General features: G+C 41.8%; 1 protein-coding gene and 1 long non-coding RNA gene across 5 annotated transcripts; both read left to right on the top strand.

The window, feature by feature from the left end:
* The first annotated feature begins 1,406 nt into the window (after positions 1-1,406).
* osbpl1a (oxysterol binding protein-like 1A) lies at positions 1,407-32,358 on the top strand. 4 transcript variants are annotated; one of them, XM_041839396.2, is made up of 29 exons: positions 1,407-2,023; positions 4,646-4,775; positions 5,881-5,966; positions 6,067-6,141; positions 6,309-6,420; positions 6,598-6,683; positions 6,847-6,991; positions 7,119-7,186; positions 7,303-7,347; positions 7,490-7,563; positions 7,746-7,809; positions 7,915-8,016; positions 9,678-9,800; positions 10,140-10,221; positions 10,526-10,632; positions 22,148-22,310; positions 22,820-22,997; positions 24,358-24,433; positions 26,405-26,539; positions 26,751-26,848; positions 26,988-27,170; positions 27,320-27,427; positions 27,543-27,632; positions 27,770-27,893; positions 28,244-28,357; positions 28,524-28,647; positions 31,398-31,488; positions 31,732-31,752; positions 32,056-32,358. In XM_041839396.2, the coding sequence occupies exons 2-29, from the start codon at positions 4,652-4,654 to the stop codon at positions 32,156-32,158; spliced, it is 2,901 nt and encodes a 966-aa protein (XP_041695330.1). In that variant the 5' UTR covers positions 1,407-2,023; positions 4,646-4,651; the 3' UTR covers positions 32,159-32,358. The 4 variants fall into 4 exon arrangements, with proteins under 4 accessions (XP_041695330.1, XP_041695329.1, XP_041695331.1 ...); XM_041839395.2 differs by having other exon boundaries at positions 1,420-1,516; XM_041839397.2 differs by lacking the exon at positions 31,732-31,752 and having other exon boundaries at positions 1,420-1,516.
* A 19,767-nt stretch (positions 32,359-52,125) lies between these two features.
* Positions 52,126-53,680, top strand: LOC121532696. Its single transcript, XR_005994370.2, has 2 exons — positions 52,126-53,204; positions 53,339-53,680. It is a non-coding gene; the product is annotated as an uncharacterized LOC121532696 (long non-coding RNA).
* Positions 53,681-55,505: the final 1,825 nt, after the last annotated feature.

Genomic DNA, 55,505 nt, shown 5'->3' with positions numbered 1-55,505 from the left:
TGAATGGTAAATATGATGTTCGTATATACGGGCCCACTGAAAAACCACGCAGGGCAGTCAGAGAACTGAGCTTTTGTTATAAGTTCTTCTTTAAATACTCTGACAGAGATAGTTCCCACTCCCTGCTGGGCCTGTCAGAGTAGAGGCTGGGTGTGGTTTAAACTTACCCAACCTATCGATGGCGCACAGGCTGGTCCCAGCCCCTTGGCGCTTCACTGTTGCCGGGCATTAGTTGTTATCTTTACAACTTGTCTCGAGTCAGCAACCTCAGACATAGTTTTCTTCTTCATGTTGCAGTACTTTGTCCTTGAGCGGTTTAACAAAGAGGCAGTGTGTGTGTCTGTGTGAATCACAAGTCTGTCTCAGCCTACCCCCTAACGGTTCCTCACATTAATCACAGCTTGTTATGTTAAACAATCTATATCAGTACAGCACAAACCTATTATGTTTAATCATTAATTTATTCTTTCTAAGCTAGGCATCACATCTAGTTGTAAGAAAATAGATCCCCACATTATGAATACACTGAGTGGACGGACGCACGTGGTATTTTGGCAACTTTGGGGGGGGGGTGGGGAAACGACTTTATATTAGAGTTGTGCCTGTTGTTCACACGCGTATCTGCCCTCTCATTGGCTAGAATAGTCGGACCTGATTTTTAATTTTTTTTTGTCATTTAGCAGAAACTCTTACCCAGAGCGACTTACAGTTAGTGCATTCATCTTAAGATAGCTTTGTGGGACAACCACATATCACAGGCATAGGAAGTGCACTGATGTCCATATTTGAGGACATGCGTTTCCATTGTTAGAGCAAAGATTTGTATAACTAACCCAAGATAAGCCTGTCGTTTTCATTGAGAACAAATTAGTCATAGTGGGCAGAACAAGCAAGGAGGTGGGCAGAGCCAAGCACAAGTTAGCGAGATCCTATTGGCGCGTTCTAGCAAACGTTTGCATATTTCTGTTAGGGTGTGCAATAGCTCAATTCGCCTTTGCACTCCTAAACAACGCGATTAAAAAAAAAAAAAAAACTTTGGCAAAGGGTAAAGTCTACAAACCTCAGTCCAGTCTGTTCATAACATATTCTAGTTTTAGCAACAGAAAACTGTATTGAGATCAAATGTGTCATCGATAAGAAAAGTTGCAGAATGTAGGCCAAAATCCATCTCGTTCAATCTTCTCCCACTGCCGGCCACTGGGCTTCCTCTCACTACCATATTTGATAGTGAGTGGAAACGCCAAGGGAACGCTTCACATTTATACATCCGGTGAAATATGTGTCTCTTTGTTCTATATGTGGTTAGAGCGGTCACTCGACTATCTTGTCAATATAATAGATCATCTTTGCACACAGTCTCTGCGCGTGACCGAGAAACACTACAACCTTGCACTTCCGGGGCACAGTTTATTTTACCATTTGGAATGGAAGGATTCAAATTATTCAAGTAAAATGCCATAATCACTCACGTCGATAATTAATAAATAGCTTGTATTGGAAAATATTGAAGCGTATGGTAAGTCTACCTCAGAAGAATAACACATGCGTTGTACTAGGCAATACAATTTGAGTAGCTATAGGTCTATGATTTACGTAGGGTACAGTAGTTATAATATGAAATGAATGTAGTCAGAGGAGCCTTTTTTATAATCCAACACTTACCCGGGACAAGTGCGCGTGCACATCGTGAATACCTTTGATCAGCTGATCACTGTAAACATAGGTCGGTCACACGCTCGCAATGGGCGTTTATCAACTGTTGTTGTTAGGAAAGGCTGAAATGCATGATGCTTGATACATTTCCCAACTATGTGGCCTGCTGATCTGACTTGTGATGTAGTTAGTTTAGGCGTATTGCAAAACACTTTCACCCGCGAGCGCACAAAAACAGGAAGAGTTTCAACCGAGGGATTAGAAAATCACATGCCAATGGCAACCTAGCCTACTCCTGAAGAAATTCAGCAGCAAAGACTATGCGACAACAATCCCCCGGCTGAAGGACACCCCCAGAACGATTTTTACGGTTAGTCCATATTTAGATTTTCTTTGAATTGTTTAGCTTTCATTACATGTCTTGATGTTTAGTAGGCGCAACGTGTCACTTCATTCCAGAACGTTGTCTCCCTACTGAACACGATCCCTTGACCTTTCAAGCGCATTCACGATTTCTGTCAATTACGAAATTCATCTTTCTCAGCAGCAGGAATGGTTGTTCACAAATATATCTATTTTGTCTTTTCAGGCTGTCTTGTGGCCTGTTGCAAACATCATGATGATGTAGCCTAAACATTTCAGATAACTGGATATGAGCGTCTGCTAAATGATGTAAATGTCAAAAACATTCCAAATACATCCCATTGGCTACACCAATCAAATTGTCCCCTCTATGCGTTTTGTCTATCAAACACCTGTGATAATTTCAGGGAATTTGGAAGCAGCTATTTAGTTTCATACTTAGTTTTGCTGAGTAATGGCTTCTCATAATCTTGCAGTTCAATCAAGGAAGTCACAAGATAGGCCAATGTTTTTTTTAAATTGCAAGAATGTTACATTTACCGGTGGTGAGATTGCTCAAAACCAGGGGATAACATAAATAATAAATAACACAGTTCTCTTTTTCCATTGTTGGTCTAGAAAACTAGTTGAACCTTCAATCGTAACTGTAAGCCTAGAGGCCTAACCTGCAGCATGATTGCTGAATTCCTGTATAGTGGGTTCTGAAATTATTGACACCCTTGATAAAGATGAGTGAAAATGATTATAGAATATGGGTAAATTGTATGCAAAAAGGGAAATTATATTATTTTATACTAATTAATACACTTGCTCAGAGACAGAGATTTTGTTTAACAAGTAAAAAAAAAAAAATCTCTAAAAGGTAAGGGTCAAAACTATTCCACTGTTTTCAATACCTCACCTTGCGAGGATAACGGCACTGAGCCTTTTTCTAAAATGTTTTATGAGTTGGAGAACACATTGGGAGGGATCTTAGACCGTGTTCAATTCAAACCCCAGTTTTTCAATGTGTTTCAAGTCCGGAGACTGAGATGGCCATTGCAAAATGTTGATTTTTGTGGCCAATTAACCATTTAAAAATGGCACCATAACATCAAAGATCCACCACCATATTTTAATAGTAGGTAGGCTTATGGGGTTATTTTCTGCTTATGCATTCTCATTTTGACGCCAAACGCTCAACTGGTGTGGGTGGCCAAAGAGCTCTATTTTAATGTAATCTGACAAAAGCACCAGTTCCAATCCAAGTGCCAATGCCATTTAGCAAACTCCAGGCATTTACATTTGTTGGATGACATGAAAATAGAGATCTTTGGTCACGCACACCAGTGGTGGATTTGGCGTCGAAATGAGAATGCATGAGCAGAAAACAACCCTATAAGCCTACCTACTGTAAAATGTGGTGGTGGATCTTTGATGTTATGGGGCTATTTTGCTTCCACTGGTCCTGGGGCCCTTGTTAAGGTCAATGGCATCAGGAACTTTACCCAGTACCAGGACATTTTATCCAAAAACCTGGTTGCCTCTGCCGGGAGGCTGAAACTTGGCCACAAGTGGATCTTCCAGCAAGACAATAACCCCAAGCACTCATCAAAATGCACAAAGAAATGGTTAATAGCCATCTCATATTCCAGACTTGAACCCCATTGAAAACCTGTGGTTTGAATTGAAGAGGGCAGTCCATAAGTGCAGACAAAGGATATCAAGGATCTGGAAAGAATCTGTATGGCGAAATTGTATAAGATCCCTCCCAATGTGTTCTCCAACTCATAAAACATTTTAGAAAAAGGTTCAGTGCCGTTATCCTTTCAAGTTGTGGTATTGAAAACAGGGCTGTCAACAATTTTGACTCCTACCTTTGAGAAAAAAACATAGTACTTTTTAAAATAATATAATTTCCCAAATTTTTTGAGCATACAATATAGCTGAGTATTTGAATTATTTATTTTGTACAGTCATTTCTGCTAATTTTTTGGAATCTCAGACATTACATTTACATTTATGTCATTTAGCAGACGCTCTTATCCAGAGCGACTTAATAATTGTTAATTGTGGTGTACGATAAGGAAACTGCTGAAGTTTTTTCTTGCAGGGCTGGTGTGGTGACGGAAACCTTTTCTATTTGTGTTGTTTCCTTGTCCTCTTAGGTGATTTCCACTGACATTTTTCATTTAGAAATGTTCCTTACCTTTAGACCAAATAGGCCTTACATTGCATTAGGTAGCCTACATGTTTCCAAATGTGGCAACTTTAATCTTGCTTTACAACTGCAATCCAAGTGACGAACTAGGCTAATTTTAGTCCACGATTTAAAGCAAAAGTTATTTGCGTCTTGAGAGTAACAATGTGTATGGTGCTGCTCTCTGCTTGCTGGAAAAGCCTAGATAAAGAATTTTCCTCAAGCACTGTTGTAGAGATGCTACATTTGACAGAAGTGAAACTGACCACCTTCAATTTTTCATTTACTGTATGAACTCAATTAGTCCTAGAGTAGATCTGATTTTCAGTTTGGTTGAATGTGCAATTTATATCAGTATTAGGAGTAGTAGCCTAAATCTGACAGTATTTCAGTACTGTGATCTTCTTTCTGTACTTCTTGTTCAGTTATCTATCTGTTCTTCTTGTTCAGTTATCTATGGAGGATCTGGATCCAGAGGACCAGTTTCTGCGTCATGCCAGGAATGGGGATCTTCCAGGCATCCAGAAGCTTCTCATGTCCAAGATTAAAGAAGAAGCCAACATCAACATCAACTGCAAAGGTACAGTTGAAGTCGGAAGTTTACATACACTTAGGTTGGAGTCATTAAAACTCGTTTTTCAACCACTCCACAAATTTCTTGTTAACAAACCATAGTTTTGGCAAGTCGGTTAGGACATCTACTTTGTGCATGACACAAGTAATTTTTCCAACAATTGTTTACAGACAGATGATTTCACTTATAATTTACTGTATCACAATTCCAGTGGGTCAGAAGTTTACATACACTAAGTTGACTATGCCTTTAAACAGCTTGGACAATTCCAGAAAATGATGTCATGGCTTTAGAAGCTTCTGATAGGCTAATTGACATACCTTTGGATGTATTTCAAGGCCTACATTCAAACTCAGTGCCTCTTTGCTTGACATCATGGGAAAATCAAAAGAAATCAGCCAAGACCTCAGAAAAAAAATTGTAGACCTCCACAAGTCTGGTTCATCCTTGGGAGCAATTTCCAAACGCCTGAAGGTACCACGTTCATCTGTACAAACACACACACAGGCCTACAAACCTGACTCAGTTACACCAGCTCTGTCAGGAGGAATGGGCCAAAATTCACCCAACTTATTGTGGGAAGCTTGTGGAAGGCTACCTGAAGCGTTTGACCCAAGTTAAACAATTTAAAGGCAATGCTACCAAATACTAATTGAGTGTATGTAAACTTCTGACCCACTGGGAATGTGATGAAAGAAATAAAAGCTGAAATAAATAATTGTCTCTACTATTATTCTGACATTTCACATTCTTAAAATAAAGTGGTGATCCTAACTGACCTAAGAGGGAATTTTTACTAGGATTAAATGTCAGGAATTGTGAAAAACTGAGTTTAAATGTATTTGGCTAAGGTGTATGTAAACTTCCGACTTCAACTGGAAGTAGTTGCTTGCTGCTGGTCAGTTATTTGAATGAGCAAAGCTCTTCATTAGTATACTACAGTATTGAGGAATTTGAGTGTGTCTAATCTATTTCGATTGTTGGTCTAGAAAAATTGTTTAGCTAACTTTAAGCCCAGGGGCATAATCCTGCAGGATGGTTGCAGTTACTGTTCTCTATCTACACATAGGAATGCTTTGCAGAAATGTGAGTGTGTCTAATCTGTCCTCAGGTAAGAGTAAGTCTAACCTGGGATGGACGCCTCTTCACCTGGCCTGTTACTTTGGACACAGAGCTGTGGTGGAGGAATTACTCAAGGTACTGTAAGAAGCATCTTTATTTTTAATAAGGAGATGGATGATTGTTTAAACAATTTTTTTTGCAGAATTAATGCGTGTGTGTTGAATATTCCCTGCAGGCCGGAGCGGATGTTAATTTGCCCAATAATGTGGGAGACACACCACTGCACAAAGCTGCCTTCACCGGAAGAAAGGTACCAAACTGTAAAAAAATACAAATTACGTCTGTCTTTATTTGAGTTTATTCTTAATTTTATATGCATGTTTGACTTGTTGATATTGATTGTTGAGTGTTCCTGCATGCATGCATTTATTCATTCAATCATTCAATCAACCATTCACTAAATCATGCATTGTTCAGGAGGTTGTCATGTTGCTGTTACGCTATGATGCATGTGCCACTGTCATCAATGGAACAGCACAGATTCCTAAAGATGTCACTCAGAATGGGGAGATCAAAAGCATGCTGGAAGGTAAGTGAATGTCCTTAACACATTAATAACTGTGTAATATGTCCACAACATATTCAGAATAGTTTAACAACTTATTTTATGTTGGCCAAAAAGAAGCACCTGAATCAGTGTTTGTAAAAATGTTTGTTACAAATCTTTGAGTCGATAATGGCATGAATTATTTCTCAATCCATTCAGCGGCAGAGAGGACAGAGGAGAGGAAACTAGAAGAAGAGCTTTTGGAGGCAGCGAGAGAGGGAGACCTTTCTACCCTGTCACAGCTGGTGAGCGCTTGACTCAGGTTCAATACAAAGTTTGGGTTCACACAATATCTGTTACTTTACCCATTTCAAAATAATAACTTTTCTCTCAGTGTATGATAAGAAACATATCCTTCAGGGTTTTGTCTTTTTACCCAACAGGCTCTTTTTGTCACTCTTGTTTTAGCTTAACAGGAAAAAGCCTCCAGACATGAACTGCTGTGATCTCTTGGGTAACACCCCACTGCACTGCGCTGCCTACCGTGGTCAGAAGCTATGTGCCCTGAAACTGCTAAAGAAGGGTGCTAGCCCCAACATCAAGAACAAGAAGGGTAAAGATGGGCTCAGTCAGTGAATGAAAGGGTGCATATGAGATGGGTTGCTTAGAAGTTTCAAGTTTGTTTTAACATCAGTGCCAGTTTTCTGTATAATGATTCCTTTTCTCTGACTTGTGCACAGATCAGACTGTGTTTGACCTCGCCAACAACACAGAGATAAAGCAGATCCTGGAAGGCAATGTTCATAAAGTGAGTGCTAAAGTGATTTGTTATGTACAAAAATTATTGAAGTCTTACTTGACCGCACATGATGTTGTTGGATAAAACATTTGTAATGGTTGCTGTCTCTAAACTGTGTCTCAAAGGGTATGACTCACCATGTCCAGATGTTTGAAGGAGCCCTTTGGAAGGTACAGATGTTTACAGATGATTCCACTATTTCCACTGTCATGTTGTCAACAGTGAAAAGCTTATTATCACTTGCTAACATTTTCATGTATGTGACTGATGACGTATAAACACAAACTCTTCCTGTCCTGAACCTTCTGTCAGAGTTCCCGGTTTTTAGGCTGGCGTTCCTACTGGGTGGTCCTCCAAGATGGGGTTCTGTCCTGGTACTCTAAACAGTAGGTGCTCTCTCTTCTTCTTTAGACACAAGCTTGGTCATTTTAACCTCTTCCTGAAGTTCTATGATTGGTACAATAGTTTCAACAGCAGATGTGAATCTTAAGTTAGATTCAACTGCTAAAGGACACCCTTGACCCATACTAGATTCTTACACCTATTGTCTCTCTCTCTGCCTGCTAAGGTTGGATGCAGCTGCCAATGTCCGAAGACAAGGCTGTAAGCCCCTGACCCAAGCCCACTGTTTGGTAGGCCATGATTGTTTGTTCTCTCATCAGATTTAACATGGTGACAGTATTTACTGGAATATTAGGGTAGAATATGACATTGTGTTTTACTATTTTCTTTTTCAGATCAAAGCCAGAGACCACTGCTTTTTCACCCTCAAGTGCTTCGATGACAGTGTGCATCATTTCAAAGTGTCCCCCAAGAATGACCCTGAGGCAACAAGAAAAGTGAGATTTGGTTTGTTTTACAGAAATATTACTGTACAGTGCAATCGGAAAGTATTCAGACCCCTTTACTTTTTCCACATTTTGTTACATTACAGCCTTATTCTAAAATGGATTACAGCCTTTATTACGCTACAAGCTTCGCACACCTGTATTTGGGGAGTTTCTCCCATTCTTCTCTGGAGATCCTCTCAAGCTCTGTCAGGTTGGATGGGGAGCGTCACTGCACAGCTATTTTCAAGTCCGGGCTCTAGCTGGGCCACTCAAGGACATTCAGAGACTTGTCCCGAATCCACTCCTGTGTTGTCTTGGCTGTGTGCTTAGGGTTGTTGTCCTGTTGGAAGGTGAACCTTCGCCCCAGTCTGAGGTCCTGAGAGCTCTGGAGCAGGTTTTCATCAAGGATCTCTCTACACTTTGCTCTGTTAATCTTTCCCTCGATCCTGACTAGTCTCCCAGTCCCTGCCGCTGAAAAACATCCCCACAGCATGATGCTGCCACCACCATGCTTCATCGTAGGGATGGTGGCAGGTTTCCTCCAGACGTGATGCTTGGCCAAAGAGTTCAATCTTGGTTTCATCAGACCAGAGAATCTTGTTTCTCGTGGTCTGAGTCCTTTAGGTGCCTTTTGGAAAACTCCAAGCGGGCTGTCATGTGCCTTTTACTGAGGAGTGGCTTCCGTCTGGCCACTCTACCCTAAAGGCCTAATTGGTGGAGTGCTGCAGAGATGGTTGTCCTTCTGGAAGATTGGGTTCTTGGTCACCTCCCTGACCAAGGCCCTTCTCCCCCGATTGCTCAGTTTGGCCGGGCGGCCAGCTCTAGGAAGAATCTTGGTGGTTCCATTTAAGAATGATTGAGGCCACTGTGTTCTTGGGGACCTTCAATGCTGCAGAATTATTTTGGTACCCTTCCCCAGATCTGTGCCTCGACACAATCCTGTCTCTGCGCTCTAAGGACAATTCCTTCGACCTCAAGGCTTGGTTTTTGCTCTGACATGCACTGTCAACTGCGAGACCTTATATAGACAGATGTGTGCCTTTTCAAATCATGTCCAATCAATTGAGTTTACCACAGGTGGACTCTAATCAAGTTGTATAAACAGCTCAAGGATAATCAATGGAAACAGGATGCACCTGAGCTCAATTTCGAGTCTCATAGCAAAGGGTCTGAATACTTATGTAAATAAGGTATTTTTATAAATGTGCAAAAAAAAAAAAACTGTTTTCACTTTGTCATGATGGGGTATTGTGTGTAGATTGAAGAGGAAAACATTTTAATTTAATCCATTTTAGAATAAGGCTGTAACGTAACAACATTTGGAAAAAGGGAAGGGGTCTGAATACTTTCCGAATGCACTGTATATTATCCATACTGCTTTTCATTGCTTCTGTTTTTGTTCTATAGCTTTCGTAAGCTAAGGAACATCTTTTTTTTGTTTGAACAAAAGCATGTATTTTTTCTGTTAGAAAAAAACAGCCTACATTTGAACAAACCTACAAACACTCTGACACACTCGCAGACAACAAATGACACTATTCTCATAACCTATTTTTCCTCCTGTCATGTGAGAGCCCAATTTATTAGCCTAAGAGCAGAATATGAAGCAGCACAGTACACTTAAATCCATCGTGCAGCTCAGATGAGTGCATGTTTGTTCTGTCCTACAGAGGTGGATGGATGCTATGGAGGAACACTCTGCCTACAGCACACACTACTGCTCTCAGGATCAGGGCAGCGAGGAGGACGAGGAAGAAGTGTTGAGTGTGGGAGAGCTGGCGGAATCACTACAGGTGACATGCCAGTCTACAACCTGTTTATCTGACTCTCTTGAGGTCTCTCCTCACCTCTCTCATGGTGAAAATGTAAATTCTCCTTCTGCAATCGATTTGTGTATTATTCTCTCAAATATTTTTTTTTACATGTAATGAGGAAGCTAAAGATCCTTAAAATTCACAGTAAACCCTAACGTACCTGTAGACTTCCAGTTATTGCGCTAGTTAGCACTGGCTCGTGAAACTACCTCTAACTTCCTTCATACTGCATGCAGAGACATACAAATGTTGCAGTATGTCTTTAAGTATGGTGGTCATGTGTTTCCCCTCTTTCTTCTTTCGCCTCCTCCCTGGCAGTCAGCTGAAGCTTGTCACCTGAAGCTGGAGAAGGAGGTTGGAGCATTCCTCTCCTTGGTGAAGGAATACGGACTTGCAGAGCGTAAAGCATTTTCTTTCATAGGAACTCCATTTCCACAGACATGTAGTACAATACCCTCATTGATAGCATAAATGTCAAATGTAATTGCACTTTTTAGTGTATTTCACTTACAATAGAAGCTTGTGCCTAAACCAATTGACCCATCTTCAGGGTAAGACTAGGATGCAGCGATAGCCCTTTAAATGTATTCTGAATTCAGCCGACCAGGCTTTAGTGGTAAATTTGATGTTACCGTTACAAACTCTATTTGACTGTTCTCTCAGAACACCACTACAATGTCCTGTGGTCTTGTTTGTCCCCTCAGAGCTGCCACCCGCGATGCTGCAGAAGATGAGGGAGGTGTGTGAGCTGTCCAGTGAGACCTACTCTAATCTCAACCACTGCCTCAGCCTCTTCTCCAGACAGGATGGGGTACGTCACTTCACTTCTGTGTCAACTAACTTCATTGCTCTGCCAATATTCTTAGTCTTTACTACCGATAAGCGCTCACAAAGTCACTTGATTACAGAGGGTACACTGTGAGGAGAAAGATTCAGCAGTATTCCACATACACGCAGCCTCACAAAAACGCAAAGTGTCCCAATTCCCAGTGCTCTGAGAGTAGAATCCTTGGTATACACACATTTGAGTTGCACAGAGAGAATCAAGCTGAGTTCCAGTACATAACTGAGCTGAGCTCCAGAATAGGGATGGACAACATTACACTAGCTAAACATCCAGGAGAGATAACGTAGAGAATAGATAAAGATGTTATTTTTTCTGCATTACATCTAAGTCTTGGCTGGTTATGTACAGTAAATGTTTATGTGCAATTGAATTGGCTTTTTAGTAAGAGCTTATTTGCATTATTTTACTATTCTCATCCTAACCTAAGATTGTGTGGCAAAGGAGAAATGAGCATCCGGGTGTAGGCCTAATTAATGTGTGATCTGGCAGATGGATTGCTACGGCTATGACAGATTAAATGAAGTATTCATCTAGATTATCAACCATACAGTGCAGGATGTCACAGCTGTCAGGGGCCAACCACTGTTACCACTTTACAGAGTGTCCCATGGCTTCCCAGATTATATTACTGTGGTGCTAATGTCTATTTCAGCTCAGGATGTGTTGTATTATAGGTCTCAACAATCACATAAGTATAAGTGACTGAGCAATGCATTGGAACTATAATCATTATTTTGACTTTTGGCTCCTACATTTGAGTTGAACTTGTAATATTTGAGCTGTCAAAGAGAGCAGTCTCTCCGGCTTCTATCACAGGGTCATGTGGTGAATGTGTCCAAACAGCAATGATGAGCAGTGAGGCAGAAGAAGCCATTGCTCCAGCCTCATTCCATAACAGTGGCTTCGAGATGGGCTCTACAGCCTAGCAGTGCTAGCTGGCTTCCCCTTGAGATGGGCACTACAGCCTAGCAGTGCTAGCTAGCTTCGCCTTGAGATGGGCTCTACAGCCTAGCAGTGCTAGCTAGCTTCCCCTTGAGATGGGCTCTACAGCCTAACAGTGTTAGCTAGCTTCCCCTTGAGATTGGCTCTACAGCCTAGCAGTGCTAGCTAGCTGGCCCTTGAGTGGAGGAGGCTGTGGAGCCACTGTACAGTATAAAACTGACCAGCTGTCATGACCTTGGTAGGTGTTGCTCTCCCATACAATGGTGTACATGGACCTGAGGGTGAACTATTAATGAGGCACAATTTTATATACTAATGTGTCCACATGCATTTACATCATTCTGTACATTATATCTGTTTGTATGAGGTGGAAATGCCTAGATGTAAGTGTAGTGTTTATGTTTGCTCAATAGTCCAGATATGTCGAGATTACAGAGAGGGGGAGAGAACTTGAGTCTAATGATGTGGTAGAGTGAAGAGGAGTGTCACTCATTTCTACATGTGGTCATGTGTCATAATTTTTTACATTTTACCTTTTAGTCATTTAGTAGACGCTCTTATCCAGAGCGACTTAGTTAGTGAGTGCATACATTTTCATCACTGCCAGATAGTGACGGAAAGAGATGCAGCACAGAGATCACAAATAATTTGAGTGGAGACGGAGCATGTCTGTGACTAGAACTACTTCATAGAGGATAAGAGCGTCTGCTAAAGGACTAAAATGTCAATCTAATTGAGTGCTTTGTGGAGGATTGAACTCACTCTGGTGGATAGTGACTGTCTGATAGTGATTCTCTACAGAACTACATCCGCCATTGCTCAGAGTCACTCTCCAGCTCAAACTACTGGGACGGCAACTGTTCCTACTGCTGCTAGGTGCTACTACAGTACCATCATCTGCTGATTTATAACACAGCATCTCCTGATGGGTGATTCTGTTACTGCTGTCGTTGCTGCTGGCTCCTCAACAGTGCACTGTTCTGTGAGCACACAGACGAATGCCAGTAATCCCACTGAAGGCCTATCCTATGGGAGAAAGTATTTACCAGCAAAGCAAATGGAGGAGGCTACATTTATTGTGAGTTTATTTGCGACTTGGGTTCAGTGAGCTTTGCTGTGATTGTGTAAGTGTGTTATTGTAGTTGGTTCCTGGTTTGAAGTTTGACTGTCTCACTGCTACTGCATCTTGTGGTTGTAGATGTTGTTTAAGTATGATAACAATGATGATACTGCCATATATATATATATATATATATATATATATATATATACAGTGAGCTCCATAATTCACTGGACAGTGACCATTCTTTTGTTATTTTGGTTCTGTACTCTAGCACTTTGAGTTTGAAAGGATACAATGACAATGAGGGTGAAGTGCAGACTGTCAGCTTTAATTTGAGGGTATTTTTCATACATATCGGATGAACCGTTTACGAATTATAGAAGCTTTTGTACATAGTCCCCCCATTTTCGGGCATCAAAAAACATTGGACAGTATAACATAATGTAGAATAAAGTAATCATTGTTAATATTTGGTCGCATATCCTTTGCATGCAATGACTGCTTGAAGTCTGCGATGCATCGCCATCACCAGACGCTGGGTATCTTCCCTGGTGATGCTCTGCCAGGCCTGTACTGCAGCCATCTTCAGTTCCTGCTTGTTTCGGGACTTATTGCCTTAAGTCTCCTCTTCAGCATGTAAAAATGCATGTTCAATTGGATTCAGATCTGGTGATTGACTCGGCCAGTCAAGGATTTTCCACTTTTTGGCCATCAAAAACCCCTTTGTTGCTCTAGCAGTATGTTTAGGGTCATTGTCTTGTTGCATGATTAAGTGCCGTCCAATGAGTTTGGAGGCATTTGGTTTTATCTGAGCAGATAAAATATTTCTGTAGACTTCAGAATTCATTGTTCTACTTCTGTCTGCAGTCACATCATCGATGAAGACAAGTGAGCCTGTTCCACTGGCAGCCATACAGGCCCAAGCCATAACACCCCCTCCACCATGTTTCATGGATGAGGCGGTATGCTTTGGATCATGGGCATTTCTTTTTTCTCCACACTTTTGTCTTTCCATCACTCTGGTACATGTTAATCTTTGTCTCATCTGTCCACAATACTTTTTCAGAACTCTTGGGGCTCTTTTAGGTGCGTTTTAGCAAACTGTAATCTTGCCTTTCTGTTCTTCAGGCTTATCAGTGGTTTGCATCTTGTAGTGTACCCTCTGTAGTCCTGTTGGTGTAGTCTTCTGCGTGTGGTAGACTTTGACACATCTACACCTGCATCCAGGAGAGTGTTTTGATCTGTTGGGCTGTTGTCAGGGGGTTTTCTTCACCATGAGAGGTATTCTCCGGTCATCCACTACAGTGGTCTTCCTCTGTCTACCGGGTCTTTTGACATAATTGAGTTCACCAGTTGTTTTTTTCTTGTTAATGATGAACAAAACTGTTGACTTGGGCATGGCCAGGGTTTTTGCAATGTTCCTGAATGATTGATTTTCATTTCTGAGCCTTATGACGGCCAACTTCATTTGCATCGACACTGCTGTCTTCCTCATGTTGTCACACCCCAATAACAACCTCCAAAGGCAATAGCAAAGTCTAGAATCATTACTATTCATCAACAGCTCTCCTGCATTCACTAACGACACAAATGAATACACCTGCCTAACGACACACATCTGTGAAGCCAATTTAACAAATACTTGTAGTACCTTAAAATGGGGGACCATGTACAAAAGGTGCTGTCATTTCTAAACGGTTCATCCGATATGTATGAAAGTACCCTCAAATTAAAGCTGACAGTCTGCACTTCATGCTCATTGTCATTGTATCCTTTCAAACTCAAAGTGCTAGAGTACAGAACCAAAATAACAAAATAATGGTCACTGTCCAATGAATTATGGAGCTCACTGTATATATCTCTTTACATGTGATTGGGAATCAGTGATGTTATTACAGTGTTACAGAGACTAACGATGACAATAGCTGTTGGACAGACATTTTACATTGTTGATGAATCTGTAGTTTTATTACTTCAGCTTGGATTTTCTCTCCATTTATTGGTGAATCCTCATCAACGTGAGGGATAATAATAACATCAGCTCCCTGGTTATCATATGATGTTGAATATGCTATTTATAATTATACTGAAGTTGCACAGGATGGGACTCTGATTATTGCATAATCTCTCGTTATAAAACTGTTGAGCAGATTGGTCCTAAAGTAGTTACTGCCTGTGTTGTTACTGTTAATTAATCCATTACATTCAGGCTGTCAGTTATTGACTTTGAATGAGATGTTTCAGTGGATCTTAGTGGAGGCCTAGACAGACTTCTACCAAGTCCTCAGAGACATCTTGCTGTTTGTTTATATGCTACCTTATGTCATCTGTAAGTAGGGCGGTCCAATTACAATGCAAGTCTGCTTCCACTCCCATCAATTCCCAGCCTTGGTTACAGTTGAGCTGTACTGTAGTTCATTGTGGTGTATATACCTTCACGACTTTGAGTTGCCCTCACCAGAAACACTCTCCTTGCTGTCTCTTGAAAGTTAATGCACTTTTTGGGCTCATCTGTCTGGCTTTATGCAGAGAAGTACCAGCTAAGCCACAATGTTTCAATGGATCCAAGGAATGCAGTTTTTGAAAGGAGAAGGTGTGTGGTCATGAGATATATTTTAGGTATAAACCTTTTTTGGAACGTAAATAATAACAAAGTCATTTAAAACGCGCGTCCCCACCCTACATCCGGCTAGCTAGCTCCCCTAGAGAACGCAACATGTCAAATGCATGTTACAAGCAGAAAAGTAAACAAAGTCTACTTATAAAGACGGAAAAGTGGCATTACATGTAGCCTAGTCAGTGTATGGAGAAGTCGGAGGCGGAGCTAGCCAGACAGACACTTCAGAGGACGTGGGGTACTAGGCCTGGATAGTGGCGAGATGTTCTAGACCTGTCAGTGTCCAGATTGCGTTTAGTATTCCATTTAACCCATCTTAAGTTCAAAGGTATAATTTTAGCTCTCATTTTGGCGCTCTCAACAAAGTAACAAAGTAAACGTTATAATGCGAATTATATTAGTCTCACAATATCACAATATTTCGCAAACAAGTAATTCACAATAATACTCAGTCATAGTAATAGAGACAGTCTTTCACAGTATCAAATGTTGAAGTAGGCATAGTAATAAACAGTTTATTTGTTCTGAAGATACAGAATAGTTTACATACATACAGTAATGGCAGTGTAGTACAATACAAGGAATACTTGTACAGTGCTGCAATAGAGGCAACATCAGTGTGGGTGTAGAGATCTTGAGTCATCTTGTGACAAGAACAGAATATATACTTTATTGTCCATTGGTTAGAACTGAAATGTGTCTTCTGCTTTTCCCAACACCTTGCAGTGCAGCACCCCTAGGTGGTGAGCAATTGTGGGGGGGGTTAAGTGCCTTGCTCAAGGGCACAATGGCAGGAGATGGTACATGGGAGCCTTCCAGCTGCCAGTTCAATTCCATACCCATTTTTTTGTCATCTTGGGCTTGCTCCATTGTAGTCATGGCACCACACTTAATCATTGCTCCTGTAGTAGCCTAGCCCTAGAGCAGTGTTTCCTGATCCTGGTCCTGGGGACCCAAAGGGGTGCACATTTTTGTTTTTGCCTTAGCACTACACATCTGTTTAAAATAATCAATGCTAGATATGTTGATCATTTGAATCGGCTGTGTAGTGTTAAGCCAAAAATAAGAATGTGCACACCTTTGGGTCCCCAGGACCAGGATTGAGAAACAGAGGTTGGAGAGGCAGACCAGCAGCTGGAAGGTTGCTGGTTTAAGCACCGGGCCGGGCAACACAAACATGGGAATGGAACTGAACTGTAGTAGTAGACACATTAGGCTTATGATTGTGGGCTGGCATTTCGATATATCTAGCTAGCTAGCTACCGTGCCTAACGTTAAGCCTAATAATATAAAATAATGTAGCCAAGTCCTCTACGTTTAGTTAGCTAGCACAAGGTCCATTGCAGGGTTAACTTGACAAGCTTTGAGGGTGAAATGCTATAGCTATATCACAGTTGTTTGCACAGAGCGCAGCTATGGTAGCTTAGCAACAATACATGGATGTAGCTATTATTGTGTCTCACAGCGTTAGCTAGTCAAGAGCTAGAACTAGCTAGAGATGTTACAGCAACCCACAATCACATTTATTTTCCTGTTGCACAAAGTAATTTTTGGGTGGCATAGACAGCTTTTAACAGAATAGACAGCTTTTGCTAGGCCTTCAGACACTTATTCGAAAACAGATAGCTAGCTGGCTAGCAGATTAACTAATCAAATAACAGTGAAATGTAGCCAGACCTTCATAGCAGTGATCCACGCACGTTATCCTGTTTCAACTAACCCCAGAAACACCGCACTCGACCCTTATACCTCAGCGTTCGCTACCTCTTATAGCGAAAGCAAGCTAGCTAACTAAAACTGTACACAGGTCGGAGTGCGAATTACACATTTGGGACACAGAAAAGGGGAGAGAGGAAGGGGAGCTAGCTGCAACATGTTGACGGCTCTCACTACAATAATAAATAAAAAAACGTATGCCACGCAACAGGAAGTGGTCAGGGGCCAAGATTCAACAATCCACAGTTCTATATATTTTTTTACAAAAAAATCTATTTTTATATACTGTATTTCCACAGAAGATAGTAGCTAGTATGCAGAGGTGGGACAAAGTCATTGTTATGCAAGTCACAAGTAAGTCTCAAGTCTTTGCCCTCGAGTCCCGAGTCAAGTCGAGTCAAAGATGAGGCAAGTCCCAAGTCGAGTCAAAAGTCAAAGCCATCAAGTCTCAAGTCGAGTCCAAAGTCCTACCATTTTAGTTTCGAGTCATTTCAAGTCCTCTTACCACAGAAATAAAATGTATACAAATCATGTATGTCTGTAAGATTTGTATTTATTTAAACCTTTTATACAATAACATTAATCAAATACAGCAAAAAACATAAGATTTAATTTTCACAAAAAATGCTTGTATTTGAACAGCATATTGCACTAGAGAGAGAGAGAGAGAGAGAGAGAGAGAGAGAGAGAGAGAGAGAGAGAGAAGAGAGCGAGAGAGAGAGAGAGAGAGAGAGAGAGAGAGAGAGAGAGAGAGAGAGAGAGAGAGAGAGAGAGAGAGAGAGAGGGCAAACAGCCCTTCTCCTTCCATGTCCTCTAGTTCTTCTTCAGCAGGCACAGGCTGCTCTGTCTCTGCAGGATCAATTCTAAAAATACAAACGTGTCACAACAGCACAAACAAAAGAGCCCTTATTTCTGATGTTGATGATACTGTTCAAGACTGAATTTTTTTATTATTGTTAAAGTCAGATTAATATCACATTACATCCTATATCAGATTAAGATCAAATTATTGTACGTTGCATTTAAGTTGCATTGCAAGTCAATAATATTTACCTTTAACTCGTTGTGCCACCTCTGCCTTGATGTCACGGTTGACCAGCACATGGGGCTCAATCCACAGCAGACAAAAGGCTGGATCCAAGGCAGCTGCTTTCAGGTAGACTGTGTCTGAAAAGGGGGCAGTGATCCCTTCTTGAGACTGGGCCATTTTTTACATTAATGAAGATCCCAAGAAATCTTTTTTTTCAGGGATGCCTGCAGACCTCTGACCAGGCCACTCAGGAAACGAACTTGAGGCTTCAGCTTCTCAAGATGGTGATTGAGGGACAAGATGGATGGAACAACTGCACTGATTGTAATGACTTTCTCCCCTGTGTCAAATCAGTTGCTTCTCCGAACGGTTTTAAGATGTCCACCAACTCCTTCAGCAGATTCCACTCTCGTGGTGTGAATGACAGTTCTTTATGCCCGGCCTTCTCAAGAACTGCGCAGAGCTTTTGCTGATCACAATGAAGGACTGCTTTTACCTGCCGCAGTGTGGAATTCCACCTCGTGCTCACTGCAGCAGGGATGCCTCTGTACTCCCCAAATTCACCATCGAAGATGTCTTTAAACGTTGTGCTTGTGTGGAGCAGGGAGCTAAGTTTTGATAACTTGGAGAGAGAAGGACATGCCGCTTTTGTTTCTTTCAAACCGTCTCCCACAACCAGCTGCAATGTGTGTGCAAAACACTGCAGGCGCTGTTTCTTTGCCATAGCAGCATCGACGGTTTGCTGGTCTTCTTGGGTTAAGTCATGCCATAGCTCAGGATCATCAAGATTATCTCCAGCATCTTCATCTTCCTCCTGTTCGCTGGGGAAGCAGACTGTAAATGCCTTGCGCATGTTAGCAGCATTGTCACTAATTATATAGTCCAATTTAGCTTTGATGTTGTATTCATCACATATTGCCTCAAATTGGTCACAGATTCGCTCTGCTGTGTGAGAGCCTTTGAAGCGGTTGCAGGCCAAGAGATTAGTCTTTAGCTGTACCCTCTCTGCATCTCGCTCCATCCAGTGCACAGTGACACCAAGGAATCCCCTCATCTTTCGATCAGACCAAATGTCCACAGTGACTGAAACATGGTCAGTGTTGCTCAATTGAGTTTTTAACTTTGACCGTCTCTCCTCAGCAAGGCTCTCTGTTTTTGTGGTCAGCGTTCGGCGACATACTGGGGTATACTTGCTGTCCAGCACAGCCAGAAAGTGACGAAAGCTCTTATTTTCCACAATAGACAGAGGGAAATTGCAATCAATAATCAAGTCAGACAGTATCGCATTGGAGATGGCCTTCTGCTGTGGGTGGGTCAGGCTGTAACGCCCTACACGAGTGTCAAGGAATTGTGAGATTGAAGGCTGTTGTGGTTCATCTACGATGATTTTGTTCATCTGGTATTCTTCATACCTGTAACAGAGAAGAATATGAAACAGATGTCAGAAAATCCTTTACAGCCACACATGTTGTATTTGAAACTACTCTTTACTCATATCAATGTTGTTGTGTTAATATTCATTGCCTATTGTACACTACGGTTTACGATAATACATTTCAGTTTCAGTGTATGCAATATTAAGAATATTTTCACTGCTTCAAAATTCATAAGAAAGCCCTTTCCCTCAAGAAACTGAAGTCATATGCTTTATAGCAGTGGTTTTCAAAGTGGGGACGGGGACCCTTGGGTGCCGCGAGGGGGTTCTAGGGGGCCATGGCAAGTTGGCATGAAAAGTATAGAAAAACAAAATAATTGAATAAATTAAATAACTAAAGTAAACCAAATTAAACCAAAAATAAGCTAAACAATATTCCCATTAGTTAAGAACTGCACTATAATAATCTATTGCATCTCTGAACATTACTACTATAATCGTTATTATTTTATTATATACTGTATATATCCCAGTGGTGCGCTGCCTCACAGACCTACTGTAGACTACGGTAGCACTCTGTCCATGCGCTGTCTGCTGTTTGGGCATGATATGAAAAGGGAAGGCTAATGGTGGATCTACTGTGACTGTGTTATCATTTTCCTCTTTACAATGTATACGTCTTACTATGTTTCCTGTTGTACTTGGATGGGTTTAGGATGCACCAACTACATCCGAGTTGTGAAAGGGGGTGCATTCATTGTTTAATTGTGATATTTTGTCTTCAGCGACAGTTCTGCTTAGTTGTGATTAACCAAAATTACATAAACGACCTCAATGAGGCAGCACACCAGCAACTCTGAAACTGAATTCTAAAAGCGCTTAACGTGAAAAACGCTTAACGTTGCTTAATGCTTAATATACTAAGACAGTAATATTATAAGACCAAACTCTGCAAATATCATATTAATAAAGCATACTATGTACAAAACATCAGATGAGCCCAGAATATGAACGCAAACACGTTTAATAACACGTTACGTTTTCCTCCCATAGAAAACCATTATAAGAAAAGGCTTAACGTGTCTTATGTACTAAGACAGTGTTATTAAAAGACCAAACTAAGTAAATATCATATCAATAAAGTATACTATGTACAAAACATCAGATGAGCCCAGAATACATAGTAGCCTACATAAGACATGTTAAGCCTTTTCTTATAATGGTTTTCTATGGGAGGAAAACACTTAACGTGTTGTTAAACGTGTTTGCGTTCATATTCTGGCCTCATCTGATGTTTTGTACATTTAGTATACTTTATTAATATGATATTTATAGTTTGGTCTTTTAATATTACTGTCTCAGTATATTAAGACACGTTAAGCCTTTTCTTATAATAGTTTTCTATGGGAGGAAAAGCAAGCGTGTTATTAAACGTGTTTGCGTTCATATTCTGGGCTCATCTGATGTTTTGTACATAGTATACTTTATTAATATGATATTTACAGAGTTTGGTCTTTTAATAACACTGTCTTAGTACATTAAAGAACGTTAAGCGTTTTTTCACGAAAGCGTTTTAGAATGTCCATATAATAGCAGTTCAAAAATCCATATTTTTGTAAGCATGAACCAGCAAGGGAGACGTGCGTTTGTCTCGTTGATACAGTAAATATGCAGCAGCTAGCTAGTAAGTTACGGTACATCCGATAAGGTGCGTAGCATTCGTTCAAAACTTACCTTTCTTTGTGCAACTTCAGGTGTCGAACAAAGTTGGACGTTGTGGCAGCTCCGTCTGTAATCTTCGATCCGCATGTTTTGCAGATTGCAACTCGTTTTTGTCGACTACCTCGTAATTTTTATAGCCAAACCAAACTATCTTCGGTATCATTTTGACAACTGGCGCGTTGTTGCTTGATGTGCTTCATTGGTTGTCTTGCAATGTGCCTGCTTAGATGCTGTCGAATCAAAACAACGTGGGACTACAGTGATTGGATAACGTGCAGGCAGCGCGCTCTCTGTATGCATACAGGTGGATGGTGCACATTTTTTTCACAGATGCAGATAAACGGAGAGCGGCGCGGCCGTGTGAAAATTTTTTTCCCCAGTTTTCATGGGAAGTAGCAAGTCTTCTCGAGTCATAAGGCGCAAGTCCAAGTGAAGTCACGAGTCATTGATGTTAAAGTCCAAGTCGAGTTGCAAGTCTTTGTACATTTTGTCGAGTCGAGTCTGAAGTCATCAAATTCATGACTCGAGTCTGACTCGAGTCCAAGTCACATGACTCGAGTCCACACCTCTGCTAGTATGTCGAATTGGCCATTTCCTTGCCTATTGTGGTCATCTGATCTCCTTTGTTCCATGAGGATCATGTTCTCTGGATGGCCATTTGAGATGTCAGGTTTAAGGCACTACAGCCAAACATGTCTTGTTCCTCTCAGCACTGCTTCACTCTGGCCCTGTGATGTCTGTCTGCTGATCTGAGCACAGTAAAGAGAGTGGTCAGTCAGTATGCTAATCTTGTAGTCTACCGACCTACACAACATAGGTCCTCACAGCTGTACAGAGAGCTCTGCTGATATCTATACTCTATTCACTGTATACTGTAACTTGCTTTTCAGTGTTGATATTTGTAGGCCATAAAGTGCCATCAAACATATACTGTATGATTTATGAATTATACTGTGTGCGTGCGTGCTTGTTTTGTGGTGTGTGTGTGTGTGTGTGTGTGTGTTTGGGGCTCAGGTGCGCAGTCTGAAATTGGAGCAGGAGGTGGAGAAGAATAAGATTCTGTCTGAAGCGTTACAGACTCTGGCTACAGAGCACCATGAACTAGAGCAGTCCGTTGTCAAGGGCTCCTCTCCGCAGGGCGCACTCAGTGAGGATGACTTCCACGACGCTGTGTCTGGTGAGTATGGCTTGTTTTTATTTTACGATCGGATTGGAATTGAAGTGGGAGAGCTTGTCTCACCTGTTTGACACTATGATTATTTTCTTGATACCTTTAGCTGTTCATGTATTTTACGGTCTATGTGTTTACATGTTGTGCTAAGATGACTTGTTTGTTTGAATGTAATGTGTGCACCAATTTAGTTGCAATTGAGCAATGCCTAAATTCCTACAAAGTACTATTCAACTTTGAAAATGCTTATAACAGTCCTTTACAAGATGGCCTGTGATAATAGTTAGGATGATTTTTGTAATGATCGATTGAGTGATGCCTTCAGCTTTCATCTGTTGGTTCAGGGCTCTTTAATTGCAACTCTATCCACAGATCAGGTGTCTTCCCTCAGGGCTTTAGTGAGGCTCAGGGAAAAGTGTCAGTTGCCAATAGCGACACAGTCATTCATAGCACTGTAACCTCATATTTCCAGTCCCTGCCTTTACAACATGCCTGCTTACACCTTTCCCTCTCAGACTCGGAATCGGAGCACTCTCTGAGCGGCTTTGAGACGGTGGCCAGCCATTCGTTCGACGAGGACGAGGAAGGATCTGTCCTGTTCAGCAGCGAGCGTAGCAGCCTCACCAACATGTCTCGAGAGGATCACCATAGGAACGAGGATGAGTCCCAACCCAATGGGATCGTGAGGCACAGGTGAGCTGAGCCAGGTGCCCCCCCGACACACCCCTCCTACCCACCCAGCTTCTATCCCATCCACCCTACATCCAAGCACACATAGACAAGGGTCCTGTTTACATTACACAGCTGTTTTAGCTAGAAGGTAGAAGCTTCCGATTTGGATTAAACCTGGAAAGAAAAGTCACTTTGCCTCTTTGCACAATACCTTACCATATAGTCATATTTTTCTTGTTTGTTAATTCAACTTTTGTCCCTCCCTTTCTGTTTGAGAGAAACCCTTGCTGTTCTAAAAAGGCCTTGAACAGTGGCAAAGGCAAAGAAACATTCTGTGGTTAATGCACTCTCTTACTTTAGACCAGTGTTGAAAATGAGTGGTTCTTAGGACTAACTCAATACAGAGGTGGAGTTTCTTCCAGCTCCTAAAACTAAGTCTTGTTCTTTAGTCTTGTATTTACCTTACTGCTTGTTTACTTGTTGTGTTCCTAGACTGCCAGGCTCATACCTATAGGGTATTTTTAGGGTTTTCCCTGTTCCTGCCAAGTCAGAGTCAGTGTGAATAATTTAGCGAGCCAGGCAGGAGAAAGGCTCTCATTGAGAAGGCCGAGCACTGTGTAGGACCAGTTAAACATTGAGGTCACAATGTAATGCAATAATCGGAACTCGGCAGGATCCTATGTACACTGATCCCTTCAGTCTGGAGGCTGATCAGGGTGTAGGAGTGGAGGCCAGGTTTTTGGGATGGCCATTAATTGTATTGCTTTTTCCACTCAGTCTCATTCATTGTCTCAAAGAAAATAAACATGAAAAAACAACCTGTGGTGGTTGAATTAGCCAAACCCAACCAGACTGGCAGTTAGGAAGTGAATCAAATAGCATATTCACTAAATGGGATGTGTGAACTAGCGTATCCACAGGTTTTTATCTTCTTTACCTGTCTTTGTGTGAGCAAGAGTTTATGTTGAATGTAGGTGTTCATGTGAATGCAGGCGCCTACATGTACATGTGTTGGTCAAATTACTCTAACCTTAAATAGAGTAGCAGTGAAGGCCTCAAGGAGCAGATATTTCCACGGCTGGCTACTGGACACCTTTTATATACCTGGGCCTTGGTCCAATATGTCCGCTCTACACGTGCTTGAAACTTAACTGAAGGCTTTTGTTGCACTCATCAGACTATATTCGCCTGAATAAGATATGACTCCTGCATTAGATATATAGCATCTGTTACATGTCTGGCACGTCTAATCGAATGAAATGCAGATCACTGCACGATAAGGGTAGAGTCAAAGTCAACAGAGCACATAGTGATACTTGTGTCATTTGTACATTTACCTTATTTTATGTGTGTGTCTGTGTATGGATGTCCCTCACTCCAGAACAAGTTTACCAGCACCCATGTTCTCCAGAAATGACTTTAGCATCTGGAGTATCCTGAGGAAATGCATTGGCATGGTGAGCTACCAACCAGCACTCTGCTTTATTGTTCCTCTCCAAACCCCTGTAACATGATGAATAATAGGAACCTTCCTCTTAAAGCATGGCCATAATAGTCCCTGTAATGTAGCTCAGTCACTCCTATACTGATGTTTTGTGCAGTATGTAACGTACATCTATACAACTCTGTGTGGCTTTTCTTTAGCTACGGCTTAGAGCATGTACAGGCTCTAACATGTCGTAATCCTGATGTGGAATGTGGTTCAGTAGCCGGGGAAGGTAATATATAGTGCCTTCAGAAAGTTTTCAGACCCCTTGACTTTTTCCACATTTTGTTACTTTACAACCTTATTCTATAATGGATTTAAATGGTTCCCCCCTCATCAATCTACACACAATACCCCGTAATGACAGAGCAAAAACAGGTTTTTACAAATGTTTGCAAATCTATAAAACAACTGAAATATTAAATGTACATAAGTATTCAGACCCTTTACTTAGTACTTTGTTGTAGCACCTTTGGCAGCGATTACAGCCTCAAATCTTCTTGGGTATGACGTTACCAGCTTGGCACACCCTTATTTTGGGAGTTTCTCCCATTCTTCTCTGCAGATCCTCTCAAGCTCTGTCAGGTTGGATGGGGATAGTCTTTCATCAAGGATCTCTCTCTGTACTTTGCTCTGTTCATCTTTGCCTCGATCCAGACTAGTCTCCCAGTCCCTACCACTGAAAAACATCCCCATAGCATGATGCTTCCACCACCATGCTTCACCGTAGGGATGGTGTCAGGTTTCTTCCAGGCATGACGCTTGGCATTCAGGCCAAAGAGTTCAATCTTGGTTTCAGCAGACCAGAGAATCTTGTTTCACATGGTCTAAGAGTCTTTAGGTGCCTTTTGGCAAACTCCAAGCCGGCTGTCATGTGCCTTTTACTGAGGAGTGGCTTCCGTCTGGCCACTCTACCATAAAGGCCTGATTGGTTGAGTGCTGCAGAGACGGTTGTCCTTCTGGAAGGTTCTCCCATCTCCACAGAGTGACCATTGGGTTCTTGGTCATCTCCCTGACCAAGGCCCTTCTCCCCCGATTGCTCAGTTTGGTGTCTTGGTGGTTCCAAACTTCTTCTATTTAAGAATGATGGAGGTCACTGTGTTCTTGGGGACCTTCAATGCTGCAGAAATTTTTTGGTACCCTTCCCCAGATCTGTGCCTCGACACAATCTTGTCTCGGAGCTCTACGGACCATTCCTTCGACCTCATGGCTTGGTTTTTGCTCTGACATGCACTGTCAAATATGGGACCTTATATAGACAGGTGTGTGCCTTCAACTGTGGAACCTTATATAGACAGGTGGACTCCAATCAAGTTGTAGAAACATCTCAAGGATGAACAATGGAAATAGGATGCACCTGAGCTCAATTTCGAGTCTCATAGCAAAGGGTCTGAATACTTATGTAAATAAGGTATTTCTGTTTTTTATTTGTAATACATTTGCAAAAATTTCTAAACCTGTTTTCACTTTGTCATTATGGGGTATTGTGTGAAGATTGCTGAGGAATTTTCTTTATTTAATAAGGCTGTAACGTAACAAAATGTGGAAAAAGTCAAGGGGTCAGAATACTTTCCGAAGGCAGAACCCTAGTATGAAAACTAATCCTGGTCAATGTTTGGCCATGGCCCAGAACTGTAAGTGATTAAATGTCAGTGCTTCAGCTTTTCTTGGTTCTGTGTGGACTAATTGATGCTCTGAGTAGGATTTGTGTGTGAATTTTACATTTCATTATTTCGCTATAGCTTGTCATGCTATGATGAGCCTATGGGATGTTTGAGTTATGCCACATTTCCATGGTGAATTGCATAACTACTCATTCCTCATTCCAATATACTTTTTATTATTTAATGGTTGAAAGATAGGAATCACATAGTACAACTACTTGTGAGCTGACTTGTGCTCTCTCGTTTTCTCTTTCTTTCTCTTGTTCTCTCTCTTTTAGGAGCTGTCTAAGATTACCATGCCAGTGATTTTTAATGAGCCCCTGAGCTTCCTGCAGCGTCTGACAGAGTACATGGAGCACACGTATCTCATCCACCAGGCCAATGCCTCCTCTGACTCCATAGAGAGGATGAAGGTACACACAAGAGAAATGATCTGGAACATGGGTTTGATTATTGATTTATTTTTGGTCAACTTTTTTTGTCCACTTGAATTGAGAGCGACAAGATTAGAAACATATTGTATAACACACATACTGCATGTAGAAAGAAAATGGTAAAGAAAAGTCCATGTGTCCAGAAAGGTCCATACATCTCTACATCAAGTCATCTGTTTTGCATTGGCAGTGTGTGGCAGCGTTTGCTGTGTCTGCTGTGGCTTCTCAGTGGGAGAGAACTGGAAAACCCTTCAACCCGCTACTGGGAGAGACCTACGAACTGGTCAGGTAAGAGTGAGGGAGATGGAGGGAGGAGTACATCTCTAGCACTGGTGATTTATTTGGATGATGAGAAGTGTTGAGCCAGCCATTTTACAGCATGGGTTACTACTCTTACCCTCACAATCCCCACCCTTTTCTCTGGCAGAGAAGACCTGGGGTTCAGGTTGATCTCAGAGCAGGTGAGCCACCACCCACCAGTCAGTGCGTTCCACGCTGAAGGCCTGAAGAAAGATTTTGTGTTCCACGGCTCCATCTACCCCAAACTCAAGTTCTGGGGCAAGAGCGTGGAGGCTGAACCCAAAGGCATCATCACACTGGAGCTGCCCAAGTAAGCCTGCTCATTCATGCACTGTAACATTCACACAACATTCAAACAACACAACAGTTAATGTGTGTTGTTTTCTTATGTTGTCTGTGTGAAACCAAAATGTATTGTTCAAAGATATGTTGTTTTAAAGTTATTATTTGTACTTCCAGGTATAATGAGGCCTACACATGGACAAACCCTACATGTTGCGTCCACAATATCATTGTGGGGCAGCTGTGGATTGAGCAGTATGGCAACTTGGAGGTGCTTAACCACAAGTAAGGGAAACACTCTCACATGTTTAGACTAAGATAGGAAGTGCAATGTGTGAATGAGGAAGTATGACAATGAAAAAGAAAATTATTTGATGGTATTTCTGCTTTTTTTTCACAGAACTGGAGAAAGATGCTGTCTGAATTTCAAACCCTGTGGCCTTTTTGGCAAGGAATTGCACAAAGTTGAAGGCTACATTCTGGACAAAAGGTATGATTTTAATGTTGTAGCGGCTTTGATTTCGCCAGCCTATTAAAGTACCTCACGTTTTTCATATATTTCTCCAGCATGTTGCCATATTGACGGAAGTCAGTGTTTGAACCGACAGTATTTGTGTTTTTGCACAGCAAAAAGAAGGTCTGTTCTCTCTATGGCAAGTGGACAGAGTGTATGTACATAGTGGATTCTGCTGCATTGGAGGCACATAAGAGAAGTGGGAAGGGGACAGAGGAAAAGAAAAGCAGCAAACAGGTGTGTATACCCCATAAACTCATGTAATCCATTACATGGCAAACACATGCTTTGAGTTCTCCATTCCTGAGGGTTTTTGTTACTGCCAAGAATTTAATGTGCTGGGGTGTCAAGTTAAACATGTTGAAAGTGTAAAATGTAAAAAAATATATACTGTGCTATGTGACACCTCTTACAGTTGTAGGTAGAAGAGCTTCAGTGGAGTGCTCCTCTCGTGTTCCTGTATTGTATTAGATTTTTTGATGTACTTTATGAAATTGTATATGCAGGGCTCCCTCGTAAAAGAGACCCTGGTCTCAATGGTGTCTCCCTGATTAAATAAAGATAAATACATTTGTGCTGTTGTCCAGGGGTCTGGTGAGGAGGCGGAGGAGATCCCCTTACCAGAGGCTGACACCGTAGAGGTGATCCCAGGCAGCCAGCTCCTGTGGAGGATAGCCCCAAGACCAGAAAACTCAACAGAGGTTAGACACATAGGAAAACACTCCTGTTTAGATGGATGGTGTATTCAAGCACATAAAGATGCAGATGCTTAGAAACCTCAAGATCATAAAGCATCATTTTACAGTCTTCATGGCTTTGTATTTAAATATTCAGTCCTGGAAACAGTTTTTTTGTGTGTATTTGTAGATGTATAGCTTCACGTCGTTTGCCATGCAACTGAATGAGCTGGATAAGGATATGGAGGGGCTCATCCCAAAGACAGACTGCAGGCTGAGGCCAGACATACGAGCCATGGAGAACGGAGATATTGGTAAGAATCATGATACATGCTTGTGTCTCATCTGCAAACACTTAGTATCCTTGAACGCAGAAATCAAATCAAAGTTTATTGGTCGCGTACACAGATTTGCAGATGTTATCGCAGGCGCAGTGAAATGCTTATGTCTCTAGCTCCAACAGTGCAGCTATATCTAGGAATACAATAACAATACACACACAATACAAAAGTAAAAAAAGGGACATATCAGAACGAGCAATATCAGAGTCCAGAATATATACAGTTGAAGTCGGAAGTTTACATACACCTTAGCCAAAGACATTTAAACTCAGTTTTTCACAATTCCTGACATTTAATCCTAGTAAAAATTCCCTGTCTTAGGTCAGTTAGGATCACAACTTTATTTTAAGAATGTGAAATGTTAGAATAATAGTAGAGAGAATTATTTATTTCAGCTTTTATTTCTTTCATCACATTCCCTGTGGGTCAATTAGTATTTTTTTAGTATTGCCTTTAAATTGTTTAACTTGGGTCAAACGTTTCGGGTCGCCTTCCACAAGCTTCCCACAATAAGTTGGGTGAATTTTGGCCCATTCCTCCTGACAGAGCTGGTGTAACTGAGTCAGGTTTGTAGGCCTCCTTGCTCGCACACGCTTTTTCAGTTCTGCCCACACATTTTCTATAGGATTGAGGTCAGGGCTTTGTGATGGCCACTCCAATACCTTGACTTTGTTGTCCTTAAGCCATTTTGCCACAACTTTGGAAGCATGCTTGGGGTCATTGACCATTTGGAAGACCCATTTGTGACCAAGCTTTAACTTCCTGACTGATGTCTTGAGATGTTGCTTCAATATATCCACATAGTTTTCCTTCCTAAAGATGCCAGCTATTTTGTGAAGTGCACCATTCCCTCCTGCAGGAAAGCACCCCCACAGCATGATGCTGCCACCCCCGTGCTTCACGGTTGGGATGGTGTTCTTCGGCTTGCAAGCACCCCCGTTTTCCTCCGAACTTAAAAATGGTCATTATGGCCAAACAGTTCTATTTTTGTTACATCAGACCAGAGGACATTTCTCCAAAGAGTACGATCTTTGTCCCCATGTGCAGTTGCAAACCGTAGTCTGGCTTTTTTTATGGCGGTTTTGGAGCAGTGGCTTCTTCCTTGCTGAGCGGCCTTTCAGGTTATGTCGATATAGGACTCATTTTACTGTGGATATAGATACTTTTGTACCTGTTTCCTCCAGCATCTTCACAAGGTCCTTTGCTGTTGTTCTGGGATTGATTTGCACTTTTCGCACCAAAGTACGTTCATCTCTAGGAGACAGAACGCGTCTCCTTCCTGAGCGATATGACGGCTGCGTGGTCCCATGGTGTTTATACTTCCGTACTATTGTTTGTACAAATGAACGTGGTACCTTCAGGCGTTTGGAAATTGCTCCCAATTATGAACCTGACTTGTGGAGGTCTATTTTTTCTGATGTCTTGGATGATTTCTTTTGATTTTCCCATGATGTCAAGCAAAGAGGCACTGAGTTTGAAGGTAGGCCTTGAAATACATCCATAGGTACACCTCCAATTGACTCAAATGATGTCAATTAGCCTATCAGAAGCTTCTAAAGCCATGACCTCATTTTCTGGAATTTTCCAAGCTGTTTAAAGGCACAGTCAACTTAGTGCATGTAAACTTCTGATCCACTGGAATTGTGATACAGTGAATTATAAGTGAAATAATCTGTTTGTAAACAATTGTTGGAAAAATTATTTGTGTCATGCACAAAGTAAATGTCTTAACCGACTTGTCAAAACTATAGTTTGTTAACAAGAAAATTGTGGAGTGGTTGAAAAACAAGTTTTAATGACTCAAACCTAAGTGTATGTGAACTTCTGAATTCAACTGTATGTATATAAATTGTATGTTTTTTATTATTATTTTATTTAACCTTTATTTAACTAGGCAAGTCAATTAAGAACACATTTTTATTTACAATGACAGCCTACCAAGAGGCAAAAGGCCTACAGCTGGGACAGGGGCTGGAATACATTTTTTAAATGTAGGACAAAACAAACATCATGACAAGAAACACCACGACACTCCATAAAGAGAGACTTAATAGAACACAGCATGGTAGCAACACAACATGACAGCAACACAACATGACAACAACACGGTAGAAACACATCATGGCACCAGCACAACATGGTAGCAGCACAGACATGGTACAAACCTTGTTCGGCACAGACAACAGTACAAAACGCAAAAAAGTAGAGACAACAATGCATATACTGTGTATAGACCATGTGAAAAGAAAAGGTGTGTACAGCAGTAGTTAAATAAGATGAGCCATGACTAGAATACAGTATATACATATAAAGTGGGTAAAACAGTATGTAAACATTATTAAAGTGACCAGTGTTCAATGACTATGTACATAGGGCAGCAGTCTCTAAGGTGCAGGGTAGAGTACCAGGTGGTAGCCGGCTAGTGACGGTGTCTAAGGTTCAGGGCAGGATACCGGGCGGAGGCCAGCTAGTGATGACTGTTTAACAGTCTGATGGCCTGGAGATCGAAGCTGTTTAACAGTTTCTCGGTCCCAGCTCTGATGCACCTGTACTGTCTCCGCCTTCTAGATGGTAGCGGGGTGAACAGGCCGTGGCTCGAGTGGCTGAGGTCGTTGATGATCTTCTTGGCCTTCCTGTGAGACCTGGTGCTGTAGATTTTGCACTGGGTGCACAGTTGATCAAAAGGTAGACCAGTGAAAACCCCTTACGTTTTCTCCATGTAGATCTTGCAAGTGAGGAGAAGAAGAGGCTAGAAGAGAAACAGAGAGCTGCACGCAAAACCCGTTCCAAATCTGATGACGAGTGGAAAACAAAGTAAGACTATGAGAGAAATACTTATGTTTTGACAATTGAATTTGTTATATTCTCGATGTATTGTATACCAATACACCAATATTTGTATATAAAATCAACTGTATTTTAACTTTTTATAGGGTTTCCCTTTGTTTAATACATTTCTCTTTTGGTATCTTGTTTACTACTTTATACTAATGCAAAGTCCTACTTTTCTCTTCCATTGTCTTGTTCTCTGTATTGCACCTTTGCTTTGACTTGAAGAAACCCTGCCCTTGGCCCCAGGTTTGAGTTGCTTGCTCTTCTATGGTGTGCCTTACGTATGCGCTCCACTGTCAAACTGTTGTGTGGTAGCGCCATCTACTGGTGCTAATATATACTGTGCATGCATTAGTTCTGATCTCTGAAATTCAGTTAGTGGCCCAAATGAAAATAATTGCATACTGGCCATTTATTACACATAACCAATGCATGATTATCTTTTTAGACATACTGTTTTTTCACTTATGCATTGCTAAATGTTATGTAGATACTAACTCTCATTCATTAAATTACATTATGCTCACTGTATCGCTTCTGCATCACCAGGTGGTTTCACCAGGGTCAGAATCCCCACAACGGCTCTGAGGACTGGTTGTTCTCCACTGGATACTGGGACCGCAACTATTCCCTATTACCTGATATTTATTAATGGACATTCCTTGAATAGTGAGATTGATTCTTATCCACGTCAACTTCCTTATCTATTATGTGATTCCATTCCACTAATTCATTTTTTAGACCAGTTAATTACAGCCAATATGCAAATAGGAGATTAATACAATAAAGCCTTAATTTATTACAATTAATATACTGTATATGAAAATAGCAATAATTGATGTATTTGTAATACAAAATGTTCAGCTGTTAAACATGCTTAAAAATTTAGCATTCGGTCACATTTTTCATGCAGCCATCATTTTAGAGAACTATTACTTTTTAGCATAAATGGACCTGTGTATTCACTCCATTGTAGCTTGGTTGACAGGGGTTCATGATTTGAATCGCTGTTTTGTTTTAACTCTTCATGATGCAGTGTTTTGATTGTATATGCTTTGATCTATCATACAGTATTCTATTTGCACAATCCTACAACCTTGGCACTTTAGGAACATACAGTGTCCACACATTCTGTTGCTCTTAATGTAATGTACAGCTGTTTTGTGTTAACAACTTCATTAAATGTTTGTTACAAAAAATAACTGCACTCACACATATGTACATATTCTCAGTGGTTGGGATTTTTTAGTTTATAACACTTGCGTTACTGATATTTTAGTATTATCCCCCAGCTCAACTGTTACTGATCCTCATTCCGATGACCTTTTTTAGTTCATCAATGCTCACATTAATTTGTGATGTCACTGATTGACTGACTGATGCATAACACCGTGGGTTGTTAAGACTTTGAGATGAACATCATGGTCTATTGCTCCATTGATTGTAGGGGGAGGGGGGAATACTGGTACTATGCTTACTATTGAATGTTACAACGCCGCTTAGATAATTATGATCAACACTACTTCAAAGTCTGCTCATGACAATCATTGCGGGAGAAAATTAACTCAAGGGCACACTTCTCTACAGGTTATGGTAGTTACATGTTTTATGCACAAATCCCTTCCATACAATTTTTCAGAGCAGTAAGCTACGCACTCGGCTATGCAACTATCTGAAGGGATGCTGTATGGAAAATATTAAGAGGTTTATCCCTGTCTAGCTATGCTCTAACAGCTGTCCTTTTTACATTCTTCTTTTCAACTGTGAAGAGATCCTATGGGTCATAAGAGAATAATCTAAGTTCTGGACTGTTGATATGTCGTTTAACAATAGGGCTAGTGTATGGTTATGAGATCTTGTATCATGGTTATAGGATAAAAAAAAACTTTAACAAGGTATCTGGTACTTTGAGGTTCTGAGAAAATGTATGGAGAGGTAGTACAATCCAATTATTAACCTGACCCTTTAACTTTGTAAATAATGAGTATAATAAAATAACTATGTAACTTCTAAATGAAAATGTTTGTTCATTTTGTCTAGGAAATGCTTACTTCTTGCATGGCTCTGGTGGTTCTTGAAGTCAATCTATGTTCCATTGAGCAAATTGAGAGGATTGTTTTGTTAACGTTTTAAATTGATGATAAAAATCCACGTTGTTGCGAGCCACCACAAGGTTTACGTAAAGCGACCCTTTTGAGGGGTGCACTGCAATGACGCCTATGCGCCCTCCTTCCTTCCTCATTTTCCATGTAGCTGAATGGCACGTAGGCGGCCGAGTGGACAGGTCTCATGGCTTCATCCATTGGTACATAGACAGGTACGTATCTCATCGCTGACCTTGGCTGCAAAGCCAGACCATAGGAATCCCTGTCCGGTGGATAGTTGTTGCTTGACATGAGGGTTGGGGAACACACCGTCGCCTGGTTACCACAGGGCTTTCATTCCAGCAGTTGGTTGCTGTCGAAGTCCCACAGGATTTGTTGTGTGTCTGCTGCTTCAAACGACCAGTATTTGAGGTTGACAAACAGGCACTGGTGGTGCGGTAGACTTGGGTGGTGTGTCGGTAATCGATGGTGGTAACCGTAGTCTTGACATAGGATAGTGGCAGATGCACTCTTGATGATCGCTTCACTGAGTGCAACAGCATGGCGCACGATATTGTATTGGATCGAATACTTTTTCATGATTCCCGCCATTGCTGATACGTTGACCGCGCCATGCTTCTTCTTCGTGGCTGTAGTCGTGGTTTGTTTCTGTTGACACTTCATAATCTATTTGGCGCTGAGTATCTTGATAGTTTACAGACTAAAATAAAGATGTAAAATCAGTAACCCATTTTATTATGTCCTCTTTTTATACTGCCGTTCTGATTTCTGTATTTCTTATTAACGACATGTTTAATTAATCTTTCATGGCAATAAGTAAGACAAGTAAGTTGCTCTCTCCAAATATCTTGATCAGAATGCGCAGGTGCTGCAGCGTTGAGTGAGCTTCTCTCATCTTTGCGCCATGAAGGTCGCGCTCCTGGTGGAGGATTGCCCATGCATCGATCGGAACTCTTCTTGGTTTAGTGGTCGGTATGTAATGTGTTTTGATACCATGGCTTTCCCGCTTAGGTCCGGTCGTTGTTGCGGCAGCTCTCTGTCCTACCTGAGACCGTGAATGTGGAATTGTGGAAGCTTTTCCTCTTGGAGGGGGAAGCCCTTCGGTCACTGTTGTTTCACGTTGTTCTGGGGCCTTGCTGAGGTCGTGGACTAACTCTCTTGTCTCGTTTGACTGGTGTGTCAATTATTTATTTGTCATTTGGTGTGATTACAGTTAGCTTGCTGTCAGTGCATGGATTACTGGCCACCTGGACCGGTGTGTCTCCGGTTGTCCAGTTTTCCCAAACCTCCACTTGATCGTGTATTACTTGAGCGTATATTGGCGGGCTTTTTGGGGGCTCCACCTTGTTTGACTTCGCCTTCTTTGCATTCACCAACTGCTGTTTTACACTGCTTGATTTAGGTCTTAAATCAATTGGAACGGGCATAATACTCCGTTGGCTTAACGCGAGGGCAGTTTAGGGTCTTGCATAATTACCTTGGCAACTGTTTACGTGTAAATTGCTCTCCATTACATGTCTGGATAGGACTGCATCCCCCTTATTTGCTGTGGACTGAATCCTATTGACCCTATCTGTAATTGAAAGCAATGGTAATGGCGGTTCATCGCATGTTCCATGTGCCGCCAAAACTAATCATTTTAAATTCTTCCTCAAGACAATTGTCACAAAGAAATAGTGGCACATTAGAGAAGTCTACTCACAGAGATCCAATGAACAAAAATATAAATGCAACATGCAACAATTTCAAAGATTTTAGTGAGTTACAGTTCATATAAGGAAATCAAGTCAATTGAAATAAATTCATTAGGCCCTAATCTATGGATTTGACATGACTGGGAATACAAATATGCATCTGTTGGTCACAGATACCTTTTTTTTTTTAGTAGGGGCTTGGATCAGAAAACCAGTCAGTATCTGGTTTGACCACCATTTGCCTCATGCAGTGTGACACAACTCCTTCCCATAGAGTTGATCAGGCTGTTGTATGTGGCCTGTGGAATGTTGTCCCACTCCTCTTCAATGGCTAAAATGACGTTTGAGGCGGCTTATGGTAGAGAAATGAACATGACATTTTCTGGCAACAGCTCTGGTGGACATTCCTGCAGTCAGCATGCCAATTGCATGCTCCTTCAAAACTTGAGATATCTGTGGCATTGTGTTGTGTGACAACTGCACATTTTAGAGTGGCCTTTTATTGTCCCAGCACAAGGTGCACCTGTGTAATGATCATGCTGTTTACTCAGCTTCTTGATATGCCACACCTGTCAGGTGGATGGATTGTCTTGGCAAAGGAGAAATGCTCACTAACAGGGATGTAAACAAATTTGTGCATCTTGTATTTCAGCTCATGAAACATGTGACCAACACTTTTACATGTTCCGTTTATATTTTTGTTCAGTGTAAATCAATCTTACCTGGAACAAAATAAATGGTTGGGTAGATTGCCCCATGCCGGTCCATGGCATGGCCAGGGGACATCATCTGTGGGAGCATTGCCTGTCGGGATATGGTCTGGAGGAACACTGTGGCTCTTTGCACTGAGCCTATGTTTATCCCTGTTGCCTATCTGGAGCTGGCGTGTGGGGATAGACCATCTGTCCACTGGGGCTGACGACGTTGTAGTGGGGCCGGTACGCCATTGCCGGGGTATGTGCTCTGGGGCCTGTAGAGCCCACTATGACTGTTCTGGAACACCATTCCCTGGTAGGGTGGGTATTGCTGGGTGTACATGGCAGAGGGGCTTCCTGGGATGCGCTGGTCACCTGGATCAGTGTTTTCCAACCCTGGTCCTCGAGTACGTCCAACAGTACACAGTTTCGTTGTAGCCTTTGACAAACACACCTCATTCAACTTATTGAGGGCTTGATGATTAGTTGACCATTTGAATCAGGTATGCTTGTCCAGGGTTACAATAAAAATGTGTACTGTTGGGGGTGCTCAAGGACCAGGGTTGGGAAACACTGAGCTGGATGTTAACTTCTCCACATATCAGATGGGCTTTGCCCGTGCAGTTGACAGACTGGAATGCCAGACAGACCAGTTTGTGTAGTAGGTTACTACAAATACACAAATAAAACAGTATTTTTTTGATGTGTCATTTTCCCCATGCCGTGATTGGGCATGAATAGCCAACACACAGTTGTGGAAAAAGTACCCAATTTGTCATACTTGAGTAAAAGTAAAGATACCTAAATAGAAAATTACTCAAGTGAAAGTCACCCAGTGAAATACTAATTGAGTAAAAGTCTAAAAGTATTTGGTTTTAAGTATACTTAAGTATCAAAAGTAAATGTATAAATCATTTCAAATTCCTTATTTTAAGCAAACCATGCAGCACAATGTTCTTGTTTTTAAAAAATTTACGGATAGCCAGGGGCACACTCCAACACTCAGACATCATTTACAAACAAATCATTTGTGTTTAGTGAGTCTGCCAGATCAGAGGCAGTAGGGATGACCAGGGGTGTTCTCTTGATAAGTGCGTGAACTGGACCATTTTCCTGTCCTGCAAAGCATTCAAAATGTAACGAGTACTTTTGGGTGTCAGGGAATATTTATGGAGTAAAAAGTACATTATTTTCTTTAGGAATGTAGTGGAGTATAAGTTGTCAAAAATCGAAAAAGTAAAGTACAGATACCTCAAAAAACGACTTAAGTAAAAAATACTTGAAAGTACTACCTAAGTACTTAACACCACTGCCAACACATGATGGCTGTAATAGTTTTAAGTAATGTAAAGATTATGAATGAGTATATATTTACAGTGCATTCAGAAAGTATTCAGACCCTTTGCTATGAGACTCAAAATTGAGCTCCGGTGCATGCTGTTTCCATTGATCATCCTTGATGTTTCTACAACTTGATTGGAGTCCACCTGTGGTAAATTGGTTGGACATGATTTGGAAAGGTTCACACCTGTCTATTTAAGGTCCCACAGTTGACAGTGCATGTCAGAGCAAAAACCAAGCCATGAGGTCGAAGGAATTGTCCGTAGAGCTCCGAGACAGGATTGTGTAGAGGCACAGATCTGGGGAAGGGTACCAAAAACTTCTTCACTGTTCAATGTTGTCATTTCACTTCTCAGTTTGTCCACTTTAGCACCATGGACAGCGTAACTTAGCCATCTAGTTAAGCAAATGTTTTTGCCAGCTCTGTAGTGAGCTAGCTAGCTATCTATGTTCTAGCTGGGTTGCTATCTAATGTTAGCAAACTAACCAGGTGTGTCCTACTGTTCAGATACACGTTCCAGTTTCCATACAAGTTCCAGAGACAAACGCAATAATTCTAGCTCGCTAACTTAAAACTAGAATTGCTAGCTAGCTGGTTAGGTAAATCAATGCATAATCAATGCTCACTCCATGCAGCGTAGCAGTTGAAGCTCATTTTGGGTTTCATTTGCAAGGTGAAAACACCTGCTGCCACTAAAATCCAGAGGCCACTCCCTGAAGGGGAGATGTGAATATTGGTCTTCACCCAATGATATTTAACTTCTACTGTTTGTATCTTATTGATTTTGTTCAATACATCTGGCTAGCTAAGTTAGCTAGCTAGGCTTTCTAGCTAGGCTTTCATGACCCTTGTTTTAGTAAAAAAAATCCAAAGGGGTTGCCAAGGAAATCATTTTCAGTTAGCCACAATAATTCATAACACTTGGTCACTAATATTTTACTATTTGTCAGTTCTTTTACCAGGAACATTGATGTTTATTTCAAAATGTTTCATCCATCTTCATGAAATTGCGTTTATGTGAATTAATGGATTTTTTAGTAGATTATGTTCAGCAGATGCCTTATCTGGTTGCCTTATCTGGTTTAGCTGGGCTGAAGAAAAAAATCACAGCACCCCACCCCCAAACTACTTCCCACAGCTATGCTTTGGGTGTAACTGTAGATCATGACATCACAACAGAATCTTTCAGGAAGATGGCTTCATTTATTGAGGAATGTTGACAGTGTTCAGTATGTTTTCAGGAACAATTGAAAGAAGTTGTTCATTCCTGCCGGCGTGCTGTCATTAACCTGGAATTTAGACAAGAAAGATTTTATGCTGAATAAATTAGAGGCCAAATTACAATCTGACAACACTTATTTCAAGACACATTATAACTAATTACAGAGCAATAACATTGTCATATCTCATAGTGGACCTAGATAATTTTTTTAAACCTCTGGATTACAACCAAATTATGATACGTGTTGGATATTACATATTGGATCACTAAAAAATGGTTAGGTTGTAATCCAGAGAGGTTTGAAAAACGTTTACATTATCATGGAGTTTACCAATAAAAGGGTCTGACAGTGAAGTGGACATACTCGGAATTCATATCCTAAAATTAAATAAATTATCTCACTACAATACATTTTTATAGAAAGTTAGCAAAAATAGGTAAGATCTTGCTACCATGGAAAGGAAAATACCTGTCTATTTGTGGAAAAATCAGCTAGATTAACTCTTTAGTCATATCCCAGTTTATCTATTTGCTTATGGCCTTGCCTACACCTAGCAACAAAATATTCCATTTTGTTTGGAATGGCAAGCCAGACAAAATTAAACGGGCCTATTTATATAATTAATATGAATTCAGAGGGCAGAAATGATTAATTATTAAAGCATTAGACCTCTCAGTAAAGGCTTTAGTCAAAAGTAATATTTAAATCCGAACTGGTTCTCTAGCAGATTAGTAAGAATGTCTGACCCCATGTTCAGGAATGGCCTTTTCCCTTTTCAGATTACAACCTCTCACTTTTGGTTATTTGAAAATGAAATCATCTCCAAAATATTCACAATTTGTAAAACAAGCCATAGAAAGTTGGTTGCAATTTCAGTTTAATCCATCAGAAAAGACAGAACAAACATTACAACAAATATTGTGGTTAAACTCAAATATACTAATTAATTTAAAAATACTGTATAATCTTTGTAAATTATATCGTAAATAGTACTGGTGGAGTTATGTCACAAATGCAGCTAACAAAAATATATGGAAATGTCTGCTATACTCAAAATTACAACCAACTAATTGCAGCATTACCGCAAAAAGGGGGAGAAAGTAAGGAACTTGTCTGTCGGCCCTGCAATAAAGACCATCATTGGTTAAAGAAAATTGTGATACATAAAGTATACCAGTTCCATTTAAGGACAAAAAATGGACAGCTGTGCCATATACAGTACATTCTGAAAGTATTCAGACCCCTTGACTTTTTCAACATTTTGTTACATTACAGCTTTATTCTAAAATGGATTAAATTATTATTTTTCCTCATCAATCTACACACAATACCCCATCATGACAAAGCGAAAAGTATTTAAACCATTTGCATAAGTATTCAGACCCTTTGCTATGAGAGTCGAAATTGAGCTCAGGTGCATCCTGTTTCCATTGATCATCCTTGAGCAGTTTCTACAACTTGATTGGAGTCCACCTGTGGTAAATTCAATTGATTGGACATGATTTGGAAAGGCACACACCTGTCTATATAAGGTCCGACAGTTGACAGTGCATGTCAGAGCAAAAACCAAGCCATGAGGTCGAAGGAATTGTCCGTAGAGCTCAGATACAGGATTGTGTCGAGGTACAGACCTGGAGAAGGGTACCAAAACATTTCTGCAGCATTGAAGGTTCCCAACAACACAGTGGCCTCCATCATTCTTAAATGGAACCACAAAGACTCTTCCTAGAGTTGGCCGCCCGGCCAAACTGAGCAATCGGGGGAGAAGGGCCTTGGTCATGGAGGTGACCAAGAACCCGATGGTCATTTTGACAGAGCTGCAGAGTTCCTCTGTGGAGATGGGATAACCTTCCAGAAGGACAACCATCTATGCAGCACTCCACCAATCAGGCCTTTATGGTAGTGGCCAGACGGAAGCCACTCCTCAGTAAAAAGCACATGACAGCCCACTTGGAGTTCACCAACAGGCACCTAAAGACTCTCAGACCATGAGAAACAATATTGTCTGGTCTGATGAAATCAAGATTGAACTATTTGGCCTGAATGCCAAGCGTCACGTCTGGAGGAAACCTGGCACCATCCCTACGGTGAAGCATGGTGGTGGCAGCATCATGCTGTGAGGATGTTTTTCAGCGGCAGGGACCGGGAGACTAGTCAGGATCGAGGGAAAGATGAATGGAGCAAAGTACAGAGAGATCCTTGATGAAAACCTGCTCCAGAGCGCTCAGGACCTCAGACTGGGGCAAAGGTTCACCTTCCAACATAACAACGACCCTAAGCACACAACCAAGACAACAAAGGAGTGGCTTCTGGACAAGTTTCCAAATGTCCATGAGTGACCCAGCTAGAGCCCGGACTTGAACCCGATCGAGGCTTGAAAATAGCTGTGCAGCGACGCTCACCATCCAACCTGACAGAGCTTGAGAGGATCTGCAGAGAAGAATGGGAGAAACTCCCAAAATAAGGGTGTGCCAAGCTCTGTCGAAAAACGGTTTTTGCTTTGTCATTATGGGGTATTGTCATTTTAGAATAAGGCTGTAACGTAACAAAATTTGGAAAAAATCAAGGGGTCTGAATACTTTCCAAATGTACTGTAGATTGCAAAATAGTTGAAGAGATTTTTGATGTACCGATTCCGTGTGGTTTACACAAAATAACGCTGGATTCAAAACTTAAGAGTTTTTCCATTTAAATTATTATAAACAATTCTTGCAACCAATATAATGTTATTTATATATATATATATATATATATAGGGGATACAACCACCCCAGCTCTGCAGATTTTGCTGCGAAGAGACAGAATCATTAGATCATCTGTTTTGGTACTGTCCATATGTAGCTTGTTTTTGGTCGCAGGTTCAGGAATGGGTGAAGAATTGCAACATTTACCTGGCGCTATCTCTGCAAATAGCACTGCTGGGTGATTTAAAAAGTCATAGTCAATCGATCAATAATATAATCATACTCTTAGCAAAAATGTTTATTTTAAATTTAAAATCTGTAGAAACTGTGAAAATGGAAAGGTTCATAACTTTTGTGAAACAGCACAGCTGAAAAATATATGGCAAATAGAAATCAAAACTGGATGGTGTTCAGAGATAGATGGGAGGGGTTGAGTGGAGCTGAAGGGTGTGACCAAAAATAACAAGATAACTAATGTAAAATATACTGTGTCCGTAAAATGTATATAGGTTCAGAACTTTTGTGAAACGGCACAGTTGAAAAAACATATGGCAAATAGAAATCAAAACTGGATGGTGTTCAGAGATAGATGGGAGGGGTTGAGGGTAGCTGAAGGATGGGACTAAAAACAAACAAAAGATAACTATTGTAAAATATACTGTGTCCGTATTATTCTACAATGTAGAAAATAGTAAAAATAAAGAAAAACCCTTGAATGAGTAGGTGTGTCCAAACTCTTGACTGGTACTGTCCAAACTTTTGACTGGTACACTACCAGTCAAAAGTTTGGACACACCTACTCATTCAAGGGTTTTTCTTTATTTTTACTATTTTCTACATTGTAGAATAATACTGAAGACATCAAAACTATGAAATAACACATATGGAATCATGTAAACTCAGCAAAAAAAGAATTCGTCAAATTCCAAATAACTTCACAGATCTTCATTGTAAAGGGTTTAAACACTGTTTCCCATGCTTGTTCAATGAACCATAAACAATTAATGAACATGCACCTGTGGAACGGTCGTTAAGACACTAACAGCTTGGTTAGATGGTAGACAATTAAGGTCACAGTTATGAAAACATAGGACACTAAAGGGGCCTTTCTACTGACTCTGGAAAAACACCAAAAGAAAGATGCCCTGGGTCCCTGCTCATCTGTGTGAACGTGCCTTAGGCATGCTGCAAGTAGGCATGAGGACTGCAGATGTGTCCAGGGCAATACATTTCAATGTCCGTACTGTGAGACGCCTAAGACAGCGCTACAGGGAGACAGGACGGACAGCTGATCGTCCTCGCAGTGGCAGACCATGTGTAACAACAACTGCACAGGATCGGTACATCTGAACATCACACCTGCGGGACAGGTACAGGATGGCAACAACAACTGCCCGAGTTACACCAGGAACGCACAATCCCTCCATCAGTGCTCAGACTGTCCGCAATAGGCTGAGAGAGAGGCTGGACTGAGGGCTTGTAGGCCTGTTGTAAGGCAGGTCCTCACCAGACATCACCGGCAACAACGTCGCCTATGGGCACAAACCCACCGTCGCTGGACCAGACAGGACTGGCAAAAAGTGCTCTTCACTGACGAGTCGCAGTTTTGTCTCATCGGGGGTGATGGTCGGATTCGCGTTTATCATCGAAGGAATGAGCGTTACACCGAGGCCTGTACTCTGGAGCGGGATCGATGTGGAGGGTCCGTCTTGGTCTGGGGCGGTGTGTCACAGCATCATCGGACTGAGCTTGTTGTCAATGCAGGCAACCACAACGCTGTGCATTACAGGGAAGACATCCTCCTCTCTCATGTGGTACCCTTCCTGCAGGCTCATCCTGACATGACCCTCCAGCATGACAATGCCACCAGCCATACTGCTCATTCTGTGCGTGATTTCCTGCAAGACAGGAATGTCAGTGTTCTGCCATGGCCAGCGAAGAGCCCGGATCTCAATCCCATTGAGCACGTCTGGGACCTGTTGGATCGGAGGGTGAGGGCTAGGGCCATTCCCCCCAGAAATGTCAGGGAACTTGCAGGTGCCTTGGTGGAAGAGTGGGGTAACATCTCACAGCAAGAACTGGCAAATCTGGTGCAGTCCATGAGGAGGAGATGCACTGCAGTACTTAATGCAGCTGGTGGCCACACCAGATACTGACTGTTACTTTTGATTTTGACCCCCCCCCCATATATGCTGAGCACTTGTTGGCTGCTTTTCCTTCACTCTGCCGTCCGACTCATCCCAAACCATCTCAATTGGGTTGAGGTCGGGGGACTGTGGAGGCCAGGTCATCTGATGCAGCACTCCATTACTCTATAGCCCTTACACAGCCTGGAGGTGTGCTGAATCATTGTCCTGTTGAAAAACAAATGATAGTCCCACTAAGCCCAAACCAGATGGGATGGCGTATCACTGCAGAATGCTGTGGTAGCCATGCTGGTTAAGTGTGCCTTGAATTATAAATAGATCACAGACAGTGTCACCAGCAAAGCACCATAACACCTCCTCCTCCATGCTTTACGGTGGGAAATACACATGCGGAGATCATCCTTCACCCACACCGCATCTCACAAAGCCACAGTGATTTGAACTCCAGACCAAAGGTCACATCTCCATCAGTCTAATGTCCATTGCTCGTGTTTCTTGGCCCAAGCAAGTCTCTTCTTATTATTGTTGTCCTTTAGTAGTGGTTTCTTTGCAGCAATTCGACCATGAAGGCCTGATTCACACAGTCCCCTCTGAACAGTTGATGTTGAGATGTGTCTGTTACTTGAACTCTGAAGCAGTGGCGGCTCCTGAACAAATTCTCAGGGGGGGCAATTTTTCTGATGATTTAGGTGACCTACACACATTTTAAAAAAGATATGTCCAGCAACAACATGAAGACAGGGGCAGCATATAAGTCAATACTGATATACACATTACTTGCTTCAAAAAGGCCTCATGGTTGAATTGGAAATATGTGCACCTGAGCATAATTCACAACAAGCAAGCAGGAGCTTTTGATAGAGGCTACTGAAAACATTGATGCAAGTTATTGGTAATAAGACATTTTTATAGACTTCCATATTCTGCCCTCTTGTATAGATTTGTGAAAATGAACAGTGATAGACATTTTGCCTGAAAACAACAGAATTTGAAAATAATTTCTAGAAAAGGTAAACACAGCTATCTGTATGGCTTTGTAAAAATGAACAACCATATTCTGGCCAATTGTATAGATTTGTAAATATGAACAACCATATTCTGGCCAATTGTATAGATTTGTAAAAATGAACATGAACAGATTTTTTTTCTTTTTTTTTCTTTTTTTAAAATGAAAAATAACTATTTTAAACAACATCAACTGTGAACTGATTTGGGCGTGTGTGTGTTAAAGAGACAGACAGGGAGGGACAAAGAGAGAGAGAGGCTACATTACTTGTACTGAAACTGTTCTCTTCTCTCTTTCAATGCAGCAAAGCGGTCAATGACTTTCTCATTGAAATCAGGCATGCTGAGGACTAGTTCCCTCTCCATGGAAAGCATGGCCAGTGCATTCAGACGTTCCTGGCCCATTGAATTTCGCAGGAATGTCTTAACTCGTGTCAAATTTGAGAAACATCTCTCAGCTTCAGCTGTTGTCATGGGAGTAGTTATGAGGATGTTCAACAGAGTCACAGTCTCAGAGAACGTCTCCTGGAGGTTGTAGCTCATGAGAACCTGGTACAGTGCCAGTGCACCACAGCAGCCCTTGAATTCAGGATTCTCATAGATCAGAGATAGTTCTGTCTTGAGCTTTGCCTTGCTCAGCATGGGGTATGCATTCACAGTGGCATTCAGAGCCTCATCAGGAAATGAATGGCAGTACCTTTCAAACATGTCTGCTTGCAGTAAGGTAGCACTCACAAGGTGGCCAGAGAAAGAGAACCTTTCTTTGGTGTGATCCAGGATGGTGTTGCAGACCTCTTCAGACAGCCTCTGCTTCTCCTCTTCTCTCAAAGCTGTTCTGGGTCTTTTGGCTCCTGTTGCTTCTTGCAGCTGCTGTTGAGAGGAGTCCCTGAAGGCAAACAGACCAATGTGTTTGTTGTCTTTGTACAGTATTGTTGTCTATGTGATGCACAGGTATATGCAATGTATCCATGTATAGTACAAATACTTCAGTTCCTCTTAAAATGGGCAGGGATGCATAAAGTCTTTAGTGTTTAAGTTAGCCTTTGTGTCTCACATAGCCTGGATGTTCAGCACAGTATACAGTGGTGCTCATAAGCATATGAGCCCATGCTAAAGTTGACTAAAAAGAGGAATAAAAAAGAAAAGAAAATTGGTGTCCTTAAAGGTTGGATTTTCCAACTTTTTTAATTAAGTCATTAAGATCAATTTCCAAAAGATTATTTTTTTATTTTTGTATTCCTCTTTTTAGTCAACTTTAGAATGTGTTCATACACTTATGAGCACCACTGTACAGTACACATAGTATATAAAATAAGCTAGATTACACCACTGGCCATATATAATGAGAATAATGTAATTTCAAACACAAATGCAGTCTCCTTTCATGCATACATTTTCAAATAAAGCTCTGCTTTGAGAAAGATCGAATGATATTGTTTAATCTTACCTTATGGCCTGCACACTGCTTGTGAAGCTGTCGAGGGCACGTTTGATGAAGACAGCATCGATGTCCTTCTTCTGTAGCTTCTGGTACAGAATGTCGACGTGGGGGCATGATTTTGAGTTTGACTTTCTCGTCGTCGGCAAAAGACCGTTCAGTCTCTCCAAAAGCACACTGGCGATTGAGACTGAGGTTGATTCCGAGATGGGAAGGAACTCAAAAAAGCGCTCCTGCACTTTGTGGTTGCTATCTATGTACCTCAGCACAAGCACCAGCTGTGTCTGTGTAGAAACGTCCGTGGTCTCGTCAGCTTGGATAGCTACGAAGTTCGCCGACTTCACCTCCTCCACAATATGTTCCCTCATGACCGCTAGCATACACTCCAGTAGCTCGTTTTGAATGGTCTTTGATGTGCCCTTGAAAACTTTAGCATTTTTAAGATGGTCATCAAACACCTCATCTAATTGTGCCACAAAGTTGACAAGTCCAAGAAAAATACCAGGGTTGGTGGAGCCCTCAGTTTCATCTTTGCCTCGCAAAGCTAACTCAAACACTCCGCAAAACTTCACACACTGGATTAGCCGGCTGAGGATGTGGCGGTTCTTGCTAACCTCATCGTTGTGGCGGCGGACAGCTAGCCTGTATCCCTCATCCAGTTGAGTGGCAATGTTCACTCTCCCCAAAGCAGACAATCTCAAACAGCTATCCATGTGGGTCTTTGACAGCTCATGTTTCTTAATCTTTTCTGAAAGATGGTGCATGTCCGTTACACCAGTCGCTGTCCAAGCGGTGCTGTCTGCCGTGCCGCCTTCAGGGTGAAAGAGTAAGCAGGGGTAGCAGAAGACTGCATTAGCTACATCGCAGCCTGCTAGCCAGGTTTTTCGTTCGTACCAATTTTTGGAAAATCCTCGGGTGTAGGACTTTCCCCCTTTAGTAGAAACCTGTTGAATTATTTAATTTGGTCTGGGAGGTCCTAATTGTTTCGTTGCCAATTTATCTTGATTTGTTCGCCGACAAAAAGGAACTTCTTTCAAAGAGACAATCGAGTTGCACTGAACGCTAGCCATCTTGACAGTAGTACGTGAATTGATTGACGCTGCTACCCGCTCTTTTCTTAGTTATGTTCATGGTTATGTTACGTATGACGAAAGCGCGTAAGTGCAAGCCCTCCCGGAACCCATAGAGATTGTATTGAAAGCTCTGATATTTGAAAAAAAAAAGATTTTACATGAGAGTCTATGAGAGACTTCTGGGGCGATTTTCAACCTGACTGAAATCGCCCCAAAACGGGCGGGGCCATTTGAAGCACGACTTTAGCCTGATTGGACATTTAGTGGCAGATCAGACGTCTAGATTAGAACACTGATAACTACTGTTGCCGTGATATAATTGATTAGAAAAAAAATCCCTTCCTTTTCCCGTTTGGCAGTGCGTCGCCCATATCGCCCTAATGAACACACCGCCCCTGCTCTGAAGCATTTATTTGGTCTGCAATTTATGAGGCTGGTAACTCTAATGAACTTATCCTCTGCAGCAGAGGTAACTCTGGGTCTTCCATTCCTGTAGCAGTCCTCATGAAAGCCAGTTTCATCATAGCGCTTGATGGTTTTTGCGACTGCACTTGAAGACACTTTCAAAGTTCTTGAAATGTTCCGTATTGACTGACCTTCATGTCTTAAAGAAATGATGGACTGTCGTTTCTCTTTGCTTTTTTGAGCTGTTCAAGAGGGCACACCTGTTAATTGAAATGCATTCCAGGTGACTACCTCATGAAGCTGGTTGAGAGAATGCCAAGAGTGTGCAAAGCTGTCATCAAGGCAAAGGGTGGCTATTTGAAGAATCTCAAATATATTTGGATTTGTTTAACACTTCTTTGGTTACTACATGATTCCATATGTGTTATTTCATTGTGTTGATGTCTTCACTATTATTCTACAATGTAAAAATAAAGAAAAACCCTTGAATGAGTAGGTGTGTCCAAACATTTGTCTGGTACTGTGTGTGTGTATATATAACAAATATATGGGGGATTGGAAATTATGCAGACAATTACATTAATGGAAGCCATAATCTATCTGCAATATTAAAGCTGATCTACCATCAAAAAATAGAAATAATAATAATTGTCATATACCAGAATAATTCTGCACATTTGGATTTTCACCCGTTAGCATGTTGCTGGTCTCTCTGCAGTGTTCTGCTGTCCCTTTCTGGTGGCCTGCATGGGTCCTCACATTGAAGGTGGATGACAATGCATTCCCAGTTTCACTGCGGGGACCATACATGTGGACAGGAGCATAGGCAAAGCCCTGGGGCTGCATGGATGATGGAATAGGGCAAGGGTAAGAGGCAACACTGAGTTGGGCTGTTGATCCGTACATAATGTGGGGATGATGGAGTTGGGCAAGGGTAAGAGGCAACACTGTGAGTTGGGCTGTTGATCCGTACATAATGTGGAGGGATCACATCAGGGGAACCCTGGTAGCAGCGATGGTCTGAGGGTTTGAAGGTAGGGGCCGTAGGCATGACTGGCATGTAGGCACCACTCATTGGGCAGAGGGTTTGAAACGAGCTGGCACCACCCATAGATACGTGATGGGAGCTGAAACAGGGCCCAAAGTTCTGGTACATTGGCAAGTTGGTCTGGTCAGGGTTGTAGTCTTGCCCACAGCCAATCACAATCCTAGATCCTCCTGGGAAAGCCACAGCTGTTGGCATCCCGGCCATAGTCTCAGGGCGTGCCAGGTGGCAGAGTCTCCAGGTGCTACCACATGCTTCAGGTGTAACATACTGGCACTCTGGCATGGCTCCAGTAGGTGCTGTGTCACATGGCCTTTGTGAATCTACAGGATGATAATAGAGGAGATTTGTTAAGGGGGTTACTGACAATAACAACACAAAGAGGGTGATGAACTACAATTGGTACATTTGGGTAGGTATGATCAAAAAGAGCATACTACAGTTGAAGTCGGAAGTTTACATACACCTTAGCCAAAGACATTTAAACTCAGTTTTTCACAATTCCTGACATTTAATCCTAGTAAAAATTCCCTGTCTTAGGTCAGTTAGGATCACCACTTTATTTTAAGAATGTGAAATGTCAGAATAATAGTAGAGAGAATTATTTATTTAAGCTTTTATTTATTTTATCACATTCCCAGTGTGTCAGAAGTTTACATACACTCAATTAGTATTTGGTAGCATTGCCTTTAAATTGTTTAACTTGGGTCAAACGTGTCGGGTAGCGTTCCACAAGCTTCCCACAATAAGTTGGGTGAATTTTGGCCCATTCCTCCTGACAGAGCTGGTGTAACTGAATCCAGTTTGTAGGCCTCCTTACTCGCACACACTTTTTCAGTTCTGCCAACACATTTTCTATAGGATTGAGGTTAGGGCTTTGTGATGACCACTCCAATACCTTGACTTTGTTGTCCTTAAGCCATTTTGCCACAACTTTACGTTCAAAGTACATTCATCTCTAGGAGACAGAATGCGTCTCCTTCTTGAGCGGTATGACGGCTGATTTCTTTTCATTTTCCCATGATGTCAAGCAAAGAGGCACTGAGTTTGAAGGTAGGCCTTGAAATACATCCACAGGTACACCTCCAATTGACTCAAATGATGTCAATTAGCCTATCAGAAGCTTCTAACGCCATGACATCATTTTCTGGAATTTTCCAAGCTGTTTAAAGGCAGTCAACTTAGTGTATGTAAACTTCTGACCCACTGGAATTGTGATACATTGAATTGTAAGTGAAATAATTGTCTGTAAACAATTGTTGGAAAAATTACTTGTGTCATGCACAAAGTAGATGTCCTAACCGACTTGCCAAAACGATAGTTTGTTAACAAGAAATGTGTGGATTGGTTGAAAAACAAGTTTGAATGACTCCAACCTAAGTGTATGTAAACCTCCGACTTCAACTGTATATTGTCCTTTTACAACCAATCATTATTCAACTTACATGCTTCTCTGGACCAGCTGTGAATTAACTGGGGTTGTTGTGGTTGAACATACATATGTGGCACTCCCATAATGCTTTGGGAGACCAGTGGAATCATATAGGGTGTTCTTCTGTTCTCCTCATTCACATGGAATGCTTCTGCATTCCGACCAGTGCACTGATGCAGGTGGGCAACCGTGGCCTGGGGGAATGAAGGGGGTCTTGTTTCCTCCTGGGCCAATATTGAGGGATAAAGCAGAGTGGCTGTTGTTTTCTGTGGAGCTGTTACATAGGGGTTTGGTAAAGTGGCTGCTCTTGGTGCTGCCATGGTTGGCACAATAGGAGGGCTAAGCAATGGGAGTGCTCCAGTTTCATGAGCAATGGAAATAGGCGGGAGCACCAAACTGGGTGTATTAGCCCCCTGTCCAGCTGAAATTGGAGGATACACCAAACTAGGAACACTTATTTCTTCTGCTGGTGAAACACGTGGTTGCATGAAGGTGGCTCCAGTTGTTACCTGTGGTGTTGGAGGATACACCAAACTGGGGACACTTGCTTCTTGTGGAGCTGAAATATGTTGGCACACAGGAGTGTTCACCACACTTGTATCCTTTGTCTCCAGTGGTGCTGAGATGGGTGGTCCCATAACATTGAAGCCTGTCATCTCATCTGACACCTTGGGTAAAACACCAAAGTTCACCCCTTTCATTTTATCCACTATCATCTCATTCATGTAGGGGTTGTACCCGTTCACATCAGGTACTGCACTGGGGAAACATCCATCCTGAAGTGCTGAGTTGACGGGCCTCATAATACCAGGGGCTATTATATCATCTGACACCCTGGTTGAAACATCTACATTCACCCGGTTCATTTGATCCACTATCATTTCATTGATGTATGGGGTTGTAGGCATTTGGATCAGGTAATGCTGTATTTATGTCCATGTGCTTGTAAACAGAATTGTCTCCAGGTGAAAGTGGATTCCAACCAGAATGGGTTAAGAAATCCCTATTTCCATCACCAGAAAGCTGAGTGTCCTCAGTCAGCACTAGGGGCGTGACCAATTGGGTGGCTGGCTGATCTTTGACCACCTGCGATGGGGCTGTAGGTGGCGTGAAACAGGGTGTGCTTTCAGGCTGGGTGTTACCTGGGGCACCAGTGGCGTCACCACAAGCTGCTGCTGTTTGAGCATTCCTCATTTTCTTACTGACTGATAAGACTCTCTGAAACACTATGGTCTTTGGGACCTTATCTGACTGCACCACAATCATGTACTCGCAGGGCACAGAAGGTGTCCTAATCAGAACAGCATTAGATATGTGATAGATCTCACTCAGTGGGACCCTCTCGAAGAAAGCTGACTTGGTTCGCTGGCACTGGTCTGGAGCAGCAGAGTTAATATCACAGGTAGCCGTCATGCAGTCATTGATGGATTTCCTGCAGAAGACGACTACATCTTCGGCCTGCTCTGTTGAGATGGGGTGAGGGGACACGTTAGAGGTAACTGCCTGCAGACTTCTCTGGAGGCCAGAGTCATTGAGGTATTGGCTTGCCAGGGAGGTTGCTTGTGCAGCTTCTTCTGAGCCTGATAGACCAGGCAACGTTGTGACAGTGTACAGAATGTCCTGGCTGTGGACCCAGGGCTGCTCAGCATCCTGCTCCTCCACTCCTGGAATACTGGGAAGAGTTGGGAAAATCCCGGCCGGAGGGTAAATTCCAAATGTTTGGACATATTGACCACCAGGAGAGACTGCTGTGGCACTTTCATTCTGAACTGCCAGCGGAGCAATCACAGCTCCAATGCCATGACTTGAGAACTTAGGCACTATAAGAGAAAAAGAAATATAAGGGTAAAGGTATTTGATTGACTTTGAATTTACAAAACCAGGAGATTTGTAATAGTCACATGATTAATGATTTGTGCTGCCATGGACTTTCCATCTTTATTACAGTAGGCTACTCTTCTGGGGCCTCATGTATCAATCTTGCGTACGCACGAAAACACGGCGTACGCCAGCTTTCACGTTCACGGTCAGATGTACTAACAGTGAAATTAACGTAAGAATGTGCGTTCTTCCACGTAAACTTCAGGCCTGGCGTACGTACATTTTTGTGATGTTTGTCCGTTGGCGACTCATAGAGGCAATAAAGTGAAGTGGCAAACATTACACTACGAACTGTTCTATCGCACCTGCCAGATATTGCTTATAATTTGTAATTGATAAATGATTTGCCATATTATTGTCACACGAGTCTTATTAGAATATTCTATTAATTATGCAATTAAGTAAGAACATATATAAAGGATGTGAAAATTGATACAACCCGCCTAGCAATGGCAGCTTTGGCTTTATTAGAAGACATTTTCAATGGACAAATCCGGAGAGAACGAGTTTTTAGGGACCACGGTGATTTTCTGGCCCACGACGATGACTGGCTCATCAGCCGTTTCAGATTTCCAAGGGCTATACTCTTGGAGCTCTGCGCTGAGTTGGGTCCGAATTTGGAAAGAGAGACAGTGAGGAGCCACGCATTACCCGTTCCTTTACAGGTGCTTACTACACTTGGTTTCCTAGCAACCGGTTCTTTCCAAAGAGAACTGGCAGACCGCTCAGGAATAAGCCAGTCGTGTTTGAGCCGTGCAATGCCACCTGTATGGGACGGCATCATCCGCTTGTCTACCAGGTATATAACGTTCCCATACGATGCAGGTGACCAGCCAAACATCAAAGCGCAATTTGCAGCGATAGCCGGTTTTCCTAATGTAATCGGAGCGATCGACTGCACACATATTGCTATAAAGGCGCCATCTGAAGACGAATTTGCATATGTGAATCGGAAACATTTCCATTCAATAAATGTGCAGATTATATGTGATGCACAAATGCGCCTAACAAATATTGTGGCAAGGTGGCCAGGGTCAACCCATGATTAATATATCCTTACAAACAGCATGGTTGGGATGAGACTCCAAGCTGGCAGGGTGCGCGATGGGTGGCTGGCTACTTGGTAAGTTATGCATTTAAATGTATGGTTCTATCTAAAAGTAAAATGTTTGTGTCTGTAATTATTATTACTGCCCATCAGGAGACAGTGGTTATCCACTAAAGACGTGGCTGTTAACCCCCCTCACCAACCCACAAACTGACCGAGAGCGCAGATACAATGATGCCCATTCCCGCACTCGGTCAGTTGTGGAGCGGGCGATTGGGCAGCTGAAATGTCGGTGGCGCTGCCTTGACAGGACCGGGGGGATGCTGTTATACCGCCCTGACAAGGTTTGCCGCATCATACTGGCCTGTGGAGTGCTGCACAATGTCGCGCACAGGCATGGCATACCCCTTGGTGAGGTGGGGGCACCGCCAGATGACCCTGACCCAGGACACGTCAACGTGTAATTGCGACAATATAAATGGTACTCAGACACAAAGTTCATTTTTTTACCAATTCTTTTAATGAATGGCTTATTTCTGTGAGTGCGTCAGTGACATTTTTAAGGTGACTGTTCATTTCTGCAATGGCCCTAACAATTTGTTGTTGTGACTCCAGAACAGCATGCGTCAAGACACGGCCAGATGGACGGGCTTCAGCACTGGGGGGAACATTAGAGACACGGGAGACGCTGGACTGAATGGGCTCTGGCTGCTCAGGTGGTGCGGACTCTGAGTGCGTGCCAGTGGACGTTCCTGCGGTTCCTAAGTCCAATTAAACACAGGCACATCTTAACAGTAATTTGAGTCTGTTCCTTATTAATGGGTACACGCATTTGCAATAAAAGCAGTGGATACGTGAAATCTCTGGTGTACCTTTTGCTATATTGCATGCATTTTAAAATTAAACGGTGGCTGGCTATGTATATCAAAGTTAAGGAAATAAATCTGAGTCACCTTGCTGGCAGTCCTGTAGTATATCCGAGTCTCCTACATCAGCGGATACGATTCCAGAGATGAACGTGTCTCCTACAATAGAGGCAACTCTCTGATCAAAGGGTGCAAGTTCATCGGTCCCTGTACCACCGCCTGTTCTGCCCACACTTTGTCGGTGCGCAGCAGTTCTCCGCTTAACTTCCACCTTTATGTCTGACCATTTCTTCTTCAGTTCATTTACGGTGCGACTCTCAGATCCCACCGCGTTGACGGCATCAGACAAACTCGCCCACTCTTTTTTCTTTCTTTTGTTATTAATTCCAGAGGACAGATTTCCAAATAAAATATTTTTTCTTGTTTCTACCTCTGATAGTAGCACCTCTAATTCGTTTTCAGTGAAATTTCATTTCTTGCTTGCTTTAGCCATGTTCTTGCAGGTTTCTTTTGCCAAATTGGACTAATTACCATATTTAAATTGATTTAATTGAGGGAGGAGACAGGGTGTGGTGTGGTGCTCGTGCATGTGCGCTCAATTTCGCGTTGATTGGGATGTACAAAGAGAATGTATGTGGAATGCTGCGTACGCAGAGATTCATACATCAGATTTTTTTGGTGCGTACGCACATTTATGGCTTTGTCCATACGCAATGTTTTAGTATGAATTCAACGCAAGTCTTTGTACATGAGGCCCCTGGTACCTGTTTTGATACTTGGGCATGGCCTTATCATTATGATATATTATCTAGTTAGGCCTACCTTTAGTTGCATTGAATTCTCTCACAAGGTCGTTGATGGCAAGAGTTTGATTTTCTGTACACAACATAGCAATGAAACCTGTTACTTCAGTTTTCACAACATATTTCATGACATTTGTTTTAAAAAAATGAGTTATTCTCAACAAACATGTGTACCTGTCCTGAAGTGCAATAGCTCTGCGAAGTAAAATGTAGCAAACTGTGAGATGGAATCTGGCCGTCTTTTCACCACTGACCGACCGAGGCCTTCCAAAAGAGTCCTCAAGCCCGGAGGCACTTTGACTTTGGCAGAATATCTGTAGGACATCTTTAACGGAGGATCACCTCGTTGAGAGAATTCTCCTGAAGGGAAATATTAAATCAATTAAATGAATCAAATATATCGGCCTATTACTTGATATAAGGAACACATCAGCTTCTGAGCATATTTCATTTAAATTTCTAAGTGCAACTATTCCATGTAGGTTGTCTGTGTTTGTCTGAAAAGTAGGCCTAGGTTACTTACTCTGCGAAAAAACGTCCTATTTTCTATTCCCGTATTCCAAATGCAAAGAAATATGTTGTCACGTGAATTTACCAAGAGGTAACAATGTAATACATCAGTAAAAAATTAGGCAGTTCGTCATAATAACGGGCGTGGCGCACACGTGGGAATGTCATTATTAGGCTATGCATCAGAGCTTTAGATCACAATGCGTTCCATCTGAAGTTGCCCCCTCCACCTCCATATGGTGCCAACTAATCAAAGAAACGGTTCTGTTTTTCATATTGACATAAATTAAGCCACAAGACCGATGTTATCAGCATAAAAGTGAAACAGCGCATTCGAAATGCAGGTTTAATTGACAACACTTTATTGAAGTTTGTAGAGCTCTGACAACACCACATAGGAACACTTTCCTGTTACAATGGAACCATCTCCATTCACATCATCCTCCACAACCCCACAACAAAGTGGATAGAGCACTTTTCTAAGAAAGGAATATCCCCGTTTTTTTTGGTATACATATAATGACATTTAACTCATTATTACATGTCATTATAAGACACTTTGCTCTTACAGCTGTGAACTTACTTTATATCATCACTTACTGG

This window comes from Coregonus clupeaformis, chromosome 20 (genome assembly GCF_020615455.1).
Source record: "Coregonus clupeaformis isolate EN_2021a chromosome 20, ASM2061545v1, whole genome shotgun sequence".
NCBI classification, from domain to species: domain Eukaryota; kingdom Metazoa; phylum Chordata; class Actinopteri; order Salmoniformes; family Salmonidae; genus Coregonus; species Coregonus clupeaformis.
The sequence above is the reverse complement of the archived record's forward strand: the minus strand, read 5'-3'. Positions and strand labels throughout refer to the sequence as shown.

What these genes read in the sequence shown, in the direction of transcription:
- osbpl1a (XM_041839395.2), top strand. An exon ending in TTTCTACCCTGTCACAGCTG is followed by an intron (nt 6,684 to 6,846) that starts GTGAGCGCTTGA and finishes CTCTTGTTTTAG; the next exon opens with CTTAACAGGAAAAAGCCTCC. An exon ending in TGACCCAAGCCCACTGTTTG is followed by an intron (nt 7,810 to 7,914) that starts GTAGGCCATGAT and finishes TTTCTTTTTCAG; the next exon opens with ATCAAAGCCAGAGACCACTG.